Source organism: Castanea sativa, chromosome 2 (assembly GCF_040712315.1).
Source record: "Castanea sativa cultivar Marrone di Chiusa Pesio chromosome 2, ASM4071231v1".
NCBI lineage: Eukaryota > Viridiplantae > Streptophyta > Magnoliopsida > Fagales > Fagaceae > Castanea > Castanea sativa.
The window spans coordinates 4157001-4228093 of record NC_134014.1 but is presented as its reverse complement, the minus strand read 5'-3'; the positions used below and the strand labels follow the sequence as shown (position 1 = coordinate 4228093).

Genomic DNA, 71093 nt, shown 5'->3' with positions numbered 1-71093 from the left:
TCTGCCCGAGGAGAAGTCTGAAGCAGATAAAATTCATCGAAAGGCACCTCGATTCTAGTTGTTTGAGGATCAAAATCTGTATAAACGCTCTTTTTCCGGACCATACCTGCTATGTGTACATCTTGAAGCGACGGAGGCACTTTTGGAAGAATTGCACGAGAGAATTTGTGGAAGTCATACTGGGGGGAGATCTTTAGCCCATAGAGCTCTGACTCAGGGATATTGGTGGCCCAATATGCAGAAAGAGGCTCAGGACTACGCGAGAAAATGTGACCAATGCCAAAGATTTGCTCCCAACATTCATCAGTCTGGTGGTGTCCTTAATCCTTTGTCTAGTCCTTGGCCATTCGCTCAATGGGGACTGGATATAGTTGGGCATTTTTCGAGGACTGTGGGAAATAAAAGGTGGCTACTCGTGGGAACTGATTACTTCACCAAGTGAGTTGAAGCTGAGTCTTTATCAAAAATTAGGGATGTAGACACCAAGAAATTTATCTGGAAGAATATTATCACTAGATTTGGGGTACCATACACACTTATCTCAGATAATGGCGTGCAATTTGATAGTAAAGCTTTCAGGAAGTATTGTAATGACTTGGGCATCACAAATAGATACTCCACTCCAGCTTATCCTCAAGGAAATGGGCAAGCCGAGGCTGTTAACAAGGTTATAGTCAATGGACTTAAGAAGAAACTGGACGATGCGAAGGGTAGATGGGTGGAAGAATTGCCACACGTTTTGTGGACATATCGGACTACACCGCGAAGATCCACAGGAGAAACACCCTTCTCCATGACTTACGGGGCTGAGGCAGTGATACCTTTGGAATCTGGGTTTCTGACATTAAGGACAAGTTCTTTCAGCCCGGGAAATAACGATGGCCTGCTAGAAAAAAAGCCTGAATCTGATGAAGGAACGGCCAGAGGCCGCCATGGTTCAACTGGCTTATTATCAGCAGAAGCTCAAACGAGGATATGATGTGCATGTGAAACTAAGGCCACTTACGCCTGGAGATTTGGTCTTAAGGAAAGTAATGGGTACTTCCAAGAATCCAGCGTGGGGAAAGTTAGCGCCAACTTGGAAAGGACCATACCAAATTATTTCTGTAGCGGGCATAGGGTCATATCGTTTAGTCAATCTAGATGAAAAAATTGTACAACGCCCTTAGAATGTAAATAACCTCCGAAGGTATTACTATTAATGAAAAGCACTTTTGCCGTTTGTTTCTCAATTATCATTATGTAACATTTTTTATTCTTTATTATAACTATCAAACAGAAACTTGGTCATGTTTGGTCCTCGGACCACGTACCTTATGGAAATTGGTATCTTATTGAATGTTAAACAGAACCTTAGTTATGTCAAATCCTCGAACCTTCTACTTTGGGAAAATTAACATTTCGATCTATTTATTATAAGTATCAAACAGAAACTTGGTCATGTTTGGTCCTCGGACCACGTACTTTGTGGAAATTGGTATCTTATTGAATGTTAAACAAAACCTTAGTTATGTCGGGTCCTCGGACCTTTTACTTTGGGAAAATTAACATTTCGATCTATTTATTATAACTATCAAACAGAAAGTTGGTCATGTTTGATCATCGGACCACGTACCTTGTGAAAATTAGTATCTTATTGAATGTTAAACAGAACCTTAGTTATGTTAGGTCCTCGAACCTTCTACTTTGAGAAAATTAACATTTCGATCTATTTATTATAAGTATCAAACAGAAACTTGGTCATGTTTGGTCCTCGGATCACGTACCTTGTGGAAATTGGTATCTTATTGAATGTTAAACAGAACCTTAGTTACGTCGGGTCCTCAGACCTTCTACTTTGGAAAAATTAACATTTCGATCTATTTATTATAAGTATCAAATAGAAATTTGGTCATGTTTGGTCCTCGGACCATGTACCTTGTGGAAATTGGTATCTTATTGAATGTTAAACAGAACCTTAGTTATGTCGGGTCCTCGGACCTTCTACTTTGAGAAAATTAACATTTCGATCTGTTTATTATAACTATCAAACAGAAACTTGGTCATGTTTGATCCTCGGACCACGTACCTTGTAGAAATTGGTATCGTATGGAATGTTAAATAGAACCTTAGTTATGTCGGGTTCTCGGACCTTCTACTTTGGAAAAATCAACATTTCGGTTCATTACGCTAAGCATCAAATAAAAATCAAGTCCTGTTGTTACATGCCTCAATGCGAAATGACGTATTGATAAACCATGGTAAGTTTGACAGTTTGCTTTATGTCTTGAACTAAGTATCAAGTTAAGTTTTAGATTATATGTTGTCGAATTTTAGATATTATCATCTATGCATGTAATTTACAGTAAAATAAACGAATTAGTATGTTACTATTGGAAATTGGAAATCAATTGAAAAAACAACCTTTCAAATTGCTCGTTGATCCTGTCAAGAAATACATCGAAAATAAAATTCAGAAATAAGAAGGTTAAAGTAAAAGTTTCGATACAAAAAACTCATTACATATGGAAAAGGGGTCCTAACTGGTCTAGGCCTCAAGCTTTGGTGGAGGGGACTTGCTTGGACGTGCTGGCACCCCTTTTTGCTTTGTTGTCCTCCTCTGTTTGTTTGAGCTCCACCTCGAAAGAGGTTTGGACTTGTTTCCCTTTGTCCTTCGCCGCTTGTGGAGGAATGTTGGGCTCGGCGTCCGTGCCCGGAAGCTTCTCGGCTTCCCTATCTTGCTCCTTCTCTTTGTCGGAACAAGCAGGTTCCTTAGGAATTGGGGTGGGTTCTTGAATGATGGACGGCTGTGTAGTAGGCGCTATCTCGGGGGCAGATGTGGCAGGAGGAAGTTCCTCGATCACTTGAATGTCCCGAGGGATCCAAATGTTCTCAAGCTTCCTCAATTCATAGGTGGTAGGAATTCCTGCCACATTCAGAGCTTCTGCCCATACTTGTTGGCAATATTCCCTACATAGCTCAGCCAACTCCTTTGTCAGTCAATTTTCTGTTGCCTCTGCCCCTTCATTGTAGGCAGCCTTCTTGATAGCCTCCATGCTTTCCTTGAGGGCACGAACCTCTTCATTCGCTTGAGCAAGCTCCTTCTTTAAATCGGAATTTTCTTGCTGAGCTTTGGACAAGTCTTCATCCTTTTGGTGCAGGAGTTTACGCTGCCCCTCCACTTGAGTTCTAGTCATCTTAAGGCTAGCCTTGGCACTGTTTCTCTCCCTTTTTTCATCTGCCAATTACTTGGTCAGATTCTCATTCTCTGCTAGAGCTTGGCCTAACGCCTTCTCGGTCTCCATTCTGACCTCGAATTCAGCCGTAGCCTTCTTCCTAAAATCCTCCACCCATTTTTCTGCAACAAAAACTTCTTGTATGGCCTACACAGAAGTGTTGAACAAGTGTAATATTATCGAAGCAAAGATTAAAGTGTGTACGAACAACTGTATACTAAAGTACATTGACAACAGTAATATGGGGATAATGGAGGACACTCACTAAAGCCAAGTCCATTTTCAGGGAGAGGAAGAGATATGGCTGACTCATGTTGTTTAGGGCTTCCATGTCCTTCGGTAGAAGAAGAGGTTGCTCCAATGCGTTGGCCAGGTGATGAGCATGTCCTTGCTGGAACGCCCTAATGCTGGACTGACAGGAAATGGGAGCCCCATCTAGCCTCAAGGCCGAAGACCAGTTGGCCTACGTGCGGCGTACCTCGGCCAGGTCACGGCTTTCCCCACTCTCTACTAAAGAGGCACGTGCCTTACCTTTGCCTACCTTCTGTTGTTGTTGTTGCTGCTTTAGTTTCTTCTGCCTCTCCATATCTGCCTCCTTGGCCTCGTTTTTCCTCTTCTTCTTAGGCTCCGGAATGGGAATCTTAGGATCAAAGGGAGGAGGGGGTGGTGGCAAAGGGGGAGGGGGTTGTGACCCAACCACGCCCTTTTTAGAGGCTTGTGTGCCCCTCTTAGACATCAGCTTCCTAAGAGTAGACATGTCGTCTTCCTCGGAGCTAGAGTCGGGTTGTGCTATTATTAAACCCTTTATGCCAGAAGTTTCTATAGGCACATGTTCTTCGTTCGAGAGGATGACGAGTTAATCCTCTCGAGGTCTCTCAGCTTCTTCAAGGCGAAACTGTTCAATTTCTTCGTCAAGCGATTGTTGCGAAGATGACAGTTCTTCTCAGATGGTTGTCATTTAGGAATGCGCTGAGAGAGAAACTGCAGCAATGGGGCGAGAATACAATATGACAGAGGGGTCATCCGGAATTTCGTGGGTGGAAAGAAAACCCAGTCTTGAGATATTTATCTTTTTACACCTCTAGTCACCCGCGATGATCGCATTGCCAATCTCTTGAAAGTCGTCTGATAAAGGCTCGTATCCTAATATCAGATGGGCTGCTCTCACTTGCAAATCTTCGTTTACGAACACCTCGGATCGAAGAACGCGATTAAGGTCCGAAACGCTGCAAAGACTTAGACGCTATCGTACGTGTTGTTTGTCTGCAAAAACATCCAAAGAAACAAGTATGGTTAGGTCAGCGGCGAGTGCCAACTAAAAGGTAATAACGAGCAATGTAACCAGAAATGGCTAAGTTGATAGGATTAAGTCACAGGTTAGTGAATCTAACTCTTATAGAATCATACCTGGGTCTCCCCATTCGACTGGGCAATAAGGACCATCAGACTAATTTCCTGAAGCGATTAGGTAGTCATCTTTCATGCCTTTGTTGGATTTGGGAAGGCAGGATATGAGCCTAACAATGCTAGATCTGGATTTAAGGTAATACCCTACACCTTTAAGCTTATGACACTCGTACATATAAACAACGTCGTGCCATGTAAGGTTCAGACCCATTTGCTCGTTTAGAGCGTCGACGCAACCTAATATTCTAAATACATTGGGTATACACTAATCTGGGCATAACCTATGGTTACGTAAGTACTCGCTGGTTACGTTTTTCATGGGAAGGGTCATCCCACCCTCCAGGAATGCTATAATAGGGATAATAACTTCTCCCTCTGTTCTAGCGTTACCTATGGCTTCCATAGGGCAGTATCTTAAGCCTACGTCTTGGGGAATATGGTATTTGGCCCGAAAACCCTCCATACCAGAATCGGTATCTACTAAACACTTAAATCTACCCATTTGGTGAGGGGCAAGAGCAGATGTTAAAGGAGGAAAGAGATGTAATCTATGGCCGAGGGCAAAGGCCGAGGAGAAATGAATGAAGAAGATTGAGAACTTACGGGAAATAGCTAGACGATTCTTCATGAGCTTCTCGAAAGGACAGAGAATGAGCAAATCTTGGATTTGATTGATTTTTGAAAGAGTAGATTGATATTCGTTTTCCTAGGCGTTTTGGCGTGTGGGAGTCGGCTTCGAATCAGAGTTATCCTGCTCAAAATTTGAGGAAGAACCCGGGCCGTTAGATGAGAATCTCGCCGTTGAACGTGGTGAACAAAATGTAACTCGCAGTCATTAATGTGGGCGTTATGGATTTCGAAGCGTCAGGGGCAGTTTCAAAGAAATAAATTGACCTTTGCACATGTGGCAATTCTTAGAACGTGTGGAGGATGTGCTGTTGGTACAAAACTCCATTTCTTTCCTCGAATGGGGAGAAAAATGAAGTTTTGGGGGGCTATTGTGGGGGTAAAATAAATCAAATGCGTATTTGGGCCTTGGGCCTGGTTTGTTGATGTAAGTCTGTCCAAGCAGAATCTTTGAAACCCACAGACCAGTTTGCACTACGAGAGGTGAAGGAGTCGTCCGAGGAAGGGTACCTCCTCGGACGGGCCCGGTAAAGGTCATGGGATGTACCAGGGGATTTAGAGACAGGATTTCGGAAGATCTATTGGGTATAGACGTGATCCACGCAGCGGTTAGAAGGAAGAACGTGTGAGAAATATCAGAAGAGAAAAAAACTGCTACCACCGCATTAAAGGCCCTGCACTTACCTCACTGGCCACATTAATGGAAGAATGACCTCTGAACAGTAATATTCAGCCTTCCAGCTATTATTTGAAGACTTCAAGAAGGTGGTTGATGGGACAAGTATCTATTTGGAAAATATGTGCTACACGTGGAAGAAAAAGGGAAGAAGAAGAGGGATATAAGAAAAGGAGAGAGGTATGAAGAGGGGGGACCTTTTTTATACGAAAATTATAATCTTTTGCTTGAAGAAAGAAAGGCAATACAAGTGATCCTTGGCTTACGTCCGAGAAGAGTTTTTTGTCATATTTATCTATTATTTGCATAGATCGCAGCATTCTAGCCTGTTTATTAACTCTCCAATATCCCTAACCTAGGTTTCAAACTCATACTCTACAAATTTCATTGTATAAGACTCTTTGGGCCTGAGTCCATCTAGGGATTGGACCGGGTACAAATTGTGCACTTACAACCCCTATTTCATTGTTAAGTGACAAAGGACTCTAACCCGTAAAAACATGTAACAAATCGGTGTTGGACTTATATCTAAGACTAAATAATACATCTGAATTTAAGTAGCTAATTTTAACGTGTAGCTCTAGTGAGTTAAGTGGGTTAATGGAGGAGGAGGTGAGCTTAAAGAGGCCTAGGCAGATGAGAGACAGAATAGAAGAGAAGATGAAGATGATGGGGAGAGAAAGTGGAGCTTAATGACTTTTTCTTTTTCTTTTTTAAATATATATAAAGGTATTAATGACTTTTAATGCTTTTACATTATTTATTTTTAGAAAGTTGATAACATGGCAATTAATGTGTTATTTATCATTAGATCTAATAGAAATTAATGGTCAAAAAAATGTGTAACTCTTATTAAATTAAATCTGATGTAACTTAATAAAAGTTACACATTTTTTTTAACCTTTAAATTGTAAAAAGATTTACCGATTAGAAAGAAACCACTTGATTATATAATTAATATTCCAAAATTTAGTGCCCACCGCATTAATTTATTCTTTACTTTCCAAAATTCTATACATTCTCACCCAAAAATCCTACCTTTTTTTCCTCTCTAAGCTCACCTCTTCTCTCTCCACCGTCCCTGGCCCTGGTAGGTTGCGTGGGCCATAAAATTACTAACTATCTGGATTTATGGCAAGGAAAAGATTCGCTGTCACGTTTGCTAGTTAAATTGTTCTAAATGGTTTGTGGCTGTGGAAGAAAATAGCAAACCACTCCTAAAAGAAACCTGTGAAAAAAAGAAGAGGGAGAAAAAAAAATTGGTTCTATCATCCATGTTCATGGCAATGGATGTGAGAAAACTTTACTATAAATTTTCTGAGCCCAAGTTAGTTGTTTTGCGCTTCACCTTATAATATTCTTCTTTTGTGTTCGAACATTTGAGACACAAAACTTATAAATTCTTGATTTTAAGGGGAAATTCTCCAAAATGAAGATTCTCTGGAAGATAGAGATAAAAGAAGCTCTGAAAGGCTTGAAAGCTCTTGAACAATTTCACCTTTGAAATTCTTGAAACTCATTCGTCCAAGTTTTTTTCTTTTGCGAGAAGATATATGTGGAAGTTAAAAGCAACCTTGCAGTCAATAGATTAGGCGGAGAGATTGGAGCTCTGGCAGCGGAGTTGAGCTTAGAGAAAGAAAGGGAAGGACTTTTTTTTTTTTATATCAAAGGGAAGGAGTTTTGTGAGAAATTATATGGTCCTTACGTTAGGCCACGTCATTTATCCACCATTCTATAAAAAGACTCTTATTTGTTTAAAATTATTGAGTCAGTAATCCGTTTCTATTAAAAATAAGTAAAGAATAAATTTTGGAAAGTAAATAATAAATTAATGCGGTGGCCATTAAATTTTAAAAATAGTCAAATAGTTTATTTTATTTTATTTTTGAGATAATTACAACATGCTGCTAATCTCGCAGCTTAAACCCTTTTTCCTCTAAACTTCCAAGCATTTTGTACATAGAGAAGTGTCAATTCAGTTACAATACTTTTACTTTTGGCTAGTCAAGTAGTTTATTTCTCATCATTAGATCTTTTTATAATCTACGGCTAAAAAAAATTGTAACTTTTGTACACTAGATGTAATTTGATCCTCTCTCTCTCTCTCTCTCTCTCTCTCTCTCTATATATATATATATATATATATATATATATATATATATATATATATATATATATATATGATAGTAATTGATGATAAATTCATGTCATGACAATTTTCTCAAAAAAAAAAAATCATGTCATGACAATTGGCGGCATCTAATTTGACAAACGGCAAGTCGTTTAGTCCAAGCGGCCAAATTACTAGATCAAAAATGGCAGCATTGGGAACATCGAGTGGAAAAAAGCTACAAATGTCCACTTCGCAAACTTCACACAACTAATTTTGATTTGGCGGTGGCTTTCACATGTGGGTCTGATTTGGTGGGTTTCATGTGGGTCTAATTTTGTGGGTCCGATTTGGTGACGTGGGTTTCATGTGTGATCTGATTTGGTGGATCTTGTCGACTTCAGAGACGAGGCGGAGCACAGTGAGGCCGTAGTTGGAAGTGTCAGCGCCTTTGGAGAGTGAGGACTCGGCGATATATGGGTTTTGGAGCACGGCGAGCTTGATTTTCAGATTTGAGGTTTGAGTTTTTTTTTTTTGTATTGATATTTGGGTGTTTGGTATTTTGTAGATAATATTTTTGATGGGTATTGATAATCAATTACAGATAAAAGTCAAACACATCACCACCGTTGCTTTCGATTACCTTTTTTCACCAACTCCATCATCATCATCATCATCAATGTCAAACTCCAGCCTCTCTTACCTCTACCTCCTCCTCCTCCTCCTCCTCCTCCCTCTGCCTCTCCTCCTCATCCTGTACCTCCTAGTCCGCCCCCGCCCGGTCAAAATCCCAATCAAGAACCGCCACGTGTTCATCACCGGCGGATCCAGCGGCATTGGCCTCGCCCTGGCCCACCAAGCCGCGTCGGAGGGCGCTCGCGTCTCCATCCTCGCCCGATCCCCCGACAAGCTCGAGCAGGCGAAGCAGGCGATCCAACTCTCCACTGGCATTGACGTGGCGGTCTTCGCCGCCGACGTCAGAGACTACGACGCCGTTTCCAAGGCCATCAGCGAGGCTGACCCTATCGACGTGTTGATAGTCAACCAAGGCGTGTTCGTACCGCAAGAGCTAGAGAAGCAAGAATTGGATGAGGTCAAGTTCATGATAGACGTCAATCTCATGGGCAGTTTTCACATGATCAAAGCCGCTCTACCGTCCATCAAAAACAACCGTACTGACCGTGGGCCCGCCTCAATTGCTCTCATGTCATCTCAAGCCGGTCAGGTGCAATAATAATAACTAGCATCATCACACGCGCTACGCACATTTATCTATTGAAGTTATTGTGTAACTAACTTCTGTTTTTTTTTTTGAAATGCGTGTAGGTGGGTATATATGGTTACACGGCATATTCAGCGAGTAAGTTTGGGCTTAGAGGTTTGGCGGAGGCGTTACAACAAGAGGTTATAGCTGATGACATTCATGTCTCTCTTATATTTCCTCCAGACACTGATACTCCTGGCTTAGTTGAAGGTGTGTATGTACATTTAACCTTAACTAACACATAACTGAATTGCTTAGGATATTTATTGAGTTTGTAGTTCGAAAAAGCTTACAAACTGAGATGGCAATTAATGTGATTGATGTCATATTGACAATCTTACCTATGAGCAAGTTTAGTCGATAAAGAGTTTAAAGTAATCGCTTTTAGTATCTATAGAGTCATGATGTGTCAATTTTTAGTTTAGTCATGTCATCTAAGGAACTAAAAACAATCACTTTTAACTTTAAGTTCCGAAATTGCTCATGAACTAATGTTTATGGACCAACATTTGTATATAAGAATTACATTGTTTAAGAGGTCTCATATCAGTTTGTGCTACTCCTAGGATCACTCTGTATGGTTTGAGCCTTTGAGGCTAAAGTTTTGTGTTTTACTGCATGATAATTAATCTATAATTATTGACTGCAAGAGCTAATGATAATTAATATATAATCATTGCTTCAATCTATTTGAGAGTCCTAGAATTATACTCTTTCCAAGTGCACCATATAAGACCATGAGGAATAGTGTTCCACACATTCATGCTTTGATGGCCCTTAAATCCACTTCTCCAACTAGCTATAAGACAGATTAAGGGATGACCCAAGAGGCACCAAATAAGGAGAAAACCTAGACCAAAAGTCCTTTGCAATAGCGCGATGTAGCAGAAAGTGATTACAAGTCTCCCCTTTCCTTTGCACTTGCAACACCAATGAAAAATGATGATCTTTCTCTTTCGAATATAATCCATAGTGAAAAATTTATCATGAGCTGAAGTCCAAGGAAAAAAAAAGGCAACCTTTCTGCGGTCTTTTGTCTTCTAGATTGCTTGCCAAGGAAAATCCACACTATAGTCTTCATGTGAAGCTTCATGGAAAGATTTCACATCAAATTTGTGGTTCTTGGATAGTGTCCAATAGATCCTATCCATGCCTCTCCCAGAAATATGAGAAAAGTGAAGAATTTGAGAGAAATGTTCAATAGATTCAAGCTCCCAATCATTAAAAGACCAAGAGAAGGTAGGGCACCAAAGAATTTCATCTCTAGATCTATATATATATTGTGCAACAGTAGCATGTTTGTTAAACCACAATATTATACAAATCAGGGAAGACATTTCACTTTATTAGAACTCAATTTTATAACTGTGATTGTGGAGGATACGAGTAGTAATCTACATGTGTGAATGCTTAAAAAAAGCCCTTCTTGTTGTATTTTTGCCCCTTTTTAAATGATAAAAAAGCTTTTCTTGTTGAGCACAAAGAATTCTGGAATTGTAATCTCAAGACAATTTCCCTGAACACAGAATAGCATTGAATCAGCTCTGAAACTTAAAAGGTTAGATAAGATTAGATTATGCATCTATATGGGCAGATCATAGGACTCATTTCATGCAATATGTTATATCCATGTATGAAACAGCCACAAAATAAATATTTTTTTTCTTCGGTCGGTAATAGGGATTGCATTAGCAAACTGACAAGGAATGATCCAGGTACACAATAAGACAAAAGGTGAAATACATGATCTTCTGGGGAGTAGTATTATAAAGACTACATAATCCGTTTGCTGGGAGTCAATGCATTTGCATATCTACTGGCTTTCTGATTGTAGATGTGTTGAAGAAGCTATTCTAACTATTCTAGTGGTTACCTGCATTCATCTACAATGGGATGTATAGTAAGAAGTTTCTATTAATATAAATCACCCCACCACGCATCATGCCAAAAAAAAATACAACTTCCATCCCCAACTAAGAATTTCACATATTGTGAAAATCTTTCCCTTCTTGTTCTAATATGCTTCCACACACTCACCGTGCAAGTACTCTTAATATCAGCTGAACAGCACTGATCCTCTTCTTCCCCATATTTCGCCCCCTCAAAGGGAATCCCTTTCTGTGCATTGGAAAACTCCAAAATTGGAAAATTATCATCTATTATTGCTTTTTTAAAACAAGATTATGATTAAGATTACTATCCTCCAATAGAAAATGCATATAAAGCACTAATGTGTGTTTTATGCTCTGCTTGTTCAAGTATTTTGCTATATCCAAATCTGCTGGATTCTCTCTATTGTTTGTATGTAACTGATTAAGGGTTTTGGACCGATTGCAGAAAACAAGTTAAGGCCACAGCTCACCAGTATCATTGCAGCCTCCTCTGGTGCAATGAAAGCTGATGAAGTTGCCAAGATAACATTAAGTGGCATTAAATCTGGTAGCTTTATTATCCCTTGCAACTTTGAGGGTCGGTTGCTGTCTATAGCTACTGCTGGTTTAGCCCCTCAGAGATCATACCTGATGGCATTTGTTGAGATTGTTGCTGCTGGTATAGCACGTTTTGCAGCTCTGTGCTTCCAGTGGAACTGGTATGGAAGTATAGAAAAGTGGCACACACAAAATAGAAGTAAGTATTTTACAAAATGCTCTATCAAACATCAAGAGGATTGATATTTCTCACCTTGCCTTATCTTTTTTGATGAAATGGAAACTGCCTGCCTTAAAGTTGTAAAAAGGATAAGTTTGAATGACTGACTGATCTGACATGTTTTTTGTGTTTGTGTGTGCGCACATCTGTGTGTGTTCATAATGCATGATATTGACAATCCATCGAAAATCTTATGCAGAAATGCCCCTAAGAACAGTATTTAGATCATAAATTTATGCATATCAGGGTCATATTTCATTTTTCTCATGACATTACTCCTTTAGTTCTTACTCCTCCAGTTGGTGAATGGTTCAAATTTATTGAATTGTTGCTTTAAGTCGATGTGAGAAACTAGTCCTTTATGTTTAGGTATGATTCTAAACCATTCCTTCATTGCATAAAATGGTCCAAATTGGCTTGCCCTTTTAATTTCAGTAAGACAATTGCTGGTTTATCATATCATTTTTACTTCTGAGAAACTTCATTTATACTGTCTAGGTTGGTGTCTGAAGTTTTTCTGTTTCGTTGAATCTATGCAAGGCTATATGCCTGCTATTTTGCCTTTTTTTATGTTCCTAGCAAAGTGGATCCACACATCTGGAATGTAACTGCATACCAAAGGAAGTATGCATTTTAACTTCCAAAAAAAAGCATTTTAGACAGCATTTAATATGTTAAAGAAGCTTGATGTAGCACTGGTAACTTCTCAAGTGAACATGCGCGGTACTCTTCTTTTTTTCTTTTTCTTTTTCCTTTTTTTTGTTTTTTTGTTTTTTTTTTTTTGAATGGGAGGAACTTCACTCTTGAAATAAAATTGTTACTATACTTTTCTGCACATTCGTAGAAGATGAAAATGCACTTGTTTGTCACAATAGTAATGAAACAGAGTAGGGTTGAAATTTCCCTTTCAAATTATAACCTTAGGCTTTTTCACTTTTACTCTTATGTTGTATAGGATTTTGCCACTTCAGTGAAGCTTATATCATGGCATGAGGCATAATATGCATAACTATCAAAAAACCAATTGCTTTAACCTCAGATATTGTTTTGGTGCACTTAGTTTATGTTTGAATGTTGGGAATTCTTGTTGCAAAAGTAATGATATAAATTTTCTATGATCTTTTCTAGGGACTTAAAAGTTCGTGGTGCTTGCTGTGGTTATGAATTTCTTCGGATCACAGCTGACAGTTATGCTGATCACTGCAAGTCCTTTGAGTTTCCCTGGAGTTGCTGAAAGTTGATTTCTCTTGTCGTTAAAGTATCATTGCTTCGGAAACTGAAGTTTCGGAATTCTTATTTTAGTATCAATCATTATTTCTTCAGGAAGAAATTCTCTCTCACTGTTGTTGGGAATTGCAGCTGTGGCATGTTGCATGAACGGATGGATTATCATGTTCTTTTTGTTCCCATTCATATTGACATATCGAGAAAGAAACAATGGGGAACTGAAATCACTTTGTGGCAGATTAGAGCCTTTTGTAATTACAATTTTGTTTTGATCGAACTTACTTCACTCTTTTTCTTTTTCTTTTTTTTCTTTTTTTTCTTTTTTCTTTTTAATTTAAGCAGGGTATTAGGTGTTAAATTGTCTACTGCTTATAGATTAAAATACTTCCCTTCTTCTTGCTTATGACCTAAAGTTATGGAGCTTTATTACAGTTCTGTAGTTAGATGCTTTGAATATGTCATCAACACAGGTTTTTCTTTTCTTTTCTTGGCTATAAAGTACGACCACTAAGCCTAACGTATTCACCTTCTTCTTCTTCTTCTTTTTTCTCAAATTGAGATGAATGGAAAATTATGACACTAAACCTAAAAACCATTAAGCCTAACGTTTTGACTTTTTTTTTTCTTCTCATTTTTTCCCCTTTATCAAGACTTAAACGTTTCTCTCTCTCTCTCTTTTCGGTTTTCTTTCTTCTAAATTCTAATCTCACTTTTTTTTTTGGGGGTTTTGTTTTTATTTTTTTAATTCTCATCTTCTTTATTTTTGAATTACTAAAAAAAAATGTGATTTTTAATGTACTCCATTTTTTTCTTTTTAATGATTTATTTATTTATTTATGTTGGTGTTTGAATTGTTTTCTCTTTACATCGGTTTATGCTGCCTTTTTTTTTTTCTTCATTTTAATGAATGTATTTTGTATGTCTAAAATAAAAATTATTGTACGAGTGGTTTAATTAGATTAGAAGAGAGAAACGTCTCAAACTGAGATGAATGGAAAATTATAACACTAAGCTCATAAAAAGTCTCATTCTACCCGCAAAGAACGTGTGAGACTATTATTATGACGTACCTTATTGGCTTGAGATGACATGAGAGCGATCGAGGTGGGCCCACAGTTAGTACGGTTGTTTTTGATGGACAATAAAGCAGCTTTGATCATGTGAAAACTGCCAATGAGATTGACATCTATCATGAACTTGACCTCATCCAATCCTTGCTTCTCTAACTCTTGCAGATGGACAATAAAGCAGCTTTGATCATGTGAAAACTGCCAATGAGATTGACACCTATCATGAACTTGATCTCATCCAATCCTTGCTTCTCTAACTCTTGCGGAATGAACACGCCTTGATTGACTATCAACACGTCGATAGGGTCGACCTCGCTAATGGCCTTGAAAACGACGTCGTAGTCTCTAACGTTAGCGGCGAAGACCACCACGTAGATGCCGGTGGAGAGGCGGATTGCCTGCTCGAGCTTGTCCAGGGTTTGGGGGAGGATGGAGACACACGTGCCCTTCAACGCAGCCTGGTGGGCCAGGGTGAGCTAATGCCGATGGATCCACCAGTTATGAACACATGGCGGTTCTTGATTGGAATTTTGATTGGGTAATGAGTCCTTTAAGCCCATCAATTTTTTATTTTATTTTATTTTATTGGTGTATAATCTATTACTTTTCAAAACTTTAAGATTTAATAAGTTACTCTTTGAAATTATATGGTTTGATTTGTTATAACTCTTAAATTAGAAGGTTTAAAATGTAATGTTATCATAAATTTTTTTTTTTTTATTTTATGAACGTTAATGTCTTCCATCTTTCATAGAAATCTTGTTTTTATGGGGCAGAAGCTTTCATAGATATATTGTTACAACTCACAATGTCAAAGTGAATACATATTAGAGCATTTGCGCCACAGTATAATTAGGCATATTCTCACAAAGCTTCAGAGCTTTGAGTACACCACTTCTTTGTATGCAAGCTAGCTACTAGTTGTATGCCTCAAACTAGAGGGAACCAAGAGGGCAGAACACTACGTTAAAGTTATTCCCACTAGGGCACATATATTGGGTTAGTTTACCATCCACAGGAAAACTGTAAGCACCGGGGCACCCACCCTTGAGAAACATGGAATAATTTGTAGCTTTACAGTTTGTAATACCAGCATCGCAACAATATTCCTCGGTCTTGAATACAGTACAAGGGTTGTAACACCCGCCCGGAGCTTTCAACTCAGTTGGGCAATTCCTGATGAGATCACCTGTACAGTCTATGCTTGTGCACTTAAGAGATGTAGAGCTAAAAATCATAGGAACATTAAACCCCTTAACAAGAGAGATGTCATACAAATCCGAGTCTGCTATTACGTCTAATCCAAATTCGGCGAGGGTGTGTGGGGGTGCACCGTATCCTCTGCCTAGGCATTGAAAAAGCCCACCACAGTCACCAGTTTGACATGTACCAACCCCGGATCCATTGAAACTGCACCCAGTTCGGGCCCAAATGTGACCATTACGACTTGTTGAGTTAGGCCTAACTTCGAGGCTCCAGGTTCCACCTGGGTTAATCTGCCTGCCACCACCAGGCACAGCTGCAGCCCAAATTATGATGTTGCAATTGTTTTTTATATCAAATCTGGCTGCATAGGCTAATAAGGGAATGAAAGTAAGAGTACTGACAAAGAAGTAGGAGGAGGAAATGGACAGGTTTTTGAAGGGCTTCATTTTGGAAAGTGAGAGAGATAGGCCTTGGCGTTGGCTATGGGATATGTTATGTTAAATGTTACGCAGGTAGAGACCTACCGATTTTGGTAGGAGTGTCAATTCGGGTTAGCGTGTCGGATTCGTGTCGTGCCGAGGTAGGAGTATTTGACTAAATGGTTCAACCTTAACCCGACCCATTTAATAATCGTGTCAAGATCCTTCAACCCTAACCCAACCTGTTAATAAGGTGGGTTGACCCAACCCAACCCAACCCATTTGGCATACTTAATAAATAAGCCGTGTTGGGTTAACACAAATGTAACAAAACCCATTTCAACCTGCATAACATTAAATATAACATCCATCTAGAAATAAATTTTTGAGTAAATTGCAAATTACACCCCTAAAGTTTGGGAGTGATTTGATTTTATACCCTAAAGTTTCAAGAATTGGATTTTAACCCTTGAAGTTTAGGGTGCTTTGATTTTACACCCTAATGTTTTAGAACTTGGATTTTATCCCCTAAAGTTTAGGAATGTTTGGATTTTACACCCCCAAATTCTGAAACTCTGGGGTGTAAAATCCAAACACTCCAAAATTTTAGGAAGTAAAATTCAAACATTCTTAAACTATAGAGGGTAAAATCCAAATTCTGAAATGTCGGGTGTAAAATTCAGACATCACCAAACTTCAAAGAGTAAAATCCAAATTCTAAAATTTCAAGATGTAAAATTCAATCACCCCCAAACTTTAGGGATATAATTTGCAATTTACCCTAAATTTTTTACATCCCAAAAGTAGTGCATACACTTCAAGTCTTCACCCACATTCAAAATAATATAGTTCAACAAAAATATAATATTCATCTAAAAATAAGTTCTTTACACTCCAAAAGAAGTGCATACACTTCAGAGAGAGAGAGAAAACCAGTTTAAGAATTGACACTTTGAGTTTGAGAATTGGGCATGAGACGAGTAGTGCAACTGAAATTTAAAAAAAAAAATGAAGAAGAAGAAGATATTTATAAGAAGGTTTAGAAATTTATGGTTTGTAGGGTTTAGAGATCTACGATTTGTAAAATTTCAATTTCTAATTATATTCCTTGTAAATTTTTGTTGTAGAGTCTTGGGCTTTGGCCGAAAGCATGGGGCTTTAGCCGAGATCGTGAGTAGTCCAAGTCCAAGGAGAAATATCTCATCGGATAAGCTAAACGCAGATCGGGTATAGATCCTAATAATCAAAGTGACCTTCCAGAAAGTTCTAATGATATGAACGAGTATCATGAACGTACAAGAGGGATAAGGACTCAAAAATATCTAAGGAAAAGCTACTACACTGCATTGAATGCCCTGCAACTAACTTTTGAACCGCATTTATGTGGAAAAGACCTTTGAACAATGCTACCTTGGCAACCACAACTTACAGAAGGCCAGAAAAGGTGTCTAAGGGGACAAGCATTCAAGTGGTGACTCAAAAGATCAATAAGTGTAGGATTAAGATCATCCAAAAGGAACTACATAATGGAAGAGGCCCTTCATGAAAAGGGGATGAAAAAAGGAGAAGAGAAAGTACTGTAGCAATCTCAACAACTCCTGTAACCATTGTCATCCAATATATACTAGAATAGAGCTCCTTGGACTGTGCCGAGGACAAACTTTCTCGCACAAACCGGGTTCAATTGTTATTGGCTCATCATCCAAAACCATATTAACTGTTGTCCATGCACTAAAGCCTAGCTCTTTGACCCACTCTCTACAAATTTATTGTATTAGGTTCACTAGGCCAAGATCCCTTACATTTTGGGCTTGGTCTGAAAATCGTGTCCCTACATTTGTAATTACTCACTTTTCTTTTTAAATTTAAAATATATGTTGGATATAAAAGGTATTTAACAAATCTAATATAAAATGAATATTTATTTGTTATACGAGTTAAACAGTTTTGTGTTAAGAGGGTCATTTCAGGTTAACAAAAATAAATTGGCGTGTCAAACGTATTTATTGCGGGTTACACGAGTTGACCTGCTTATGACACATTTCTTATTGTATCGCTTTTGGGTCTACCTGTTTATGACCCAAACCCATTAAGGCCCAACCCCAATCCGAAAAAACCCATGTCGGGTTCATGTCGTATTCGCGGGTTGGGTCGAACATTGACACCCCTAGATTTTGGTGCCTTCTACTTCTTTGTTGGAAAATTTGTCTGCGTTTTTTCTATTGCGGTGGCTAATTGGCTTTGACTTGAAAACTAGTTGACAAAAGAGTCCACGCGGATGCCGCGTTAAAAGTTAAAAGTTAAAAGCTAAAAGCTAAAACTCAGCCTGTCCGTTGAAAAAAATATGGGTCTTGCTTAGGGGTTGTTGGATTGATCTTGTCCTCCATTATTTACAACGTTCTCATTTGTGGACTCAAGTGATAATGTCATGTTTATTTTACATATGGTGCTTCAATTCATCTAATCTTCCTTCGTTTTATTAATCTACCTATCTAGAAAAAAAAAATGTTCATTTCAATAAATATCTATAAAACTGTTATAATCTATGAATGATGATTGTTTGAAAGTTACAACTTACAAGGAGAGAGATTTGATTTGAATCCAGATATAAAAAGGGAGCACGCAATACAGGTAGATTTTGAGAATAACCTTGCTCCAAAAGGTAGTGATTCTAGTCAGTGGCGGAGCCAGGAATTTAGGTCAGGGGGGGGCAAGATTAAAAGACAAGATTGAAAGTAAAAAATTAATCTAAAAAAATTAATCAATATTAATAACAAAATAAGTAAACAACTATATGATAATGTAATTGTCATACAGAATCTAACATAAAATGTAAACTTTAATTTATTTTTTCACACCTAGCTTATTTTACTCAATTGCCCTCGACGATTTTTCATATTTTGAAACCGCTGCACGATTTCTTCACACTCAATAGTCTTGAATATATCTTTCTCAATATATGTGACTAAGCAATCATTCATCCACTGATCTCCTATTCGATTGCGTAATCGATTTTTAATTATGTTCATTGCTGAAAAAGCTCTTTCAACAGTAGCTGTTGCAACTGGTAAGATCAATGCCAAAGTCACTAATGAGTAAACCAATGGATATGAAACATTCTTTTTCATTTCTACCATCTTTTCAGCAAGCTGTTTAATTCCTTTAAGTGCTGAAAACTCTTCAGAGGACCGCATGTCATGGATGTATGTCTCAAGTTGGTTATCCAAGAAAGAAACTTGAACTGTTGAAAAATCACTTGGATAAAACTAAGCAAGCCGAATCAATTTCTCCTTGTTGAATGCTAAAAATAAGTTATCTGGGTTCAAACACGCAACACAAAGTAATAATTTAGAATTTTCAAAATGATTATTGAGTTCCTGAAGTTGCATATCTATAACAGTATAAAAAAGCTCCACTTGATAATGATGTGAATTTTTCATGTTTTGAGCTTTTCGTCGTGGCCGAGGTTGATAAAAATCATCCATATCAGGAACATCAATATTATTTTTTTCACAAAATGCAGAAACCTCCTCTAGCAAAGAGTTCCACCCATCATCTCTCATGACCTGTAAACGTTGCTTTAAAATGTCAACCAACTTCATAGCATTCACAATATCTTGATCTTTTCGTTGTAATGCCTGTGACAACTCATTACTTATGCCAAGCACACCCTTCATCAAATGTAAATCAAACACAAATTCAAATGTTTGGAGTAAACCAATTAAGATATTTGCTTCTCGCTCTCTCGATCGTAATCTAAACCATCTTCTATAATAGTTTCAATCACATCAATTACAGAAGAAAACATGTGAATAATATTAACAAGTGCACCATAATGAGAACTCCAACGTGTATCTCCAGGTCTTTTTAGACTCATTTCTTGATTCAAGCCACGACCAGTTGAAATTTCATTATTTTTTAGTACTTCTATAACTTCAGCATTACGTTTTTCACGAAGAATATCATGACGTTTGCATGATGCTCCAACAATATTGAATACCTTTGCAACCAAGTTAAAAAAGGTTGCAATCTGGATGTGATTTTTTGCTACTGCAACTAATGTTAGTTGAAGCTGATGTGCAAAGCAATGGACATAATAGGCAGAAATATTATCTTTCAAAATAAGAGTTTTTAGTCCATTTAACTCACCTCGCATGTTGCTTGCCCCGTCGTAGCCTTGTCCCCGCAATCTACTAATGCTTAAGCTATGTTTATTAAATACTTCCTCAATTGCACTATTTAGTGTCACTGCTGATGTATTATTAACATGTGTAATGCCTAAAAAGCGCTCATTCACATGTCCTTGTTTGTCCACATAGCGCAAAGCAATTGCCATTTGTTCTTTAGTAGACATATCACGTGATTCATCAACTATAATAGCAAATAATGAGTCTCCAATATCTTTAATAATAGCATTTATTGTCTCAACGGTTGCAGCATTTGCTATTTCTTTTTGGATATCAGGAGAGGTCATATGATGATTTTCAGGAGCATTTTCGAGGACTGCCTTATCAATTTCTTCATTGTGATTTGCAAGAAACCGTAATAATTCAAGGAAATTTCCTTGATTATTGGAGTCTTTAGATTCATCATGGCCACAAAATGCTAATCTTTGTCGTTGTAGAAAACAAATACAATCCACTGATGCATTCAAACAAGTTCGATATTCCCTTTTCTCAACATCCGATTGCTTATTTATAACTGTTTGAATACTTTGTCTCTGGTTTAACAAAGCTTCACATTTTCTTTGAGCTATATTATGTGCACTGTTGTGGTCCCCAACGTGATTCTGTAATTTCTCCTTCTTTTTCCAATTTTTGAATCCTTCAGAAACAAATGAGTCTCCCCTTCCTTGATCACCAGTATCAGGTTGAAATAGATAACAAAATAGACAATATGCAGCATCTTTCGTAATGCTATATTCCAACCAACTAGGATAGTCTTTGAACCACACTGGATTAAATCGACGCTTTGTTTTACCAAATTGACTTTGTGGAAAATCATGATCAACTGGTTGACAAGGTTTATTTTGTAGATAATGCCTTCTAATTTGATCTCTTTCATTAGGATGATAGTTACAAATTTTTATTCTTAAACCAGGATCCGTGGGAAGATTTGCAACATCCACTTCGATACGAGTTCGTTTAGGATTTGATCCAGACTCATTATTATGATCAAGATTTTCCATAATCTCAATTAACTACAAATATATATGTCATATCATTAAAATAAAGAAAAAAAATTACAATCTATGATTAAGAATAATCAAATGAGGAGATCATTATAAATACAAATAGTTTAAACATATAATTTGAATTATAAATTTATGGTTAAGAATAGTCAAATTAAGAGATCCATCTAAATATAAACAGTTTAAACATATAATTTGATTCTTTAAAAAATTAAATAAATAAATAAATCAAAGCAAAAGTATTAAGAGTATGCATACCTATAAATATTTGAATGTAACTTAAAAACCCAACTTGAATGCTTTTAAAAACTGCACAGCAACTCTGAGATCCAAAGAAAGAGACTAGATTGAAAAGAAATTTTTTTCATTGTGATGGGAGGCGTGCCTTGTTTGCATTATATATACTTTTTTTTTTTTTTTCAGAGTTCTACTGACTTCTAATCTGGGTAGGTGTAGCAAAGTTGTTATAGAGAACATTAGAATTGTACTACTTATAGGGGTAGAAGTCTACTACTACTAGGAAAGCTAGAAAGGTTTTATCACTTCTATCCAAAAAAAAAAAAAAAAAAGGAAAGCTGGAAAGGGAAGTAACGTGAATGAACTTAATTGAGTTTTTTTTTTTTTTTGTAGGGGGGGCAAATATGGTATTTCAGTAGTGAAAAAAATTGAAATTTGAGGGGGCACCTGCCCCCCCCTCCCTCCGCCCCTGGTTCTAGTGTATACACCACATATATATATATATATATATATATATATGTGTGTGTGTGTGTGTGTGTGTGTTCAAAATAATTTCCAAAAAAAAGAAGCCTAGTTAAGAATCTGCTAAAAAAATTCATACTTGGAAATAGCTTTTTTTTTTTTTTTTTGCTGAATAATACTTGGAAATAGCTTATTGTTAGAGCATTAGTTTGAAGAATCTGGTAAAAGTTCATACTTTCAAATAATGATACAGATTACAAACTAACAGCATCTAAACCTATATTCTGACCAGGTCTGATTGGGACCGGACTGGTTGAGACCAGAGGCCTGTCCGGTCAGGTTTTGTCCAGCGTTTTAACAGACCGAACATACTAGTCCTGTCCTAAAAAAAAAAAAAGCGAAAGACCAATGCAAATCACAAGTGTGATTACAATCTATAAGATTGATCCATTTCCGAGCCCATATAAAAAGCCCAGTAGTAGTGCATAACCTCGCTATTTTAAGCCCAATATAATAAACAACAAAGTGAACAAACATCATTAAATTTTCACAAAAAATCCAAAGTCGAATGTCATCCGAGTGAAGCAAACCGAGTTGTTCTGCTTACTGAGTCAACACCGATTCATTCACTTCCAAATTCAATGGCCTCCACAATTCTGAAGCGAACAAGCTTCTCCTCCTCCTCTGGTCTCCGAATCGGAGGAGTGTCACTGAGGTACTTCGCGACTAAACTTGAAGCAGGCACTGACATAGTCGCGGCAACCGCACACAATGTTTCTCTCCAAAAAGCTCGCAGCTGGGATGAAGGTGTTTCCTCCAACTTCTCCACTACACCTCTCAAAGACATTTTCAAGGTTAATGTTCACTCTAAACTTTTATAGTTTAGCATAGATGGTGTTAGTGATGTTATGGATAAGTGCAATTAACTCTCTCTCTCTCTCTCTCTCTCTCTCTCTCTCTTTTTATGGTATTTCAGGACAAAAGAGTTGTCATCTTTGGGCTCCCTGTAAGTTACTTCTTTAACTTTGTTTGTACATTTTTTCAATTGGGTATCATTCATTTTTTAATAATTTTGCTTTGAAAATCAATGTACCCAAGTGATGGGGAACATTACAAAGAATTCTTATATAAGCAAAGGATACACAAGTGGTGGTTGACTTCTTTGTTTCTTTTTTGGGATTGGCATGTTTGATTTCATGGGTACTTGATTTTATTCTGAAATTTGAAGCTCAACATAGTGCAAATATTTGGTTTGATAATCATTGGAATTTGCTATTTTTTGTTAGGAATTAATGTTATCCCAAATATTTTGGGATTAAGGCTTGGTTGTTATTGTTGTTGTTGTATTTGATGAGACAGAAATGATGAAGTCTCTTGATGTGGGATTTAATGTCACTGTGACTCAAATAGCCATTATAATTATAATTTGTAATTGACTAATTTATATGCTCATACTATTTTATTGCCTTAACATTAAACCTTGGCAACTTTGTCCAACCAAAGTTTATGCTTTATCACTTTTAAAGGGTGAAGTGATGAAAACCAGCTTCTCACAATCATCACGAAGTAATGTTATTATATTGAGGCTCACACAACAGTAAAGATAAAGCAGTTCTACTGATTGAAGTTCTTTCTTCGCTTTGCTTCAACAATTGTTTGCAGCAACTATTAATTGTTACTTCATTGGTTGAATGAGTATTTATTTTTTATGAACTACTCGTTCCTTGGAGTCTGAGTGTAAGAGCTTATTGGGAAGCAGGGGATTTTGATGAAATGGAATTGTGTGAAAATAATAAGGGAAATTTACTCTTGTTATTGTTGTGTCCAAGACAGAGATGACCCCACATCAACATCTGCAATATATTGACCTCTCCTTTGTTTTTAATTTGGTGCTTTGGTGAGATGGATATATATGATTGGGATTTTCTATGTTACAGGGTGCATACACAGGAGTTTGTTCACAGCAGCATGTGCCTAGTTACAAAAATAACATTGATAAATTTAGGGCTGAAAAGGTTGATTCAATAATTTGTGTTGCTGTTAATGATCCATATGTCATGAATGCCTGGGCAGAGAAACTTCAAGCAAAAGATGCTGTAAGTTACCCCCGAGTCTTATCTCATTGTCTTCAAAATATTGACCTTAACATGTTCTGAATTTCTAACCCATTATGATTTCAAAGACTCAACAAATATATATATATATATATATATATAGAGAGAGAGAGAGAGAGAGAGAGAGAGAGTATTATAGCAGCAATTCCAAAACAGTACACCTGCACTGATACATTTCATTCCTCTTGCCAAACCAAAATGACCTCCTATGCAGTATTTAAAACTTTGAGTTACCTTTTCCTTTGATGCAGTAAAATTAACTGCAGTGATATGCCTTATAGCAGCATCACTTTCTTATTTTAATATTTGATTTGATAGATTGAATTTTATGGCGACTTCGACGGAAGCTTCCACAAGAGCTTGGGACTAGAGAAAGATCTCTCTGCTGCTTTACTTGGACCTCGCTCTCAAAGGTATAACCCTTGTATGATTTACTTCTTGTTGGAAATTGAGTGGACATAGTGATCTAAGGTGACACTCTAGTTGCCTTCTGGGAAATGGCTTAGATCTAGTTGAATCCATTGACTGTCAAAGGTTTCAATAATTTATGTACAATTGATCGTTTCTCTATTAGTTACTAAAAAACCATTCAACCTAGGCAAGAATGGTAACTTAATTTTCTTACCAAGAATGGTTTGTGGGTATTCCATTATAGTTTTCCAAACTTCTAAGATGCTGCTGCTTTTTTGATGTAGATGGTCAGCTTTTGTGGTTGACGGGAAGGTTAAGGTTCTTAATGTAGAGGAGAATCCATCTGACTTCAAAGTTTCTGGTGCGGAGGTCATCTTGAAGCAGATATAAACCTACCTTTGTTTTGTATGCAATCCATATGAGTACTCAAACCTTTTGTAAAATCATGTATCCAGTTCTCCAACGACACACCCCGGGAGGACATGTTCAATATAACCCATAAGTGTCTTTGATGTTTCATATGTTAACTCCAGAGTTATCCTTTATGTATTTTCTGTCCTCTTTTGTTCTTGTTCATCTGATATAAGGTGGGTTATCCCACATTGTGAATAAGTTTACCACTTACGGGAAGTGAGTTTCAAGTGAGCAGCACTTTACTGATTTATGGTATGGTTGCACTGACGTTGGTGCTTCTAGTCATATTCCATTCAAGAACTGCTCCCTTAATTGTCTTTCTAGTTGTGTTTAGACATGCCCCAGTAATTTTACCACAATGCTTGCTATGTGATTCTTGTCCACGTTCTTACCAAAGCTACCTCCTCAAGTCGATCTAGGCAATGTGAAATGAGCTGCTGCAAACTGCTCAACAGATGCATAATTATGGTCTATGCTCTATATAGTATACTTGACCATATATATCCTGTAGTTATCAGATTTTGGTTTGCTATTCTTTTGAATAGGATGGTCATCTTCAATTTAACTTGCTATTGATGGCTTGCTCGATGATTCTGTTTATGGACAATAATAAACTCGAAAAAAACCTTTACCTAATCCAAGTCCGCTCAAACCCATTTGCAGCTGGTTGTATGACCAGCAATTAGCTTACTCTTTTTTGGGGATAGCTCAGTGCATTTCTGTTTCTTTATAAGTTAGGTTGATGCTTCAAGTTGTTTACATTTTTAGGGTTATTCAACAGGTTGGCACCCAAAAAAAAAACAGAGAAAAAGAAGCAATGAGCTTCTGTTGAAGATGCTTACTCGAAAGTGTAAGGGTAATGTTGGGGTAAATACTAAATGCCACCTCCAATAGGATCTGAGAGCTGTTCTTTAAAAATTGCAAATGTTCTGCCCATTTGCTTGCTGTAGTGACTTTCCTTTAACTTGTCATGTTTCGGCTGTGCATAAAGCAAAGAATTTCATGCCTGAATGAAAAGGCAAAAATTGGTCCCAAATCACAAATATATAAGTACCAAGTGTAACGTGGACTCAACACATACACATATAAGGGTTAATTGCATCTTTTTCTTGACTATGATGCAGTTTTAATGTCCCTTATTATTTATTGGTAATAAGCATCTTATCCCTATTATTATTGAAAAAAATTTCAACTTTCTGACAAATGTGTTTAATAAAAATTTGAATTATATGTTATATTTGCTGAAAATAACTTTATGCCCACATCTATATTAAGGACTATAAACAACAAAAAGCGTTCAACAATTTTATGTTTAAATGACAGGATACAAATAAAATGTATAATCCAATGTAGGACACTGTGGTGCCTAGCCCAAAGTACCAGATGAATTTTTGAGTCAGGCTCCTAATTTACTTGTTTTTTATGGGTATTCTCCATAGCAGGAAAACCTCTTCGAGCCAACCCAATGACCCAAAAGAGGGTGCTTCAAGCCCAATTTGTATTCTGTTATCTTGTATGTGTGCTTCCCAAGAAGGCTCAAGCTTAATAGTACTGAGCTTACCCTTTTTTTATGGTTCATCTCTTTTCTTTCATGCATTTTTTCCCCCAAAATTGCTGGCCTCTTCCCTCTAACTATCTACTTCTATTTATAGACTTCTCTTAGTGGGGTTGTCATGATAAAAATTTAGTTTTCCATGTTGGTGGGTCCCTCTGGGAGATATTCCTAACCAGATGGGACCCACTTTTTGTGACTAACGCGATTCTCTTGAAACTTGCACCTATCGCCAAATGGCGCTCGGCAAGCGATCTCTCCCAAGGCATTATCATTCTCCTATGTTCAATTCCCGACCTAGAATTGGGTCCCCGACCTTGTAACCTTGTGAAGGCTAATGGGTTGGGGCCCGATTTTATACTGGACCCTAAACTTATAACTTTACAATGGCTAAAGGACCAAGCCCCCAACCTAATGCTCATATAGACACAAATAACATGTATAATCTAATGTTTTAAACTACAACGCTTAATAGATTTTTTTTTTTTTTAATTCAAAAAATGAGTAATGTTGCAATCACAACATGTTCACAACAAACCTTAGATGACAGATTGTTATTGGTTTTAATATGGGTCCACCACTGACATTGCTTTTATACCCAACCATCATTTACATGTTTGATCATATTTGATCTAAGTGCACTAGAACACTATAGACAAGTTAGTCTCGTGTGTGTGTGTATACACACACACATCAATGAGCCTGTAATAGGAAACTATAATAGGAAATATCAAATTGTAGGTTCCTATTACAAGCTCATTGATATGCCAATGAGCAACTGCATCAATAGTGGGAGCAACAAAGTGTACATTCTCACTTAGTTCAACTCAGCATCACTAAACAAGCATCTTGCTCGCGCATACTACTTTGACAGCGGAGTCACGTTTGGAGATGGCTATGTCAACGTACATTTCAAATGATAACCTTGCTTACTGATGCTTATGTGTTAGTAAAATAATGGTTAAATGATTAAATATATCATTTCTTTACACTTTAAACTTTTGAGATACATAGTAATTTATTATGGTATTAGAACAACTGATGCTAACTTCAAACTCGGTCTCTATTCTAGAATACCATATTAGTTACATGATTAAATGGATTATTTCCTAACAGAATTCTGCATATGCTAAATGTCTTGCTTGGTGGTATTTAGAATGAACAAGGTTACATGTGAAAAATAGCATGGTATAGAAGAAAACTTTATAAGGTTGTTTTGTTCTGTGGCAGGTTCTTGCAGCAACTCTAAACTCCAGGAGAGGCAGGTAAAAAGTGGTTTCAGGGCACTGCAGATGCGACAGTTCCATTGGCCTTTTGAGTTAATTGATATTCACATTTAATTAGGCTGACGAAAGTTTAGAATTGCTCTTCCATGTAACATATATATTTTAAGCTATTGCAAAATTGGAATTATACTGGGTTATCTACAGGGACCAATCGATTTTGAAGAAAGACTCATTTGACATATGAGATAGCCCTCCTTATTTTGGTTTAATTAACTTTCCTTTATTGGCTAGAGTCAATATTCTGTACGTAAATATCCTACCCGGGGATTAACTGATAACCTCTCTTCATAATAGGTATTGATAGTCTCAGCCTTCTATTTAAATTTGGTTTATAGCAATATAATTTCTTATTCATCAAAAAGAATGATATCAAAGGCAACACTAAAACAATTGGAAGACACAAAAATGCCAAAAATAATTATGTAGAAGTTTTTAGTCATCTACTATTAAGCAGATGATCTTGTAGTTGAAAACTTAATCTGCATAGAATGCGAGTAAGGCTTTCCTTTCCTCACAATCTGTGAAGGGAAATTGGGGTGATTCACTGCATCAGGGAAACCTTGAGTCTCTAAACATAGTCCTGCATGGGGTTTATAGATGTGTCCACCTTTTCCCTTAAAATTCTTTTTCCAGTTACTTGTGTAGAGCTGCAGGCCTGGAGCATTTGTTGTCAGCTCCAATACCCTTCCTGACTTCTTATGGTGCACCACTGCAGCGCGCTTCACTCTATTGCCCTTGCCACCATTAAGCACATAGTTAATATCATAACCATTAGGCAGGTCCTTGATTCTGCTTCCAATTGTGTGGGGCTTGAGGAAATCATATGGTGTTCTAGTTACTGGCACAATTTTGCCAGTGGGAATAAGCTCGCGATCAACAGGCGTGATGTGAGATCCAAATATCTGGATTTTATGAGACAGGATATCGCCGCTGTTGTGGCCACCTAGGTTCCAGTAAGTGTGTTGTGCTAGATTCACTGGAGTAGGCTTGTTTAGAGCCCTGGCTTTCATTGTTACAGTCATTGTGTCATGTCCAATGAGTACGTAGGTCACACTGACAATAAGATCACCAGGAAATCCTTGTTCGCCATCAAAACTTCGATAGGAGAAATGAATGTAGGGAACAGCTCCTTCTTTTTTATACCCGCTTACTCTCCAAGCAACTCGACTGAATCCTCTAGAGCCACCATGAATTGTGTTGTGTCCTTCATTAGCAACTAGTTTATACAGGTTCCCATTTAAAGTAAACTGAGCATCTTTGATTCTGTTAGCAACCCGTCCAACAATTGCACCAAAAGGCGAGGAACTTTTGATGTAATCCTTAACTGAATCATATCCAAGAACAACATCAGCCAGTTGCCCATTTTTGTCAGGAACAATAAGGGAGACAAGTGATGCACCCCAATTAGTGAACTTTGCAGAGAAATTTCCATTCTTGAGCTCATATATCCCAATCTTTTCATGCGCTACATGACAATCAACAAATTCAAAAGCAATTAAGATAATGAAACAAAATAGAATAGGTATCTTGGCCATCTTTTAATCAAGATAGACCAAAAATATATTCTTTTTTCTTTTCTTTTTTTGTTATAAGAGACTAAAGATCTGTTCGGATGAATGTCTAAGAGGAAAATGGTTCATATAAATAGTCCAACAGATTAGTAAGAGAAGATTGAAACTGACATCGAATTAAATAGATTTTAGAGGTTATAAAGATAAAGAGAGACACGTTTTGGTTAATTAAATAACTTTTTAAGTTTCTTTACATTTGTATTATGGTGGAAATTTATGTTGCATTAATATGACCTGCGTTTGCTATTGGTAGAAGCCATTAACTCTAAATATAAGGCTGCAATTAAGCGTCCAATAGAACTGGTTGGAAACTTTTGTGTCTACACTGCATTTTGAATTAAAATATTCATTCCCCAACTTGACTGACCATCCATGAAAAAACAAACATTGATGCTAGACCGTCTAAAACATGAAAGGATGAAAGGTATGATGATATATAATATGAATTCTATGCAAAAGGATGCAAGAAGTAAGGAGATTGAGGATGTGTTGATTCTCTTAGGGGATCACTTATATCAGATGGGACTATATGGACTTTGTTCAAGTAAGGCACTGAATGATGTTCACTCTAAAAGTGTCTTTTTCTCATCTTCTTTTTTCAATCTTTCAGTTGATATGTTCTTATACGTTTTGATCCATCTCTTCATTATCATAATCATTGGCAGAGTGGTGCAAATATCACCATCTCTTCTCTGCCAATGGATAACATGTATATTATTGTTTATCAAAGTTTCCCTAGTTGGGTGACTAAGACATTTATAGTTGACCACATATAGCCCCCATAAAACTGGTTCGTCCTTTCTGGATAATGACACTCAGCTAGTGTATATGCATAGGCAGAGGGTATAGAGCAGTTCAGGTTTTGCCTATTTTCTCACTTTAACTTTGAATGCTTGTTCTCTTTCTTTCATCGAAGACTCTATACTAAAATACTAGTTATTGTATAACCAACCAATTTCTTAAAATGAAAGGATTTAAACAAAAAACCTTTTCTTCAACCATGAAAAAGGGCTTTCTAGATTTCGCATCTAATTAAATTGTGGGAATATGATAATCTCTTACATAAATTATTAGAACCCAACAGGTCGGACTCACACTTTACCAGATCTTTAGTTTCTAGTCTGAAGCCAATAATGGAAAGAAACCCAATACTACAAGACTACAAGCGAGGAATTTTCTATTGAATGGCACATGGTTTGGCATCGACATCCAGCAAAAAAGGAAGAAAGAAATGTTGCTGCCAATAATCCCAGAACTAAGCATTATATTGTCTCTCCTAGTTCATAATAACTATGCCTTGCCTTTAATTATGACAAAGTTTAGTAAAACTCCTAAATCATAATGTCTCTCATATTTTACAATTTTATTGTAATACTCTTCTCTTATTATTTGTCTCACTATTTACAATAACTACCATCATAATTCATTTGAACTATACTTTAACGTCATCATCATATTGGAAATTGTTCACTTCTACATCATAGTCTTGCACCAAATAACCATACTTTACAATAAGTATCATCATAATTCATTTGAAGTATACTTTTACGTCATCATCATATTCGAAATTGTTCACTTCACGTCATAGTCTTGCACCAAATAACCATACTTGCAAGGCATCATCATAATCTATTTTCTTTTATTACTTTTAAAATTTTACTTTCATAATAATAATAATAATATCAAATGACAAAAAAATACAATTTATAAAAGAAAGGTATAATAATAGTGTTATAAAATGATTTGTTTCTACTTTGTTCTCCAAAACAATTCTACTTACATTCCTTTCAAAACAAGATAGCTCTATTTTGTTCTCTTTTTTCTTTTTTGGGGCTAAATTCTATTCTATTCTATTTTATTCCATTCCTTTCCTTTCCTTTCCTTTCCTTTCCTATCCTATCCTATCCTATCCTATCCTTTCTATTAGATTTCAGTTCTTAATACTGATTCCATTCAAATTTATTCCTTTATAATTTTCCAATTCCGTTCCATATAGGTTGCAAATGTGAAATGTGTGACAGTTTATGAATCACATGCACTTATGAGACCCATATGCATAGAAACACCCATTTCCCAGCTTTGTCAACAACTGACCCTAAATTTTACCCAACATGTGATATTGGATGCAGTTAACACAGCAAAGCAAAAAACACTCGAGGAAGAAAAAAAAAATAGGTTGCAAACAGTAGCAACAAATGGGAGCATGGGTTACACCAGAATTCTCTGTACTCTATTTAAACTTATACATGAAGTAAGGATAACACTCTCATCCATGACAATATCTGACCAATCAAATTACAGTTTCCACTTTGCAAGTATAGGCAGGTAATGCAGGACGCATACCAACCAGCGGATTGGCTTCATCACGCCACGTCACTTGCATCATATGCCTCCTTTGAGATGTTAATACATAAATGTAGTAAAAGCGCCAGTAACCACACCCTGCAGCATTTATCAACTCTGCAAAGGAGGGATGAGAAGATTTTGATTAGCTATGCTTCAAAATTAGTATCTATCTAAACAATCTTATTCAACTTTCATACAAGTGGGACACTTGGATGCACTAAACTGAATTTACTCATTGCACCTTCAAAATTTGTCCATTGCATTTGTTTTAGATTACTTCATGTTGTTCATTTTTTTTTTTAAGGTAAATTACACCAAACTCGAAGGTAAATTTGTCCATTGCATTTGTTTTAGATTACTTCATGTTGTTCATTCTTTTTATTTTTAAGGTAAATTACACCAACCTCAAAGGTATAAACTCGTTTAAACAAACATCAGAAAAGAGGAGGCTGAGGATCTATATTTTCATTGTTGGGATAGGATTCCTTTTTCGAAACCGTAAGTAGGTTGGTGTAGTTTGCCATTTTTTTTTTTTTAATTTGCAATTGGACCAAACTCCACCACCGCCTTCCACATGAGCTAAGTCACTAGGGGGACTCAGCTTGTTGTTTATAAAGTTTAAGGCAGCTTACTTGTCTTTAGTTCATACTTTTAATAGAGTTTTAGACTTTGATAACAGCCAACATATCTGAAAACTGCAGTGCACAAGCTAAATTTTCTGGTGCTACGTTAAAAGGTATCATGATTTGTTAAAGGTGAAATAAAATAACCTGTGCATGAGAAACTTCTGGTTGTCTCAAAATGGCACCAGGGATATAGGCTGCATCTGGACTTAAATCATGCGCAATCTGCCCGCCATTTTTGTCAAGAGACTGAGCATCAACATTTTCCTCCACACCCTTCCCCTTGAAGGAGAAATTTGAACTCCCACCAGTACTACCAGAAACAGGAACTGTGGATCCAGTTCGCTTTGAAGTAAGATCCAGGCGTTCAATCATTCGTGCAACACCAGCAATTCCTGCAGTCATCTCACGCTGAACTCCTTTGCTTAGCTCCTTTACTGAGTTATTACGAGAAAGTATCTTCTCCTTAAGGCCCCGGGTACCTTTTGAAATCGACTCCTTATATCTATTGCAAGTCATCCACACACTTCAATGTAAAGAGACAAAACACGGAAACAACAGTTACAAAGGGAACCATTAGGCAACATATCTACCTGGCTGAAGCAGCAGACCACTTAGACTTAAATGTCTCTGGAAGGGAGAACATCTCTGATGGGCTTGGTCTTTTGGGACTATCAGGTGGAGGCTGGCTATAAACAACACTGGATTATGAAATAAACAACCATAAGATACAGACAATTACAAATAAAATAAATACTCTACAGATGGAGAGGATGCAAGACATTTTTATGTAGTACAGTTAAAGAAATATCTAGAATGGATGCTTTAGAAAAAATATTACAGATCTGGCAAATATGAAGGGAAATTGAAAATGCAGTCTAGGTGATGACATATAATGTTAGTGTTCAATAGCTGCCTGAGATATTCAATCCATGTTCTAATTTGTAACTGTAAATTTGATAATAAGAGAAATTTAAGATAGATGAAAAACCATAACATGCCACAAGAAGTATGGTTAATAAATACAAAAGCATGGAATAATCTTTTATAGTACCTGGGTCTAAAAGGAAAATCTCTATTGACAGCAGTAGTGGATCCCAGATTAACATCCACAGATGACTGAGGTTGAACATTGACACCAGAAGTTGGCGATCCCTCTGGTGACCCATAACTTAAATTTTGAAAATCTTCTGGTGAAGTTACATGTGTTTGCTGTGAAGAACTTGAAGAAGTAAAAATGAGAAGTTCAGAAGGTCCAAGGCCAGAAGCTCTCTGTCTTTCCCTTCTACGAAGATAACGAGCTCTGCTAGCAGCAGCAGCCAGATGCTGCATGATACGGTCATCAAAATCAGAGTCGTCTGAGTATGAAGAATCCTGGAAGATTCAGTTTCACTTCTTATCAACAAGAGGCCCTTTCTCACTAAGAAAGCATTAAGCATAAAGAATTTGTGACAATAGAGTTTCAGATTAAATCAAATCACTCACATGCTCAACATACAAGTCCTCACAGAAATGATGAAGAGGTGTGGGAGCAGCAGAAGAAATGTTCCTTGACCTTGAGCACCTTTCAATGTCCACTGCAGCTAGAAGCGCTTGGCTAAAGTAACAAGACTAATCAATGAGAATCAAAGAGACAGATAAGGGGATGTGGAATCTTTTCACAAGAATTTTATACCTAGCAGGGTCCTTTAAGACAAGCAGCTGACAACATATTGGGCACTCTTTGCTTCTTTGAGACCTAAAAGAATAAACGAGTTCAATTAAAAATAATTTGTGGACTTTGTATGTGTGTGCATGTGTGTGTTGCCTTAGACAATAAATACATTGTATGATTGATTTACCATTCAAGAATACAATGAAGATGATATTCATGTTTGCAACTGGTAATCTGAAACGGGAAACAAGGTCCAAGGAGTTAAACTTCCAGTTAACAGTGGGAGCCAATCATAACTCTCTCTAAGCAAAAAGTTTTTAGCAAAATCATGTAGTTTTCCTTCATTTAATGCATAAAGTTACATATTTTGCATCAACATTCTTTTGATATATTTGCATCAACATTCCACAGATGCAACTATTTACATTTTTAAAAAAGCACATGGTTAACAGCATGGAGTGATTTAATATCACAACTGAACAAATGATTAACCAAAGCAAAGAGGAGAACACTTTATTAATTATCACTATTCAATATCCCAAATCCTCTCCTTCCTCCTTTTGTTATTTCTGATCTGTATTTACCTACTGCCTTCAGTAAAGTAAAAAGATATTGAACTTCTCGCCCTATTTACTCTGTATTCTCTCCACTGATTTTTTTTTTTTTTTTTTTTGATAGATCTCACCACCAAAATATTTGTCTTGGAAACATAATATTTTTTCCTTTATACACACATTCCCATATGTTTATTTCAACGAACATTAACCCCACAAAGAGTAAACATTTTTCAAATGATTTCAGCTTTATCCAGACTTCACAATGATATGCCAATTCGTATTAAACAAATAAAACATCAAACCTATTCCATGGGTGTAAATAGAAGCTTAGCACACAAATTACTTGATAAGTAAAGACAGATCATGCATAATCTTCGATCATCACCTCCAAATTACAACAAATCATTACCAAATTCAGAAAGCAAAAATGGACAACCAGAAATCAGAGCATTGATTTGAATACCAATTACCATACAATCCCAAACCAAACAGTGATCATCATAACCAGAAATACCAAGTAGCATCAAAACCTCAAGCCCACCCAAACAAACAATAGTCCTATCATAATTCATGTACCACTTATCATACAATTCCAAACCAAACAGTGATCATCATAACCAGAATTACCAAGTAGCATTCAAAACCTCAAATCCACCCAAACAAACATTCCCATCATTCAATAGCAATGTGACCAAGTCTCTAGATTCATGTACTTCCCCACTTTCCTGTTTCATTGTATATACAAACCTATACATAACAATCACTTGCTTAACATTCTGAATTTGAAACCACTTTCCTCTCATCTATACCACCAAACAAACAAACAAAAACATAAAACTCAGATTTTCAATACTTCAAAAGCCAAACAGAACCCATGATCTCCAACTCTCACCCTTCAAACCCAACCAAAAACAAAAACAAAACAAAACCCAGATACCAAAAACACAAACAGAATCTAAAAAACCAAAAAAAAAAAAAACAGTAACTTTAACAAAGAGAAAAAGCAATGTGAGGACCATACAGTTGCAGGGTCGGCAGTGTTGAAGGGTTCAAGGCAAATACTGCAAGCATCTTCAAAAACGTCATCGTTTAGTCCAGAGGAAGATGCAGTTGAAACCAATGGATTCTCTAAAGAAGATGAAGAAAAACTGAGATTTGACATTCTGGGTCTTTGAGTTTAGACTTGAAACAAGAACCAGAGAATGGGTATATGAGAAAGTTAAGAACTTTATGCAGAGAAAGAAGAAGAAGAAGAAGAAGAAGAAAGGAACCCCAGAAGAGTGAGTTTATTAGAGAGAGAAAGAGAGAGAGGAGAGAGAGACAGAGTGTGTAAATGGTCAAAGAAAAGAATTATGGAGAGTAGAGGAAGGGGCAGAAAACGCAGGAAAGAAAGTCCTATTCAGACGGAGGAGTTTGGATATTTGATTGGTAACCTCTCTCTAATTTTTTTAATTTTTTTTTTTACTCTTTTTTTTTTTTTTGGTTTTGTTTTGTTTTTATTATTAATTAATTAATTGATTTTTTTTTTTTTTTTGAAAGCATTAATTGATTGTTTTTAGATTTTCTTGATTACTCCAAAGATTTTAATGTATTTTCACTATTAATGGACGTGTGCATTAGTATTATTCTATTTGTTTGTCCATGAATGGGGGACCCATGATGAAAAGATCATAAACAATTATTAAAGGAAATTGAACAAAAAAAAAAAAACTTTTACTTCATTTGGGTGAATATAGGTGATTTCTTTCTTTTTTTTTTCCTTTTGTCCTCTACTTCTCTTAAAAGGCTAGTAATGATTTAGGTCATGATTTGATTGGTTTTTCTTGCTCAAAATGTAAGGTTCTTGTGAGTATAAACTACTATCTATATCACTATTTGATGATTAAAATAAAAGTATTGTCTATTTGAACTTTTGACAAGTTAAGTCTCGATAAAAATTCAAAACAAAATTAATTATAAATATTATGAAAGTGTTGAATCAAACAAGGTGTCCATTATGATAGGTGAGACCTTAGTGATATTTTACCACTATGTATAATATATTAAAGTGGAAGCTCTTACATCAAAGAAATAAAAAGTGAAAACTCAATCAAAAGAATCAAATTATTTTTTTTTTTTTTTTTGAGGAAACATTGATTGAACCTAATTTTGTGCAAATTTCAAAATGTCATTCTAATTACTCTATAATTGTTAGTGTTTTTATATTTTAAATGCACTATAATTCATGCCAAATGTCATTCCAATTTATATTCTAATTTTACATTTTTAAATGCATATTTTATATATCAAAGTTTAGAAAATAATACTCAATTCAAATTTTTTATGCTTATCTATAACACAATTAATATGTAAAATATGTTACTTATTAGGTATAAAAATATGAGTTCTAGTTAGCTTAACACTATAAATATGCAAAGATTATAAGCTACTTCCAACTAAATGCAAGACGAAGGACCTTCTCAAAAAAAATGCAAGATGAAGGAGGTTTAAATTCATAACTTTTCTTTTCTCAAAAATAAAAGATTCATAACTTTTAATTGAGATTTTTTAAAATATATTTTAATTGAGACTTTAAAATTGAACATGAGTTTTTTCATATAATTGAATAATTACAATAACAAGAGAATGAAAATATGAACCATGAGTTTTCACAAGAAGGAGAATAAGCAATGTCATTGAGTTACAATACTTTCGATCTCAAATTAAATTCCCACCAACTGAACATAAAGATTAATAATTGAATACGACACTATCTTTATTATTATGAAAATGAATATCCTTAATTTTTTTTCACATCCTTTTTAGATCTTTAGAAATACTATAGACCTTTCGAAAGAACAAAAAAAACACAAATTTTGCAACAAAAGTATTTCAACTTTCTTGAAGATAAATAGATATACTAAACTTGTGTTTACTCAATTGATTTTTGTAACCTTAATCAAGTTTCTTTTGATATTTATAAAAGTTAGGTAGAAAAGGTGGGGTTGCTCCCTCAATCTAGCATGATTAAAGTTCAAGAATTAGCATCAACAAGGAGAGACATCGAGAAATAATGGTGAAATGTAAGAAGGACATGACAAAAAATTCAGAGAATTTTTTTTTTTTTTTTTTTAAGTACAATTAATTTCAACCACTCATTGAATCGACCGTCCAACTCTTACCGCACGGATGTTTAGACTAACGTATCTGCATGACGTTTTCCTTCCCTTGACCTTTTCCATATCCACCGCTCTTCTATAAAAACGTGTATGCATTTTCTTCCGTTGCTTTTTTATTTTTTTTTAACGTACATGATTTATGTGAGGATAAATATGATTTTGAAAAATTTATAGATGTGGATAGGATGTCATGTCGGGTAGATTTTTTTTTTTTTTTTAATTCTTCTAATTTGATAATACTAAACTTCTATATTGAAAAAATGGGGAGATGTAAATTAAACTGTTAAACTAAAAAACTACAAAATTCTTGCCAAATCATTTAGAAGACAATTGTTAAATAAATTATGGTAATTGATTTTTGGTCAAATTTGGATGCACAATTTCATAGGTTTTTTTTTCAATTAAATTTTAATCACATTGTTACATTTACCGGTACAATACAAATCATATCATCATATCATATGATTCTAAAAAAAATATATCATCATATTATATCATCTATATATATATAACTGAAACCTCTGAAACTCTTATAATTTTTCACGTCAGCACAATATTTAATAAAATTATCATTTTATTTTAAAAATTTTATTTTTGTTTTAATACAAACTTAACAAGAAGTGAAACTCTATCTCTCTAATAACTCCAATATTCAAGTTCATCATTATCATTATTAGTCTATAATAAAGTTTGCTTAACAACTATTGTTGCTCAACAAATTCAAGTGATACTAGATTTGGACTACAACAAGACATCAAAGAAATAATATTTTATACTATATAATAAAAGTTGGGCTTAGAAACCGTGATTACGCTAAGTGGCTGGTAAATTAATTTTTATATTATTTGTTAGGATATATTTCCTCAAATTAAGGAATAATATTTAACAATGATTTAATTTAGGTAAAATTTTATCATTTAAAAAATTCTATTCAAATTAAAATTCTATTATAAAAAATTGATTTAGGTAAAAAATTATCATTAGTTCACCGTTTTGACAACAAATTTTGAATGAAAAAGAATTCATTGATGCGGTTTGAATCTTTTAGAAAGTAGACTTCTAGATCTTGAATTTGATCACCAATTTTGAATTTTTCAACACAAATCAAATGAGTTATTGTCGTTCCAATATGAACCATCTAGCTACTCAAACTTTGGATTCCACCTATGCGCCAATAGAATGGTGTACAACTGGAAGTCTAACCATTGACAAATTTGGCTTTAAAATATTATTTCTATAGCGCATGATCAATCTCTACAAAATCAAATCTTCGGTAAAATATATGTTAGTAGCTAGTTATTCACAGGAATTATCGCTTAGGAAATGTGCTGAAAAGTGACATTTGTTTACTGTTTTGACAATATATTTTGAATGAAAAGGAATTTGTAAATGCGGTTTGAATCTTTTAGAAAGTTGACATCCTGAGATTGTATTTGAACACAAATTTTGAAAGTGACATTTGTTTACTGTTTTGACAATATATTTTGAATGAAAAGGAATTTGTAACTGCGGTTTGAATCTTTTAGAAAGTTGACATCTTGAGATTGAACACAAATTTTGAATTTTTTCAACACAAATCAAGTGAGTTATTTTCGTTCCAATATGACCCATCTAGCTACCCAAAATTTGGATTCCACCTACGCGTCGATAGAAGAGCGTAAAACTAGAAGTCTAACGTTCCGATGACAAATTCATTTTAAAATATTTTTTCTATAGCGCATGATCAATCTCTACAAAATCAAATCTTTGGTAAAATATATGTTAATAGCTAGTTATTCCCAAGACTTAATCGCTTAGAAAATGTGCTGAAAAGTGATCATTGTTCACCGTTTTGACAATAAATTTTGAACGAAAAGGAATTAGCTGACCCAGTTTGAATCTTTTGGAGAGTAGACATCTCGAACTTGAATTTGAACACAAATTTTGAATTTTTTTCAAAAAAAAAAAAAATCAAGAGTGTTATTGCCATTTGAATATGACCCATCAAGCTACTCGAAATTCAAATTCCACCTATGCGCTGACAAAAGGGTGTAAAACTGGAAGTTTAACGTTCTATTGACAAATTCAGTTTTAAAATAATATTTCTACAGTGAGTGATCAATCTCTATAAAATCAAATCTTTGGTAAAATATATATTAGTTGCAAGTTATTCACAAGATTTAATCGCTTAGGAAATGTGCTAAAATGTGACATTTGTTCACCGTTTTAACTTTTAACAATAAATTTCGAACGAAAAGGAATTCACTAGCGCGGTCTCAATCTTTTAGAAAGTTGACATCCTTAGGCATGAATTTGAACACCAATTTTGAATTTTTTTTTTTTTTTACATAAATCAAGTAAGTTATTGTTGTTTGAATATGACCCATCTAACTACCCAAAATTCAGATTCCACCTATGCGCCGATAGAAGGGCGTAAAACTGGAAGTCTAACATTTCGTTGACAACTTCAGTTTTAAAATATTTTTTCAATAGCACTTGATCAATCTCTACAAAATCAAATTCTCGGTAAAATATATGTTAGTAAGTAGTTATTCACAAGACTTAATCAATTTGAAAATGTGCTGAAAAGTGACATTTGTTCACTATTTTGACAATATATTTTGAACAAAAAGGAATTTGTAAACGTGGTCTAAATCTTTTAGAAAGTTGAAATCTCGAGATTGTATTTGAACACAAATTTTGAATTTTTTTTGACACAAATCAAGTGGGTTATTGTCGTTTGAATATGATCCATCTTGGTTAGGAAATTCGGATTCCACCTAAGCGCCGATAGATGGGCGTAAAACTAGAAGTCTAACGTTCGTTTTTTTTTATACCAAATAAACATGCATTGATCATAAGGGATTAGTACAAAACAAAGCCAGCTAGCTTATACAAAGTTTGGATTTAGTCTACAGTGGTGAATAGGGAAGCTAGTAGTTATTGTGGTTAGATCTATTACTTGTGAAATCACCATCTTAGGTACAAAAAAGAAGTGTATGACCATTCCCTATTGCTGCATGATATGAGAGTCCGTTCCTACCATGATGGATTCCTTGATCGATTGCAAACCTACTCGTCTTCTACTATTGCTGAGGGTTAAAACTCTATTGAAGCCTAGCTCTTTGGCCTTGAGAATTGCCTCTCCAAAAGCATCCTAGGTCGCAAGATAGTGAGGTTTCCTTCCACAACTGGTTCCTTTTGTGAATAGAGCACTCCCATCCAATTTTTTTGCTTCAAAGGCATAGCCACTTCTCCTGGATCTTCCGTTCCTATAAGCTACCACTTTGATGATAATCTACCAATCCTTGTTAGTGAGTAGTTATGGAGGTTGCTATTTGGATTTATGATCCTGTTCTTGATTATCTTAAAAAGCTTCTTGGTACCTGCAAATAAGAGATTGAGATGTGAGAACAATCTCCATGGGTGTTCTCTCAAATTGAGATTGAGATTTGAGAGAACACCCATGTTTAAAGCAATACTTGTTGTTCTCACATGAGGATAAGTTTTCTTTTATCCTCATGTGAGAGAAAGAAATCATGTGGCTACATGAGGATAAGTTTTCTTTTATACTCATGTGAGAGAAAGAAATCATGTGGCTTACCCATGAGTTATCTTTCTTAATTGACGTCAGCAATAATTTGAATGGAATACTAGAGATCTTGGAGCTAGAATACTGGAGATCTTGGAGCTTCTATTGTTTTTCCACCTTTCCAAAAACCTTCTTGTTCCAACTAGTGAATTGTTTCTTTACATTATTTCCCACATGAGGATAAATTCTCTTTTAACAATAGGAAAATTTTGGGAGCTGAATTGTTTCAACAAACTTTGTATGAGTTGGAACTTTGTAAACTTGAGGCTAAAGGTCAAAATTACACATGGATGAATAGAAGAGAGGATGAAACTTTTGTTATGGAGAGACTGGATAGTGCTTTTGCCCTGTATAATGGATAAATTTATATCCACATTATGCTCTTTGGAACCAACCTATTTAAAGAGCATTATCATCAAGTTTGTCAAATGCCAAATATTTGGCATTTAACACATCAAAAAACCACTTTCATGAGGTGTTCTAGATGCCAAAATATTTGGCATGAGTGAACAGTACCATCTCAAATATAGATGCATGGACAACAATTGTAAAAGTTTTATTATTTTTTTATTCTCTTAATCTTTCACTCTTTTTTCTTCTCACTGCTGTTGCTTTTCTCTCTTCCTCTCATCCTCGCCATGCCACCTCCTCGACTTGATGCCAATCTCTGCTATTGTGGTTTTTTTTTTTTTTTTTGCAGTGATTTGATGGGTGGGTTCTGATGGGTCGGCTGTGGGCGGGTTTCGATGTGTGGGTGTTATAATCGGCGTTGTGTGGGTTCCGATGGTTGGTTGAGTTTGGTCATTGTGGGATTTGTTGGGTTGGGGTTTTGGGACAATGGTGGCGTCGCGATTGTTGATTGAAGATGGGTCTGTTTGAAAATGGGTCGTGGTGGTTGTATTTACGGCAATGGTGGTTGTGGGTTTGTTTGATTTAGGATGAGTTTTGAGGTTTGTGAATGTGGTCGGTTTTTGTGGATTTTTTTTCCTGGTTGTGTGTGTGTGTGTGTTTTTAAGGTGGCGTTAGTGAATGTGGGTTGGTGGTGACTATCAGTATTGTTGCGGCAATGGTTGTTGGTGGCCGTTGTTGCGGCAGTGGTGGTTGTGCCGCTATTGTTGTTGTTGTTGTTGATGATGATGATGATGATAGGAGGAATTAATATATTATTTTAATGTGTTGTAAATATTATTTTAATGTATAGAATTAAATAATAAAATATGTGATGAATGAAATATTGTAAAATAATGTATGAGATATTATAAAATGATGTAGTAAAATAATAAAGTTGACTTTTAACGTGTCAAAATGACATTTTTTTTATAAAAGAGCTTATGGAAATGCTGTAAGGTCTTATCATGATCCCATTATCTTGGATTTTGAAACATACATGTTGTTACAACAACAACAACTACAAAAATAAGCTTAGTCCCAATTTACGAAAGATAATGAAAATTTTTTCTTACATGTGTGGATCCCATATATATTGGTCCCACGTACTGTGATGGGTGGTTTCATAACATACTCTTTAGTGGGATCCACATATGTGAGAGAGGATTCTCATGAAATCATCTCCTATGATTAATTTTCTCCTGGCTAATGTAATCCCTCTATTATTAACAAGTAGTTTATATCACATTTATACGTATAAGCTAAATCTTGTTACACACTATTTATTACACACTTCCATATATTAGTTATAATTGTAAAATTGTGATTTCATGTGTTTTGAAAACAAGATTTCAGTTAACATGAAAATGAGTAGGTTTTTTTTTTTTTTATACAATATATAATTTTTATTTTAGATTAATCTAAATATATATGTGTGAAGCTCCATCCTTGAAATTTGAATATCAACTCTTATCCCCACACCTCACAGATATTTATATTTATGGGATGAGCATAAGTTTGAAAATGAGCAGGTTATTTAGGTTATTTAGACGTAAGACACGTGATATTTAAAAATCAAATAAATGTCACATGCATGCATTTGACATGATTGGAAGATTCAACGGTAGAGATCCTTTCTCTGTTGCATGTCCATCATACTGCCTCACATACAGACAGTAGTATCCTCCTCTCATCTCATCACCCATCTCAATTTTCTCACTGCTCTGGAAAAACAGACAAGACACAACAACAGTAAAGAAAAACTCATCAATGGCGTCTCTTTCATCCACACACATTCTCCCACTTTCACCAATCTCAATCCCCAAAAAACCCATCTCTTCTCGCTTTCTCTTTCGTTCACAAAACCCCAAAACCCTGTCCACCTCCGTCACCTTCACAAACTCCAAACCCAACGCTTCTTCTTCTTCTTCTTCTTCTTCTTCTGTATCCATCGAACTCAACGCCTCCACTCTCAGAGAAATCTGCCAAGCTCACGTTCCCGAACACGTATTGCGCAGGCAATGAATCCATGCTTTCTATGAACTCTGCACAATTCAATTATTACAAATTGGAAATGCTTTTCTTATTGTTGCTACTGTTGTTGTTGTTTCAGGGTGGAGGAGGTTGGATATGTTAGACCAACTGATGTACAAAAGCAAGCACTGCCTCTTCTCTTTTCGGGCCGAGATTGCATTCTTCATGCTCAGGTCAAATCTCAATCTCAATCTTTAGCATTGAAGCTCATTTTGCATTTGATACACAAATTTTCATGCTTTTTTTTTATTTTTTTTATTTCACAATAAAGAGCAGTGATAGTTACAAAATGTGTATACGGGACACGCAGCAGGAGTGTGTAATCCAGTTAGGACCCCATTTGGTAACGTTGTTTGTTGAAAATAAGTTTGATTGAAAAAGTGGGTTGAAATTTGTGTAATGTTGTTAAAAACTGAAAACTTGTGTTATGTGTTTAAACACATGTATCAAACGGGCCCTTATAATTGTGAAATGTAAAACACGATTTCACCGTTTCAAACTTATACCTGAAATCATGCAGTGTGTAACTCAGCGTCACTAACAATAACTAGTGCACAGTAAAAAGTTGTGTCAGTCAGTGCTGAGTTATGCCAGTCACAACTTGCAACTACCTTAACAAGTTATGAAAAAACTATTTAAAAAGTTGTGTCCAATGTCCATGACATTGCTCCCCAAACAGGCAGCTGCATTTTAGTCTTTTTAGATGATACTATAATTTTTTTTTTGGTGAGTTTTGAATCATTAAAATTCACATAATCTCGTGTATACATCATGTGGCTGAAGGGAAAAAAACAGAATTGAATGAAATCGTTTGAATTTTTGATGACTTCCTCTATTGTTGCGGCATAATGGTATTGAATACATCTATAGTTTATCATTTGATTCAAATCATAGGTGGGTAAGATGTGATTTCCCAATATGATGGGTCTAAACAAATGAATGAATGACTGTCTAAAGGACTAGGCTAATGTACTGTTTGTCTTGTTTTGGCCTCTAGACAGGTTCTGGGAAGACACTGGCATACCTGCTCTTGATCTTTTCTGTCATAAACACTCAAAGATCTACTGTTCAAGCAGTAATAGTAGTGCCCACCCGGGAATTAGGCACGCAAGTAAGAATGTCAATGGTGTTTTTTCAATTACTAAATCTTTTGGGGAGACACACTTTAATATTGAAAAAAAAAATGCAATTTTTTCCCTCAATTATAATTGATCCAATGGTGGTGTTTGGTTCATTAGAATTTTTCCATGAACAAAAAATAAAGAAGATAATTTGTATTATACTTTCTATGCATACTATACTTTTAATAGTATATGTATTTTAATTATTGATAATTATTATTATTATTTATATAAGGTAATACTGTAGTTTCTTCTTGAACTAGGTTACAAGAGTTGCTCGGATGTTGGCTGCAAGGCCTATGGAACTTGAATTGGAGCAGAAGTCTTGCACTGTCATGGCTCTTTTAGATGGAGGAATGTTGAAAAGACATAAGAGTTGGCTAAAGGTGCTGCATGTTCTTGTTATTTTTTTTTACAGGTTTCGTCACTTTAATGTTAACCAAATAGAGGCTAGTAGTTGAAATGGTGCTGATGGGTAGTTCTGTAAATTTTGTGTTCTGTGTAGAACCTTTTGAAGGAAATTTAACGCCATTTTAATCCTTGTGGTTTGGGAAAGTATGAAAAAATTACATAGAATTTATAAAGTTTTCCTTTTCTCCTTTGTGTGGAGTTTATTTTGCACTCATAGCATCTTCCTTTGTATTTCTTCTAAGCCTGAACCAGTTGCATTTTGGTTTGTTTTGAATTTTCATAGCATTGCTTTGATTGATATGGACATTCGTAGTTTTCTATATGCTTATTGACCAGTTACTGATAGTACAGTAAATCCAAAAGAAGATTATGGATATTTGTGGAGTGATATATTCATTACATAAGTTTTCAGGCAGATCCCCCTACAATCGTGGTGGCAACGATAAAGAGTTTGTGCCAAATGCTTGAGAAGAAAATATTAAAGCTTGAATCGATGAAAGTGCTGATAATTGATGAGGTAATTAAATACTATTTTTTTTATTTACTCCGTGTCTACTCTATTAAGAATGTGCAATTCATTAGTTGAAAAATTTGTAAACAATTGATCATGCTTCTGAATCATCAGATGAGTCTTCCTAGAATGTATGCGATATTAATGGTGTATTTCTAGAGTAATAAAAGTATAAACTTGGCTATTGCATGTGTGAACAGTATTCATTTGCACTTGTATTTGGTCATTTCTTAAGGGCCCTTCTGTAATATTATTTTACACAAAGTGACATTTTATGTTCATTATTTATTAGGTTGATTTCATGTTCAATTCCTCAAAAGAAGTCAGTTCTCTTCGAAAACTTTTGACATCATATTCATCACTCCATAACCGTCAGACCATTTTTGCCAGTGCATCCATCCCCCAGCACAATCGGTTTGTACATGACTGTATACAGCAAAAGTGGACCAAGGTTTGCTGATATAATTCTTGTTTCAATGTTATCTTTTGAGATTTGACATGATTCTGTCACTGGTTTCCTGTGTTTCATTATGATTTCATTTCAATTACAGCGTGATGTGGTTCATGTCCATGTCAATCCAATTCAACCCATGCCATCATGCCTACATCATAGATTTGTGGTAAGAAATCTTTAGAATATAGAACTTATTCTGTTGTGCTTCTCATTTAAAATGTGCTAATTCTGTGTTGCTAACAGATATGTGGCAAGAACAAAAGGCATCAAACCTTGCTATCCTTATTACAGTCTGATGCACCAGAGTCTGGCATTATATTTGTTGGTGAGCAGGTCTGCATCACAGATCCTTCTCTATGTATATTATTTCTAGGAATTCATATAAATCATTAATTTTATCCTTGGAGTAGGGTTAGAATTTTTTTGAACCAAGTGTTTTATGTAATTATGTCAATGCTTGTGCTGAAAATATTATTTGATGAAGGATATGTACTTGGTGTGGTTATTCCTTGGCCATTTAATGAGGCCATCTCATAGTATTTTTTTGGCATCTCCTCAGTCCAGTAATGATCCATGTCCCAACCACTAAGTAATATACTGGCATGGATGTGTTATTAACGCAATTGTAGCATGAATAATTAGTATGCTGTGCCTATAAATATCACTTTTTGAACACCCTCCCCCCCGCCCCCCCTTGCGGCCCCCCAAAACAAAATCCTATTATCTTATTGATTAAACCATCTCATCTCAACACAACAAAGCCTTGTATCCCTTGACTGGGCTGTGAATCTTTTTTAGCGATTTTCCCTTAGAGCAGGTTTAATTAATCTGTGTGCATTAAAGGTCTGTTTGGATACTAATTATTTTGTTGAAAACGGAAAATACTGTAGCAAGATAATTTTAAAACGTAAGTCCCAGTATGGACATGACATGACGAGACGAGACAAATTGCACCGAAAATAATTTTGAAGTATTACTTAATGACATGACATGCAAAACGCACCGCCACTGTGCGTTTGTCTTCATTTAAAATGCGTTTATCTTCATTTACGTGCACAGTGCTGTGGGTCCCACTGTTCAAACGCCAAACGCAAAACGTGCAATAAACATGCAATCTCCAAACACCTAAGTGTGAAAAAGATCACGTGTGGTTCAGGTTGTTAAATCTAGGAATCTGTGACATGGTTGCGTTAATATGTATAGGATGTAATCAATATGTACTTTTATTCTTTGAAATTAATGAGAGGGTTTCTCTGGTTATTTAATATCTATATCTTATCTGCTTCTGCAGTCTGAGAAGTCAAAGAAAGCTGGAAATGCTCCACCAACAACTTCGTTAGTTGATTTCTTGAGGACTTCATATGTGGGTTGTTCGGACATCCATCTTCTAGAAGAAGACATGAATTTCAATTCACGAGCAGCATCTCTCTCAGTAAGTGTCATACATTCCACTGTGGATAAATGTGAGAGATGGTTCATTTTACATTAGGAGTTTAATTTTGGAGGTTGCATGAGTTGGAGTAATGTTTTGGAAATATGGTCATGTGATGATACATTGTCTATTTGTCTTAAGACAATGGAAATAATGGTCAATATAATCTAGGTTGTCAGATAAGTAATACCCATCTCTGAGTGCATGCCAAGGGAACAACTGGCACAACTGACACGGGTACTGAGTGTCAGATGCTGCAAACTTCAAACAGGAAAGGCCAAGGGGCATAATGGGCATAATGGTTAATATCAGTTAATTTTTTTTGGATAATTCAATACTGTTACTTAAGAAGAAAAAGACTTGCAAAACAAAGCATGGAACTTACAAGCTGCCAACACAAGGTCTGCTTACAGATTCTCACTCACGTCATAGGTCACAAACACCTGAGCCAACAAAACCAGACACACAAGACTGAAACTAGAAGAGGACTTTTTTGCCAGTCCTTAACACAGAGAGTGGATACCCCATTTACATCACAACGCTTTCTTTTTTGATAGGTACATCACAACACTTTGTTAAGAATAGAATTACAGAACTCTCTGCTTGCTTCCTCTTGAGTCCTTACATCCCATTAAGTCATTAACATAATGTTTGGATGTGGGGAGATGAGAGTGAAAGGGTGTTCAGGTTTCCACTTCCCCTTGTTTGGATGCTTATTTTGTAGGAAGGGGGAAAGAATTTAAGTGTTTTGAATGGGTATCTTATCCCTCCAAACCCGTTATTTAAATTCCCCCTAATTGGAGGAATTTCGAGTGGAGGGTTTCTTGTTTAATGATTTTTTATTTACTTTCTATTTTGCCTTAATTTTCAAATATAGAATTCAATAGAGGAATAATATATTTGTCCTTTTCTTTGTACAATTTTCTTTACTCCCTTTTTTCACCCTACTACCAAACAAAGGGAGGGGTATCTACTTCCCTCTCCTCTTTAATCTTTAAAACCTTTAAACAAGGAGGAGGGATATTCACTGCACCCTCCACGACTCTTCCTGCCCCTGCTATCCTCTCCTCTCTCCTCTTCCCTCTCTCCAAACTTTCAAACATAGTGTTAACGTTTTGTACAAGGCTCTCCTCTGGCTTGATGTGTCCTCAGATTCTTGCATTCCTGTGAAGCAAAATATGGTAAATGGCTGCCCTCAAAGATAATTTGCAGAGAACTACTTTAGGCTTCAATCTTTCAGTCTTTTACCCGTTTCTATAATCTACCCGATTCTATAATCTCCCGCCATTCCAATTTTGGAATATAAACAGGATAATACCCATTAATTCCTTGTTGCTCTTTTTTTTTTCTTTTTTTTTTTAATTCTTGGGGATTGGAGGGTTGGGAGCTTGGTTAAACCTAAGACATAGGAGACAGGAGAGAAGGTAGGTGCCATTGGGTCACATGCCCATTGGCCCTTCTTGCTTTTATATGAAGAGAGAAAACAAGTTATTATCATCATTGTTATAATTGTGAATCTGAATTATCTTTTGACTATGTTTAGAACCATTAGGACACAAAATCAATGATCTAATGGATTTTTTTTTTTTTGGGTTAAATACAGGAAGTGAGACAAGGAGGTAGCTATCTTCTTGTAGCTACAGATATAGCAGCTAGAGGGGTCGACCTGCCAGAAACAACTCATATATACAACTTTGATCTGCCAAGAACTGCTGTAGATTATCTTCATCGAGCAGGAAGAACGGGTAGAAAACCTTTTTCAGACAACAGATGTACTGTTACCAACGTTTTAATGTCTGAGGAGCGGTTTGTTTTGCAAAGATTTGAAAATGAATTGTTGTTTAACTGTGAAGAACTTATTCTATAGAGTTGATGTTTATTTCAATTTACACAAATAGAGCATCCCCTACCCACCCACCCTTAGAAATCCCTTCTTTTTTTTTGAGTAGAGAGTTTTTACTAGTTGGGTGGACCATTAGGCATAACTGAAGCTATTTTATGGGAACACGCAATAAATACTTTTATTTCACATCACTTAAATTTAATTCTTGTGGAAATTAAAAATAAAAATAAAAATTCTTGAGGCAAACATGGATGAGCAAGAAGAGGCGTGACTTTTAGATTAGCTTTGCTTTTAAGACAAACACTTGCGAGGGAAGGAGGTTTTGGTTTGGGTGAGACTCTTATATATTAGGGTTTTAGATGATAAATATGACTTATAATTTATTTTTCTTTTATTGAATATGAGCATTGGATGAAAAGCTTAATGCTCCTTATGAAAGTTACAAATGTATTTCTAAGAAATATTTTGTGTTGTAAAATCTTAAGATTTAGTACAAATTTTCAAACTTTGGTTGAGTTATTGAACCCATTTAACCCAAAGTTATAAATGCGTCTTATGAAAGTTACAAATGTATTAATACGAAAAAATTTGTGTTGTAAAACCTTAAGAGTTACAAATTTTTAAAATTTGGTTGAGAGTTATTAAATTAAACCCGTTTATAGAGACTATCTATGCTTATAGTTAATCTAACTTAGTGAACACACTTAATGGATGAAGAATGAGAAGTATCTGTGGAAAACCTTTTGTAATTAAGTTAGTATGTACTGTGTAGATTACTGATGGTTGCTGTTCTCTACTATATCTAGGAAGGAAAGAAATGGTAGAGTTCAGGAGTGAACGTCTGAGTGGAAAGAGGCTTGTGCTCAAAGATGGACCAACGAAATCCCTCTTCCCCTTTTATCCCCATATTCAAATTGTTTTCTTTATTTTATTTTTAAAGTAAATATTTAAGATTTGTTTTCCTAAAATTCAATACATCCAAAGAAACTTTAAAAAAAAAAAAAATGATCAACTAACCTGTAACTTGTGAGATGTGACACTTCTCTCTCTCTCTCTCTCTCTCTCTCTCTCTCTCTCTATATATATATATATATATATATATATATATATATATATATATATATATATATAATTTAACAATAAATTTTCCTTTGTAAAGCTTTACAAACTTTTTTTTTTGGGTATTTTGTAAAGCTTTTCCTTTAACCAAAAAAAAAAAAGCTTTTCTTAATCATTAGAAATTTAAAGGCAAACCAAAATATAAGAGACTACGGACCTTCACTATATATATATATATATATATATATATGGATTCAGATCCTCTAGAGTTCTAAGTATCCGTTTGGATAGTGCTGAAAAGCACTGCATCTACATCTGCGTTTCCTTCTTTGTTTGAGAAGCGCGTTTCAACACCACTGAAGCTTTTCTAGTGGGTTCCGTGTATTGTTTATGAGACCCACAAACTTCTTTTTTCAACAAAACTTTTATAAAAAATAGGTCCTACAACACTATTCACACATTTAAAAATTATTTTGCTATAATTTTTTCAGTTTTCAGCAAAATAAGTGGTATCCAAATACACTCTAAGATGAATTATTACTCTTATGTGTGTATGTGTGCGCATTTTTTTTCTATCAAAATATTTCATATTAGTTCTTTTTCAAAATTTTGTTGGGATGGTAGTAGGTTTGAAGAACACGTTTGTTTTGGTGGTATTATTCATCATCATTTCTTTCTTAATTGTGTCAAACGGTTGGTAAGGATTATAAGACCAATAAGGCACCCACCACCTTGTTTATAAAGTAGTTGTACTTGTTCTTACTCTTTTTGTTTATGCTACAACTACAACATGAATATTATTCAAAGCTAGGCTCCGAACAAAAGGAAGAAAAATTTCTGAAGGACTATCTAATTTTGGAAAATTATTGTGTACTTCCGGAGTATTATAAATGCATACTCCCTCCTCTCACATTAATGGTGGGTCCCACTAATTAAATTCATGGTGGGACCTACTATTTATGTGAGAGGAATAAGTACGCATTTATGATACTCCGGGAGGACCTAATAATTTTCCTCTAATTTTGCACATTGAAAAGGAAATTACTGTAAATTAGTATAAAAGTAATGACAAAATATTTCCAAGATTTAAAAGGATGTAGAATTCACTTTAATTACTGATTTATTTAAATTGTATTGTGAAACAATTATTTTTTATCTTTTCTTTTGTTTATACTTCATTAATATGGAATGAACACTAATTTTCTTTTTCATCATCTAGTTAGCCTTGAATTTACTCTTTCATTCTTACATTAAAAAAAAAAACGGTTTATGCTTTAGTTGGCTCTCTTAAAGCTAAATTTCTTGTTCCATCCCTGCTTATGCTGTTCTTGACTAATTGGTTAGAAATAAACCATTGACTGTAATTTTGTTTGCTTTGATTCCTTGCCTTCAGCTATCTGTTTTTATGTAAAGCATGTGCTTCTTGTACTAATAATAATGAACCTAATCCTGTTTTTATAATGAATATTTCACCCTAAAAATCATAATTTTTTCTCTTTCAATTTATGGTATGGATAATTTAGAATTCATATAAGGGAAAATATCTACATTTAAAAAAAGATTTTTACAATTGGAATCCTTTAGTAATATGAACTTTTCTCTTACATTTTTTAATGGATGTATTTAGTGTATTTTTACATTCATAATTTATAACAAAATGAAATCTTTTAAAAATATTCTTCCCATGCATTTGCGTGGGCTTAAAGTTTGTGATGTTGGGATCTTTAAATAAATTGATTCTCAATGTTATGCCATATAACACTGAAACCTAGATGCTTTTACTTTATTAGGGATTTCCAGTTAACTCGCAAAAGTTTCATTTCCAAGTCATCAGTTTCAGAAAACTTAAAAAGTATTTAAGCTTCAACATACATTCAAGAAATTAGAACTTACTCTGATTGATATAAAAACTGCACTCCTCCTGAAACAGTTAAGGATTGAGCACATTCACATGATAAACATGCTTTAATCTCATTTGCCTTCATTGCATTCATGGTAATAAACATAATGTCTCATTTTCCTTTTCTTTTTTTCTTGTTTTCCATCCTGATCAATCCAAAATTGACTTAGATGATAGACATATTTATTATATCACAGCACCATCTTGGATTACTGAGTTTTTTAATATTACTGTAACACCAGAGCGGATGTAAAACCCTTCAGAAGATCTATCAGCCTCTTGTACACCCTGCAATTCCACATAAAAGTAAACTAAGTGCAGGTTGGACAACTACAAATTAGTTATCATTGGTAAAAGGCTTAACTGGAAAATATCTATGTGCTTATTAATGAGGCTAAGAAGATGGAAGATTGAAATGATTGTTTCATAGTTTATAGAAAATCCTTATTATTTACCGGACAAAGTTTCCTTCAAAGCCGAGTTGGAAGAATCTCTAACCATATATGTGGCAGTTCAGAAGACTATCCGTGTATATTAAATCACAAAATTATAAAATCATTTAAACAAGTTACATAGATTTTTAGTAGGTCGTGTGACTTAAAGTACACTGTACACGTATGCAGGCTTTTGAGTTGGAGGAACTTTCCTTCAAAGTAAATTCTATCCTTATTTTTAACTTCTGAGCAATTAAACAGTATTGTAGATTGTCAATTACATTATTTTCTATTATGATCATGGCCATCTTTTTATTTTCTTATTCATCATTCTGGATAGTGACTACAAATTAGGTAAGTTTATCAAAGATTTAGTGTATTGTGAAGTCATCATACTCTATTCTAATGGTATGAAGAATCCTACCTCCGAGTTTGCAATCACAACATTCTTCCCAATTCTGGCATTTTTGTCGATGATGCATTCTCTGCACATCATAGTAAGAAGAGACATAAGAAAGAAGAGAAATGGTAAAAGAATTAGACTATATGTGTGTGTGTGCGTGTGTGCACGTGTGTGTGAAGGGGTTCAAGCTATTTATACTTGATTTTTGTATTTTCTCCTATTCCAATTGGAACTGTTCCCTCAGCTAAAAGTGATGCTGCTTCAGCATCAGTTTCGTAGAAGTCAGCTCCAAGCATCACTGTATCCTGCATTTATTGGGCCATAGTAAAAAGTGTCTCTCAGAAACATAAGGAACAGAGACAGAGATTACCAAAATATAGAAATGATATTCTTTTTGCTACAGTAAATCATTTTAAATTTACAAAATCTAGAACTGATAAATAAATTAATTCAGAGTGCTTTAGAGCATTTCAAAGATAGCTTCTCACTAGTTGTGAAATTTGTTATGTAATATGCTATTTTGCAATTCTCTGATAACATGCTATCAAGTAATGATGGAAACTACTGTCATACCTTTAAGTGAACATTAGAGCTAATTCGGGATCTGATACCAACAACGCTATGCTCTATGAAGCAATTAGTTAAGAAACTTCCATGTGATATGATTGAATCAACTATCTGAATAAGATATAGCAGTTGTGTTATACTTCAAGAACTAGAAGCAGGTGAAAGATAAAGCTAGAAACAGAAATTGAAAGAAAAAAGTTTTATATGCTTGACTGCCTGAAAACAATGCCCATTATATGTAGATTCCTCACTTAGAAGAACATATTGGTTTTTTTATCAATGTCATTTGTGTCTTAATGCAGCTTTAAAAACTTAGCTCATAAAATAGCAAAAACATTGTGAGCAATGCTCAAAGTTATAATTTTCTCAATTTGAAAGCTTTAAGAGCAAATTAAAGGCAGCGATTTACTTACCTTGCTACTATCAATTTTTGTTGGTGGTAAGTTTCTTCTTGATGTAAACATTGGCTTTGCTGCATCATAAAAACTAAACCTTGGTGGCTGAAAAGTACAAAAAAAGGTACTATGTGACACTTGAAGCATTTTTGTTTAAACATGAGACCATCAATAATGGCTAATTGCAATTAACATGAAAACAATCAGAAGAGTAGTTCTCTTAGAGAATAAGTCATTACAGGTTAGGGAGGGTCGTGATAGTACAACCAATTTGAAAATTAGCGTTGAATTATACTTTGACAAATATATTTCATTGGGTAAAACTTAGTAGAATTCCTTAGGTGTAGTATATAAGGTTCCCCAATTAAATTCAAATGCAAAGCTGCATTGAATTTAATTGTCCTTTAAAAAGATAACATTGTTTGTACTTTATTAGTCAACGCAACTGTGTTTGTACCTAAGTTTTACCCTAGTTCTTTACCTCATTTGACAATCAATATGAAAGAAATGAGCAACATAGCAAGAATTACATAATTCTCCCCCCCCCCCCCCCCACCCCATTGAACATGGTCATTGTTGCATACTGTGTTGAGCAATTAATATCTATTATAGCTTGAAGTACCAATTTGAAATAATTTGACTTTTGTTCATGTAGACTGCATGTCTCTTTGCTTTCTTAAGCATCCTACATGATGAGCTCTAAAAGGCTAGCATAGGAGTGAGATATAGTACTTACATGCTGAGTGAGGGCAAGGTTTGCTTCAAAGAAAGATCTGATGGTCCCTATGTCTTCCCAATAATCATTGAAAAGATAAGCCTGTGAAAAAAAATACTAAATATTATAAAAAGGAATATCAAGTAGACATTCTACACGAGGTTCAGAATATTTAGTAGATAATAATTGTTCTCTGCATGTATGTGTGTGTGTATGATACACTCCACGAGCCAGCTAGTTCATGGAAAGACAGGTTTTGAGCACTCAAAAAAAAAGATTATATAAAGACCTTTATGAAGAATTCTGAGGCTGAGGCAGGAATTATCTCTGAACCAAAGTCATTTGCAGTCGGAAATCTCCACCTGACTCAAGAATAATATAGCAATAAGTGTTTCTAAATTTGTGTTTGACATGAAATCTTTTGTGCATGTGAGGGAGAGAGGGGACATTGAGGTGAAACTAGCCTAAGGAATCACTTCTATCACATAGAATTCATAAATTAATAATTCCATAGAGCTCAATACCTCAAAAGATTCAGAAGAATCTCCTTCTTGAAGACATAGACTCCCATGGAAGCAATGTATGGTTTCTTTTGAGCTTCATCCTTCGAAAGTCCCAAAACTGTTGTATCTACCGCCTGAAGCATATAATGGAGTCAGCACAATACTCAAGTTCCTAATACCATTTAAAGTTGACATGATATCATAATTTTAATTATTACCATGATTCAGAAAGAGGGATTACCATTGCCTTCAGATCCTGTCCCTTAGGTTTTTCACTGAATGAAAGGATTCTTCCTTTGTTGTCTATCTTCATTAGACCAAAGTCTGAGGCACGACTATCAATAAAGCAGAAAAAATTATCATAATTAAAGGCAAGGCATAGTTATTGTGAACTGGGAGAGAAACATTAAAATGCCAAGTTCTGGGATTAATGGCAGCAATAATAAAAGTTTATGTGAGAAAATATGCAAAACCTGAACTGCTCAATACCTCTGCCTATGCATCTATACTAGCTGAGTGTCATTAATCAGAAAGGACCAACCAGTTTTATGGGGTTATGTGGTCAGCTATACATGTCTAAGTCACCCGACTTCGGAAACTTTGATGAACAATAATATACCTGTCATCCATTGGTAGAGAAGAGATGGTGATATCTGCACCACTCTGCCGATGATTCTGAAAATGAAGAGATAATTCATAATGTAGAAGAAGAATACATCAACTGAAAGAGTGAAAAACAAAAACACTTTTCAAGCGAACTTCATTCAGTGCCTTACTTGAATAAAGTCCATATAATCCATCCGATATAAGTGATCCCCTGAGAGAATCAGCACATCCTCAATCGCCTTACTTCTTGCATCCTATTGCATAGAATCCATATTAAATATCACCATACCCTTTAGACGGTCCAGCATCCATATTTATTTTTTCATGGATGGTCAGTGAAGTTGGGGAATGAATTTTTTAATTCAAAATGCAATGTAGACACCAATGTTTCCATCCAATTATCGGTCGTTTAAATGCAGCCTTATATATATAATGGGATTTAAGGTTTCTACCAATATCAACCGCAGGTAATCTCTAGGCACTAATGGAAAGGTATTAATGCAACATAAATTTCCTCCACAATACAAACGTAAAGAAACTTATAAGTTTTTTAATTAACCAAAACGTTTCTCTCTCTCTCTCTCTCTCTCTCTCTCTCTCTCTCTCTCTCTCTCTCTCTCTCTTTATAACCTCCAAAACCTATTTAATTCATTGTCAGTTTCAATCTTCACTTACTAATCTCCTGGACTATTATATATGAACCATTTTCCACTCGAACATTCATCAAAATAGATCTTTGGTCTCTTATAACCAAAAAAAAAAAAAAAAGAACATATCTTTGGTCTTATCTTGATTAAAAGATGGCCAAGATCTCTGTTCTGTTTTGTTTCATTATCCTATTTGCTTTAGGGGTTGTTGATTGTCATAGAGTGCAGGAAAAAATTGGGGTATATGAGCTCAAGAATGGAAATATCTCTGCAAAGTTCACTAATTGGGGTGCATCCCTTGTCTCCCTTATTGTTCCTGACAAAAATTGACAAACGGCTGATGTTGTTCTTGGATATGATTCAATTAAGGATTACATCAATAGCTCCTCACCTTTTGGTGCAATTGTTGGACGGGTTGCTAATAGAATCAAAGGTGCTCAGTTTACTTTAAATGGGAAGTTGCATAAACTAGTTGCTAATGAAGGACACAACACAATTCACGGTGGCTCTAGAGGATTCAGTCGTGTTGTTTGGAGAGTGGTCAGGCATCAAAAAGAAGGAAGTCATCCCTACATTCAGTTCTCCTATTGAAGTTTTGATGGCGAGCAAGGATTTCCAGGTGATCTCGTTGTCAATGTGAACTACATGCTCGTTGGACATGATACAATGATAGTAACATTGAAAGCCAATGCTCTACTACATGCTCGTTGGACATGATACAATGATAGTAACATTGAAAGCCAATGCTCTAAACAAGCCTACACCAGTGAATCTAGCCCAACACACTTACTGGAACCTAGGTGGCCACAACAGCGGCGATATCCTGTCTCATAAAATCCAGATATTTGGCTCCCACATCACGCCTGTTGATCGCCAGCTTATTCCCACTGGCAAAATTGTGCCAGCAACTGGAACACCATATGATTTCCTCAAGCCCCACACCATTGGAAGCAGGATCAAGAAGCTGCCTAATGGTTATGATATTAACTATGTGCTTAATGGTGGCAAGGGCAATAAACTGAGGCGCGCAGCAGTGGTGCACCATAAGAAGTCAGGAAGGGTATTGGAGTTGTCAACAACTGCTCCAGGCATGCAATTCTTCACAAGCAACTGGAATAAGGATTTTAAGGGAAAAGGTGGATACATCTATAAACCCCATGCAGGACTATGTTTGGAGACTCAAGGTTTCCCTGATGCAGTGAATCACCCCAATTTCCCTTCACAGATTGTGAGGAAAGGAAAGCCTTACTCGCATTCTATGCTGATTAAGTTTTCAACGACAAGTACATCTGCTTAATTGTAGATGACTAAAACCTTCTATATATATATATATATATATATATATTTCGCTTTCATGTGTCTTCCAATTGTTTCAGTGTATCCATTGACATCAGAACATTCTTTTTGATGAATAAGAAATTATATTTACTATATTCCAAATACTAATCGAAAGCTGAGACTAACAATGCCCATTATGAAGAGAGGTTATCAGTGAGTCCCTGGGTTGGATATTTATGTACCGAATATTGACTCTAGCTAAGAGAGAAAGTAATGAAGAGAGCTTCTCAAATTTGCAAATTGAACCAAAATAAGGAGGACTATCTCATATGTCAAATGAGTCTATCTTCAAAATTGATTCGTCCCTATAGACAACCCAGTATACAATAGCAAATTTGCAATAGTAAAGTTGTCCAAATAGCTTAAAATATATATCTTACATGGAATAGCATTTCAAAAATCTTGTCATCCTAATTAAATGAGAATATCAATTACCTCAAAAAGCCAATGGAACTGTCTTACAGCATCTGCTGTGCCCTGAAACCACTTTTTACCAGCCTCTCCTGGAGTTTGAGTTGCTGCAAGAACCTGCCATTGAACAAAACAACCTATTAGAGTTTTCTTCCATTCCATAGTACTTTTCAAATGTAACGTTGTTCATTCTAAACACCACCGAGCTAGTGTGTGTCCTTACATTTACCATCTTTAGAAATCATTTAACTAGTATTGTTTAAAGTTTAAACATAGCACCACTTGTTCTAATACCATAATAAATTATTGTTTATCTCAAAAGCTTAAAGTGTAACAAAATTGTTAATTTAATTATTTAACCATTATTCAATAACTATGTACGCACATGGAGAGGTAAGCGTGATTATCAAGTCTCAAATGTACCTCAACATAGCCGTCTCCAAAGGTGATTCCACTGCCAAAGTTGTAAGCTCGTGCAAGATGCCTGTTAAGTGATGCTGAGTTGAACTGAGTGAGAATGTACACTTTGTTGATCCCACTATTGATGCAGTTGCTCATTGGCACATCAATGAGCCTGTAAGACCCTCCAATTGGAACCTACAATAGGATATAACAAATTAAATGACTAACCAATGTGCCCCTCACAAGTATGAACTTAGAGGCCTCATGAAATTTAAGAAACATAAACCAAGTGTGTATATATATTGGATAGATTCACTTGCATACAATGTTTCAATGCACTAGACCCGACACGAAAGTGACATGTAACACAAGCCAAGCACTTATTGGAGCTTCATAATAATAAGGCCTTGATGAGCAATACATGCATGAAAAATGTGCAAAAATAAAGACTTACAGCAGGTTTGGCACGGCGTTTAGTGAGTGGGAAAAGACGAGTACCAGCACCTCCTCCGAGTATGATTGCCACAACCGTCCGTGGGTCCCGCCTTTCCATCTCTAGGTCCCTCAACTGCAATATTCGACCCCACATTGTGGACTGTTATTTTAGATCATATAGTGGACCATATCATATGTGACATTGTGACCCAATAGTTAATTAATAATGTAGATTTATCACTTGGGTCTATCAGTATACAGTAACACTTTCAAGGCTTACCAAACAACATTGCTGGACATATTAAGATGGCCCATTTATGGAAAAAGTATTTTCTGTGTCTTGGGCCATGGCCTTAAAAAAAATGTCTGGACAGCAATGCTGGGCTGCGCTATACAATCATATAGAAAATCTATTCCAAAAATGATTTTTTTTTTTTTTTTTTACCCCTTATAGATAGCAGAGAACTACAGTTGTTGATTACAAATTTAATCCTGGGCCCAAAGTTCTTGGTTTTTTCTTTTTCTTTCAGAAATAAACAGTTTGCAGATTGTGGATTCTAACTGGATCACAGTGGATCATGGGCTTGGGTTTAGTCAAACTCAAGCAAATATCAAGCCCAAACTCTTTTCAGCGCAGGCCTGCAGCTGAACAGAGATGGGGCTGATATGTCATGAACATTGGCCTGGTGCATCACCACATAACACCCCCATAATTCAAACTCCGAGAGCCACTAGTTGAATATACTCAGATAATGCAAACGTTCAAAATTTTGAAAAACTAAACAGGCTCTATTGAATACAAAAGGAACTATATCTGCATTTGACAAACTTCTTAGATTTCTCAATTCAATTCAATTCAATTACATGATTGTATTGATCAATATAGCACAAACACTGATATCTTCTCCAATGAAAAATAAATTCAACCATACAATTCATTGTTAATGTAATTGCATGGTTGAATTTAAATTACAAAACATACGAAAATATACCAAAGTTGTGTGATATACCATTTCTACTATTGCAACAAATTAGCTACTCAAAAATGTTATACTTTGCATATTTGTAACTTTGTATGTACCATGAGCTAAAGCACACACTTTGGTGTGTATTCAGATTGCTCACCTTGAACTCCCCAACTACATCAGCAGTAAGAGACATAGAAACATGTCTCCTAACATTCTTATTGCCACCACTTCCTTGCTGAACTTGTTGTGTCAGCTTCAGCTTCTTTCCCATCATTTCTCCATCACAAAACTTCACAAGCCCCCAGTTCCTCCCGGCCAGCCTTGTCGCGCCACGTAACTGTCCGGCAACTGAGAGGGAAATCCGGCCATCGGCAGCCACTGCCATTTTTCCTCCAAGACTCAAGGAGAGAATTGGAATTTTGTTAAATGGTGAGGTCTCATGTGAAGGGCTATAAGGGAGGTGCAAAGCTACTGTTGGAGTTAGATTTGCTTACATGGAAATGGAATGCATGCTATTGGAGGATTGGGCCACGTTATCCAAAATCAACTGCATCCACCAATTTTTGTTTGAGTTCTTGTGACCCTTTAGAGCAAGTTGTGTAGATACATATTTGTCCTCACACTTAGTGTAAATTTACGGATCGAGGAATATTCTATACTTGCAGGCTTGCAGCCTCCAGATTTTTGGTCTTGAGTGTGATAGTATGTGCTAGGATTTCTACTGTGGGCTTCTTATGGGTCTTTTTTTTTTTTTTTGGGTGGTAAATTGCAAATTTTTCCTTGTGTTGGAGAAGAGAGAATTTAGAGGCTAGAGTTGCAGAAGCTAGGGGAGTGTTTGGCAAGTTAGTTTAAACAATGATTTTTAGTTTTTAAATAATATTATAAGTATTTTCACACACTTTTTCACTTACATGTAGTTTTAAAAAATACAAACAATATTACTAGAACAACATTATCAATCACCCCCAGAATTTCGCTTGAGCAAAAGTATCCCGTGGATTTTGAGTGAAATGACAACTTGTAAAAATCAATTATGGTAGAAAGTTTCTTTTGAAACTCACTTGGATTTTCAATCGAGTGAGTTTGAACTTGGGTAGCTCTCTCACTCTACTGTTTGGAACAATTATAAATTGCACACATATATCCATTATAATTATTCAATTGAAGTAATGAGAAATAAATGAAACAATTTTGAAGGAATATTGTAGAATAAAAGTTGATATAGAATATGTCTTTCTTTTTCTTCTTAATTCTAAAACAATATACACATCACAAACATCCATAGTTAATCATATCATTTACAAAACTTACAAATCCACAACGTCCAACCTTAACATCAAAATCGTAATTTTTATGTCACTCAATATAAAATGCAAGCCCACCTTCCTCGGTTATAACCAATTTATATGAGTTAGGATTAGATGAGACAACAATGTTACAGCTAGGTAGGTGTCATCAAAAGATTGAAGGTAAATGAAATCATTTTTGGGTTGTGTGTATTTAAGATGGGATGAAATGCTATGGGTAGGAATATATAAAGGGGTAGAAGTGCAAGAGATGAAAATGATAAGTTAAAATGTAAAGAGTTTTTTGTGTGTGCAAGGGATGAAAAGTCTTGAAACATTGAACCAAATGATACAAAAGATATTTATTTTTTACTTATAAAAAGTCTTGAAATATTAAACAAAAAAATCAATATTTAATTTGTTCTTATCTCGGATGTGACACTTAAAAGTATATCAATTCTCTTTACATAAAATGTGCCACTTGGCTGAACTTCATACATACTCACATAAAATCTCCGTGTTTATATATATGGACTTATTCTTTGTTGTTACACTCTATCTTTAGAGTTTGAAGTTTGAACCACATTTTCTCCCTCCTTCGTCATCTATCTATAAAATAAATAAATAAATAAAAATTAAACAATTTTAAGGTTTAAGCAGTTATAAAATTTCATGATAAATTTTTTATGTAACATTTTATTTTTGTATGATATTTCACTTTCAAGAAATAAAGTACTGGGTAAATTTTTTTTCACATTATTTTTTCTTTTGTAAATTTTATATTATTAAATGGATTATAAATATTTAAAATTGTAATTAGTATTTAGAGTGTAGACTATAGAGTGATTTATCTTTATCTTCTTCTTTTTTCTTTTTGTATGGTACTTTAATTTCAAGAAATCAAGTATTGAGTACATTTTTTTCACTTTTTTTTTATGTAAATTTTATATTATTAAGTGGATTATAAATATTTAAGATAGTAATTAGTATTTAAAGTATGGACCATGGAGTGATTTATCTTTATCTTTTTTTCTTTCTTTTTGTATGTTACTTTACTTTCAAGACTATTGAGTGATGTAAGTGCACAGTTGCGCCTGGACCTAAAAACAAACGTGGGCTCAGGCCCAATGAGCCTTAAACAATAAAATTTGTAGAGTATGAATTCGAAATCTAATTTAGTGGTGTTGGAAGTTTGATAAACAGACTAGAATGTTACAGTATTTGCGAACAATAAACAAATATGACAAAGGAATCTCCTCGGACGTAAGCCGAGGACGATTTATGTATTATCTCTGTCGATATGACCCTATGCCTGCTACAAAAATAATCTGATATGGTCCTTCCCAGTTTGGTCCTAGCTTACCCCAAGCTGGGTTTCTAGTAGTACCCACAACTTTTCTCAGTACCAGATCCCCAGGTGCGAGTGGCCTTAGCTTCACATGGGCATCATACCCTCGTTTAAGCTTCTGCTGATAATAAGCCATTTAGACCATAGCTGCCTCTCGCCGTTCCTCAACTAAATTCAGGCCTTTCTCCAGGAGGCCGTTGTTATTTTCTGGGCTAAAAGAACTCGTCCTTAGCGTGTGGAAACCAGATTCTAAAGGTATCACTGCCTCGGCTCTATAAGTCATAGAGAATGGCGTTTCTCCAGTGGATCTACGCGGCGTAGTTCGATACGTCCATAAAACATGTGGTAGTTCTTCTACCCATCTACCCTTCACATCGTCCAGCCTTTTCTTGAGTCCGCTGATTATGACCTTGTTAACGGCCTCGGCTTACCCATTTCCCTAAGGATAAGCTGGGGTGGAGTATCTATTTATGATGCCCATGTCACCACAGTATTTCCTAAAAGCTCTACTATCAAATTGAACGCCATTGTCCGAAATGAGTGTGTGTGGTACCCCAAATCTAGTGATGATGTTCTTCCAAATAAACTTCTTAGAATCGACGTCCCTAATATTTGCTAAGGGCTCAGCCTCGACCCATTTAGTGAAGTAGTCAGTCCCCACGAGCAGCCACCTTTTGTTTCCTACAGCCCTTGAAAATGGTCCTACTATGTCCAACCCCCATTGAGCGAAAGGCCAAGGACTGGAGAGAGGATTAAGGACTCCTCCAAGCTGATGAATGTTAGGAGCGAACTTCTGGCATTGGTCACACTTTCTTGCATAGTCCTGAGCTTCCCTCTGCATATTAGGCCACCAATATCCTTGAGTCAGGGCCCTATGAGCTAGGGACCTTCCCCTAGTATGGCTCCCACAAATTCCCTTATGCAGTTCTTCCAAAAGCGCCTCTGTTGATTCGGGGTGCACGCATAACAAATATGGTCCAGAGAAGGATCGTTTATACAATTTCTGATCCTTGGACAACTAGAAACGCGGTGCCTTTTGACGGATCTTATTTGCTTCAGACTTGTCCTCGGGAAGAATGTCGTTTTTCAAAAAAGATATCACAGGGTCGATCTAACTAGGTCCGGGCCTTATTAAATGGATCCGGGCTGCACTAACAGTGGTAAGAGCTGGCTCTAGCAAATCTTCAACAAGGATAATCCTAGGCAAACCCTGAGCCGAGGATGTCGCTAAGGTAGCCAAAGAGTCTACATGTGTATTTCCACTTCTAGAAACGTGAGACAGGATAAAGGAATCAAATTTAGATTGTAAACATTTGACCTGGGTCAAGTATTCTTGCATTCTTGGATCCCTGGCCTCCATGGTTCCTGTCACCTAGCCGACCACTAACTGAGAATCTGAGAGCATGTGAACTCCCTTTCCGCCCATCCTATGTACCATGTTCATGCCGACCAAGACTGCTTCGTACTCAGCCTCATTATTAGTAGCCAAGAACGCCAACCTCAGAGATTTTTCAAAGACAATTCCCTCGAGAGATACCAGGACAAGTCCGATGCTAGACCCTCTCTGGTTAGCTGCCCCATCAACGGACACTTCCCAAGTGGGAGGTCCTGTGCTCGTGATCATGCCAACTGATTTTTCATCCATGTGAAATTCCTTCACAGTCTCTTCCAACAATGGTTCTGCAAACTCCGCCACCAAATCTGCAAGAACTTGGCCCCTCACCGAAGTGCGCGGCATGTATTTGATATCAAAGGCTCCTAAAATAGTTCCCTATTTAGCCACCCTTTCAGAGTAGTCGGCGCTGCGTAACACCGACTTAAGGGGCAGTTGGGTCAAAACTACAATGGTGTGGGACTGGAAACAGTGAAGGAGCTTCCGCGTGGCATGAACTACGGCTAGAAGTGCTTTCTCCAAAAGTAGGTAACGCACCTCGGCCTCATTCAAAGACTTACTGACATAGTAGACCGGTCTTTGCACCCCACCGTCGTCCCTTATAAGGACCAGACTGACTGCATGGACGGCCACTGCCAAATACGCAAACAGGACCTCGTCTACCTCAAGCCGAGACATAATGGGTGGCCGGGAAAGATACTGTTTAAGCTGTTGGAAGGCTACCACGCAGTCCTCGGACCATTGGAACCCTTTCCATTTATTCAAAAGTTGGAAGAAAGGCCTGCATCTGTCAGTTGACCTAGAGACGAACTTGCTGAGAGCAGCGATCATTCCGGTCAATTTCTGAACTTCCTTTGGATTCCGAGGTGGCTGTAAGCCTTGAATAGCTCTGACCTGTGCCGGATTCACTTCTATCCATTTATGAGTAACCATGTAACCTAGGAACTTTCCTAAACCCACACCAAAAGAGCACTTTGAGGCGTTAAGGCGCAACTTGTACTTTCTAAGCACTTGAAAGGTGTCGTCCAAATCCTTCACGTGTGAAGGTATTGTTTTACTCTTCACCACCATATCATCCACGTATACCTCAATGGTCTTCCCAAGTTGCAATTCAAACATTCTGGTCATCATCCTTTGGTAGGTAGCCCCAGCATTCTTCAATCCGAACGGCATCACTTTATAGTGATAATTCCCTGTTGGAGTAATAAAAGCAGTTTTCTCTTGATCCTCCACCGCCGATGGAATTTGGTGATAACCCTAGAAGGCATCCAAAAAGCTCATCCGAGGATGTCCGACCGTGGCATCCACAAGCTGATCGATGCGTGGCATTGGGAATGAATCCTTTAGGCAGGCTTTGTTTAAATCCGTGAAATCCACGCATACTCTCCACTTTTCACTCTTCTTTTTTACCACGACCGTGTAAGCCAACCATTCTAGGTAGAAAATTTATTTAATAGCCCCAGCCCTCTTGAGCTTGAGCACCTCTTCTTTAACGGCTTCAGAGTGCTCCTTGGAGGAACGCCGAGGGGCTGCCTTCTAGGAAGAATAGCTGGATTGACGTTCAAATGATGACAAATGAAGTTTGGGTATACCCCTGGAGCCTTATAGGGATCCCACGCAAAGACATCAACGTTATCCTTCAAAAACTCTAGCAACTCCCTCTTTTCTTGACATGGTAAACGTACGCCAACTTGAAAGAACCTTTCAGGATCATCCGCTATCAGAAACTTCTCCAGGTCTTCGCATATGGCCTCCTCTACTGTCACCACGTCGGGCGCATCTAGAGTCGTTAATTGCTATAAGTCTTTCATGGCCGAGGTCAAGGATTGTGTTCCGGCCTAACGCAACACTGCAGCCGATATGCATTGCCTGGCCACCAATTGGCTGTCGAGAATCTTTTCAATGTACTCCCCCGAAGGGAACTTAACCTTAACGTGCAAGGTGGAGGAGACATCACCCAGAGCATGCAGGCAGGGCCTGGCAAGGATGGCTGTGTATGGGGAATATGCGTCGACCACGATAAAATCCACCTCAACTGTTTCCGAGCCAGATTGCACCGGCAACCGAATCTGTCCCTTTGGTACGACGGTTTTACCTTCAAAGCTTATGAGTGGCGAGTCATAAGGAGTGAGATCTTCCAATTTCAACCTCAACCCCTTGAATAAATCAGGATACATGATATCCGCGCCGCTGCCTTCATCAATCATCACCCTTTTTACATCATAATTCCCTATCCTCAGAGTGACCACCAGGGCGTCGTCATGGGGTTGGATAGTCCCAACCTTATCCTCCTCTGAAAATCCCAAGACAGGCACATTCACCTTCAATCTCTTCGGCTTGGAGCCCGCCTCATCGGCTTGGGAGTGCGAAACTGCCATCACCCTGGTGGGACATGAGCCGGTCCTGCCAGGCGCAGCGAAGATAACGTTGATCGTTCCCAAGGACGGCCGAGATGAATTATTCCTCTGATTATTCAAGCCGGATTGACTGCCTTACCCATTAGGTTGATACAAGTGCTACTTTAATTTTCCTTCACTAACAAGCTGCTCCAAGTGGTTTTAGAGGGTCCGACAGTTCTCGGTAGTATGACCCACGTCTTGATGATACTGACAAAAGAGATTCTGATTCCTCCTGGCAGGATCCCCCGCCATTTGACTGGGCCATTTGAAGTAGGATTCCTTACGGACCTTCTCCAGTAGCTGGTGCACCGGTTCTCAGAATACAGTATTAACAGTCTGAGGTGCTGTCGAGCTAGTCTGCCCGGAGTAATCTCTCCTCGGCTTGTTGTTGTGATATTTGTCCAACCTGAAATCCCTTCTCTCTTGCGGGATAACCTTCGCCTTACCCTTTCCCTGTTGTTGGTCTTCCTCGACCCTTTTGTATTCGTCAATATGGTCCATGAGGCGACATACACTCCGTACGGGTTTTTTGGTCAAAGGCTTCCTCAAGTCATGATCAGTAGGAAGGCCTACTTTAAAGGTATTGATCGTCACCTCGTCAAAATCACCATCTATCTCGTTAAACATGTCCCAATACCTGTCGGAGTATGCTTTCAATATCTCGCCCTCCTTCATAGCCATAGATAACAGTGAGTCCAAAGGTCGAGGAACTCTACTACATGTAATAAACCGTGAAGCAAATGCTCTAGTCAGTTCCCCGAACGAACTTACAGACCCCGATTTAAGACTGTTGAACCACCTCATAGCAACAGGTCCCAAGCTAGAAGGGAAGACTTTGCACATCAGGGTCTCATTGTGAGAATGCACCGCCATTCTCTAGTTAAAGTGGCTCACATATTCCACCGGATCAGTCCGGCCGTTATAAATGGTGAAGGTGGGCTGGGTGAACCTCCTGGGGAGCCTCCCATTCTCAATCCTGCGTGAGAATGGCGATTTGGAGAGTTGGTGCAACGCCCGACTCATAGCACCGTTCCTTAAGCCCCTGGAGGGGAGCTTCCTGTGCCTACGACCTGGTGGGTCATCCTCTTCACAAGAGGATGTTTTGTTGGGGGGCGACCATGACCTTGAACTATAACTACTTCCCCGGGATTCCCCCGACGAAGGATTAGATAAGGATGACGCACGCCTCCGTCTGACGCGGCGCAGCTTCTTCTTAAGGTGATTAATCTCCTTCTGCATGGCCTTGGCACCATCTTTATGGGTGGTACTGCCTCCACCGTGGGTATGACTCGCTCTAGGATATTCGGTGTGAACGCTTCCCTCTCGATCCCTCCGGCGTTCAAGACGCTTGAAAAGATCCTCAGGTTACGATCCCTGAGACTCTGCATAGTGTGAACCTAAGCCTGTCATGGTGTTCCAACTCCTCCCACCCTAGACTTCCCACAGACGGCGCCAATTGTAAGTGTACAGTTGCGCCTGGACCCAAAAACAAATGTGGGCTCAAGCCCAATGAGCCTTAAACAATAAAATTTGTAGAGTGTGGATTCGAAATCTAATTTAGTGGTGTTGGAAACTTGATAAACAGACTAGAATGTTACAATATTTGCGAACAATAAACAAATATGATAAAGGAACCTCCTCGGACGTAAGCCGAGGACGATTTATGTATTATCTCTGTCTCTTTTTTTTTTTTTTTTTCTTTTTGTAGGGTACTTTACTTTCAAGAAATGAAGTACTGGATAATTTTTTTTCTCACTTTTTTTTTCCTTTGTAAATTAACTATTATTAAGTGGATTACAAATATTTAAGATAGTAGCTAGTATTTAAAGTGTGAATTATAGAGTGATTTATCTTTATCTTTTGTTTTTTTTTATATGGTACTTTACTTTCAATAAATCAAGTACTGGGTAAATTTTTTTTTTCCTTTTTTTTTTCTTTTGTAAATTTTATATTATTAAGTGGATAATAAATATTTAAGATAGTTATTAGTATTTAAAGTTTAGACTGTAAACTAATTTAACTTTTATCTTTTTCATTTTGTATAGTACTTTACTTTCAAGAAATCAAGTACAAGGTAAATTTTTTTTTTTTTTTGCATTTTTTTTTTAAATTTTGTAAATTTAATATTATTAAGTGGATTATAAATATTTAAGATAGTAATTAGTATTTAGAGTGTGGACTATGGAGTAATTTATCTTTATCTTTTTATTTTCTTTTGGTATAGTACTTTAATTTCAAGAAATCAAGTACTGGATAATTTTTTTCACTTTTTTGTTATTTTGTAAATTTTATATTATTAAGTGGATTAAAAATATTTAAGATAATAATTAGTATTTAGAGTATGGACTATGGAGTGATTTTTCTTTTTTCTTTATGTATGGTACTTTACTTTAAAGAAATAAAGTATTGAGAATTTTTTTCCTTTTGTAAATTTTATATTATTAAGTGGATTATAAATATTTAAGATAATTATTAGTATTTAGAATTTGGATTGTGGAAAGATTTATCTTTATCTTTATCTTTATCTTTTCTCTTTTCTTTTTCTTTTTATGTGGTACTTTACTTTCAAGAAATCAAGTGCTAGGTAAATTTTTTTTTTCATTTTTTTTTCTTTTGTAAATTGTATATTATTAAGTAAATTATAAATATTTAAAATAGTAATTAGTATTTAAAGTGCGGGGTGTGTAATGATTGAGTTTTTTTTTTCTTTTTGTATGGTACTTTACTTTCAAGAAATCAAGTACTAGATAAAATTTGTTTTTTCACTTTTTTTTGTAAATTTTATATTATTAAGTGGATTATAAATATTTAAGATAGTAGTTAGAATTTAAAGTGTGGACTATGGAGTAATTTATCTTTATCATTTCTTTTTCTTTTTCTTTCTCTTTTTCTTTTTCTTTTCATATGGTACATTACTTTCAATAAATCAAGTACAATGAATTTTTTTTTTACTTTTTTTTAAATTTTATATTATTAAGTGGATAATAAATATTTAAGATAGTTATTAGTATTTAGAGTTTGGGCTGTAGAGTGATTTACCTTTTTATCTTTTTCTTTTTATAAGGTACTTTACTTTCAAGAAATCAAGTATTAGGTTTTTTTTTTTTTTGGCTTTTTTATTGCTTCTATAAATTTTATATAATTAAGTGGATTATAAATATTTAATATAGTAATTAGTATTTAGAATGTGGACTGTGGAATGATTTATCTTTATCTTTTTTTTCGTTTGGTATGGTACCTTACTTTCAAGAAATCAAGTACTAGATAAATTTTTTTTTTTTGTAAATTTTATATTATTAAGTGGATTATAAATATTTAAGATAGTAGATAGTATTTAGAGTGTGGACTATGGAGTGATTTATCTTTATCTTTTCTTTTTCTTTTTATATGGTACTTTACTATCAATAAATCAAATACTGGATAAATTTTTTTTCCCTGTTTTTCTTTTTTAATTAAGTGGATAATAAATATTTAAGATAGTTAATAGCATTTAGAGTTTGGACGGTAGAATAATTTATCTTTTATTTTTTTTTATCTTTTTCTTTTTGTATGGTACTTTACTTTCAAAAAATCAAGTACTAGGTATTTTTATTTTTATTTTGCTTTTTTCTTCTTTTGTGAATTTTATATTATTAAGTAAATTATAAATATTTAAGATAGTAATTAGTATTTAGAGTGAAGACTGTGGAATGATTTCTCTTTGTCTTTTTTTTTTTCTTTTGGTATGATACTTTACTTTCAAGAAATCAAGTACTAGACAAATTTTTTTTTCACTTTTTTTTTTCTTTTGTAAGTTTTATATTATTAAGTGGATTATAAATATTTAAGATAGTAATTGGTATGTAGAGTATGGACTATGGAGTGATTTTTCTTTTTTCTTTATTTATGGTACTTTACTCTAAAGAAATAAAGTATACGGATTTTTTTTTCTTTTGTAAATTTTATATTATTAAGTGGATTATATATATTTAAGATAGTTATTAGTATTTAGAATGTGGACTGTGAAATGATTTATCTTTATCTTTTCTCTTTTATTTTTCTTTTTGTCTAGTACTTTACTTTCAAGAAATCAAGTACTAGGTTAAGAAAACAAATTCACATTTTTTTGGTTGTAAATTGTATATTATTAAGTGATTTATAAATATTTAAGATAGTAATTAGTATTTAAAGCGTGGATCGTGTAGTGATTTATCTTTTTTTTTCTTTTTGTATGGTAGTTTACATTCAAGAAATCAAGTACTGAATAAATTTTTTTTTTCACTTTTTTTTTTCTTGGGTAAATTTTATATTATTAAGTTGATTATAAATATTTAAAATAGTAGTTAGTATTTAGAATGTGGACTATGGAGTGATTTATCTTTTTCTTTTTCTTTTTATATGGTACTTTATTTTCAATAAATCAAGTACTGTGTATTTTTTTTTTACTTTTTTTTTCTTTTGTAAATTTTATATTATTAAGTGAATTATAAATATTTAATGTAGTAATTTGAATTTGAAGTGTGGACTGTGTAGTGATTTATTTATTTTTTCTTTTTGTATGGTACTTTACTTTCAAGAAATCAAGTACTGGATAAATTTTTTTTTTTCACTTTTTTTTTGGTAAATTTTATGTTATTAAGTGGATTATAAATATTTAAAATAGTAGTTAGTATTTAGAGTGTGGATTATGGAGTG

At 35.7% G+C, this 71093-nt stretch overlaps 6 protein-coding genes and 3 pseudogenes across 9 annotated transcripts; 4 read left to right on the top strand and 5 right to left on the bottom strand.

Annotated features, from left to right (window-relative positions):
- The first annotated feature begins 8255 nt into the window (after positions 1-8255).
- Positions 8256-13654, top strand: LOC142626481 (3-dehydrosphinganine reductase TSC10A-like). Its single transcript, XM_075800311.1, has 5 exons — positions 8256-8552; positions 8640-9260; positions 9362-9509; positions 11637-11927; positions 13077-13654. The coding sequence occupies exons 2-5, from the start codon at positions 8715-8717 to the stop codon at positions 13082-13084; spliced, it is 993 nt and encodes a 330-aa protein (XP_075656426.1). The 5' UTR covers positions 8256-8552; positions 8640-8714; the 3' UTR covers positions 13085-13654.
- A 1353-nt stretch (positions 13655-15007) lies between these two features.
- LOC142626074 (protein P21-like) lies at positions 15008-15978 on the bottom strand. Its single transcript, XM_075799848.1, has one exon. It carries the CDS (start codon positions 15895-15897, stop codon positions 15181-15183), a length of 717 nt encoding a protein of 238 aa, XP_075655963.1. The 5' UTR covers positions 15898-15978; the 3' UTR covers positions 15008-15180.
- A 2750-nt stretch (positions 15979-18728) lies between these two features.
- On the bottom strand, positions 18729-21058 carry LOC142624350 (uncharacterized; annotated as a pseudogene).
- Positions 21059-22296: 1238 nt separating this feature from the next.
- LOC142623473 (peroxiredoxin-2F, mitochondrial) lies at positions 22297-24861 on the top strand. Its single transcript, XM_075796897.1, has 5 exons — positions 22297-22614; positions 22737-22766; positions 23698-23856; positions 24193-24287; positions 24570-24861. Exons 1-5 carry the CDS (start codon positions 22402-22404, stop codon positions 24673-24675), a joined length of 603 nt encoding a protein of 200 aa, XP_075653012.1. The 5' UTR covers positions 22297-22401; the 3' UTR covers positions 24676-24861.
- A 3071-nt stretch (positions 24862-27932) lies between these two features.
- On the bottom strand, positions 27933-29072 carry LOC142623153 (uncharacterized; annotated as a pseudogene).
- A 2189-nt stretch (positions 29073-31261) lies between these two features.
- LOC142624753 (E3 ubiquitin-protein ligase RHF1A) lies at positions 31262-35685 on the bottom strand. 2 transcript variants are annotated; one of them, XM_075798494.1, is made up of 8 exons: positions 35310-35685; positions 33919-33965; positions 33753-33815; positions 33563-33674; positions 33132-33451; positions 32671-32778; positions 32225-32582; positions 31262-31568 (listed from the first exon to the last, which is right to left on the bottom strand). In XM_075798494.1, the coding sequence occupies exons 1-8, from the start codon at positions 35448-35450 to the stop codon at positions 31563-31565; spliced, it is 1155 nt and encodes a 384-aa protein (XP_075654609.1). In that variant the 5' UTR covers positions 35451-35685; the 3' UTR covers positions 31262-31562. The 2 variants fall into 2 exon arrangements, with proteins under 2 accessions (XP_075654609.1, XP_075654610.1); XM_075798495.1 differs by having other exon boundaries at positions 32671-32766; positions 35310-35617.
- A 7426-nt stretch (positions 35686-43111) lies between these two features.
- LOC142624752 (DEAD-box ATP-dependent RNA helicase 58, chloroplastic) lies at positions 43112-49256 on the top strand. Of its 3 annotated transcripts, none has more exons than XM_075798491.1 (10): positions 43112-43422; positions 43518-43611; positions 44436-44549; positions 44823-44945; positions 45383-45487; positions 45774-45932; positions 46033-46101; positions 46179-46268; positions 47227-47367; positions 48971-49256. In XM_075798491.1, exons 1-10 carry the CDS (start codon positions 43175-43177, stop codon positions 49232-49234), a joined length of 1407 nt encoding a protein of 468 aa, XP_075654606.1. In that variant the 5' UTR covers positions 43112-43174; the 3' UTR covers positions 49235-49256. The 3 variants fall into 3 exon arrangements, with proteins under 3 accessions (XP_075654606.1, XP_075654607.1, XP_075654608.1); XM_075798493.1 differs by having other exon boundaries at positions 43379-43422; positions 44440-44549; XM_075798492.1 differs by lacking the exon at positions 44436-44549.
- A 2911-nt stretch (positions 49257-52167) lies between these two features.
- LOC142625915 (glucose-1-phosphate adenylyltransferase large subunit 3, chloroplastic/amyloplastic) lies at positions 52168-60523 on the bottom strand. Its single transcript, XM_075799670.1, has 15 exons — positions 60151-60523; positions 59045-59158; positions 58612-58785; positions 58213-58305; positions 55963-56046; positions 55806-55861; positions 55428-55521; positions 55208-55320; positions 54973-55045; positions 54705-54785; positions 53987-54073; positions 53580-53684; positions 53205-53311; positions 53028-53088; positions 52168-52457 (listed from the first exon to the last, which is right to left on the bottom strand). Exons 1-15 carry the CDS (start codon positions 60376-60378, stop codon positions 52356-52358), a joined length of 1572 nt encoding a protein of 523 aa, XP_075655785.1. The 5' UTR covers positions 60379-60523; the 3' UTR covers positions 52168-52355.
- On the top strand, positions 56593-57736 carry LOC142623374 (uncharacterized; annotated as a pseudogene).
- Positions 60524-71093: the final 10570 nt, after the last annotated feature.

Bases quoted from the DNA above. Each gene is read 5' to 3' on its own strand.
- LOC142625915 (XM_075799670.1), bottom strand. From the start codon at position 60,378: ATGGCAGTGGCTGCCGATGGCCGGATTTCCCTCTCAGTTGCCGGACAG. The intron at 59,159-60,150 runs GTGAGCAATCTG...CGAATATTGCAG, and splicing joins ATGTAGTTGGGGAGTTCAAG to TTGAGGGACCTAGAGATGGA. The intron at 53,685-53,986 runs GTAAGTAAATCG...TATCTTATTCAG, and splicing joins CAAAAATTGATAGTAGCAAG to ATAGTTGATTCAATCATATC.
- LOC142624753 (XM_075798494.1), bottom strand. From the start codon at position 35,450: ATGTCAAATCTCAGTTTTTCTTCATCTTCTTTAGAGAATCCATTGGTT. The intron at 33,966-35,309 runs GTATGGTCCTCA...TTCCCGTTTCAG, and splicing joins ACACTGCCGACCCTGCAACT to ATTACCAGTTGCAAACATGA. The intron at 32,779-33,131 runs GTACTATAAAAG...TTCATAATCCAG, and splicing joins GATTTTCCTTTTAGACCCAG to TGTTGTTTATAGCCAGCCTC.
- LOC142626074 (XM_075799848.1), bottom strand. From the start codon at position 15,897: ATGAAGCCCTTCAAAAACCTGTCCATTTCCTCCTCCTACTTCTTTGTC.
- LOC142624752 (XM_075798491.1), top strand. From the start codon at position 43,175: ATGGCGTCTCTTTCATCCACACACATTCTCCCACTTTCACCAATCTCA. The intron at 43,612-44,435 runs GTCAAATCTCAA...TTTGGCCTCTAG, and splicing joins ATTGCATTCTTCATGCTCAG to ACAGGTTCTGGGAAGACACT. The intron at 47,368-48,970 runs GTAAGTGTCATA...GGTTAAATACAG, and splicing joins CACGAGCAGCATCTCTCTCA to GAAGTGAGACAAGGAGGTAG.
- LOC142626481 (XM_075800311.1), top strand. From the start codon at position 8,715: ATGTCAAACTCCAGCCTCTCTTACCTCTACCTCCTCCTCCTCCTCCTC. The intron at 9,261-9,361 runs GTGCAATAATAA...AAATGCGTGTAG, and splicing joins TGTCATCTCAAGCCGGTCAG to GTGGGTATATATGGTTACAC. The intron at 9,510-11,636 runs GTGTGTATGTAC...GACCGATTGCAG, and splicing joins TACTCCTGGCTTAGTTGAAG to AAAACAAGTTAAGGCCACAG.
- LOC142623473 (XM_075796897.1), top strand. From the start codon at position 22,402: ATGGCCTCCACAATTCTGAAGCGAACAAGCTTCTCCTCCTCCTCTGGT. The intron at 22,615-22,736 runs GTTAATGTTCAC...ATGGTATTTCAG, and splicing joins CTCTCAAAGACATTTTCAAG to GACAAAAGAGTTGTCATCTT. The intron at 22,767-23,697 runs GTAAGTTACTTC...TCTATGTTACAG, and splicing joins TTGTCATCTTTGGGCTCCCT to GGTGCATACACAGGAGTTTG.